Source organism: Oncorhynchus masou, chromosome 15 (genome assembly GCF_036934945.1).
Source record: "Oncorhynchus masou masou isolate Uvic2021 chromosome 15, UVic_Omas_1.1, whole genome shotgun sequence".
NCBI classification, from domain to species: Eukaryota; Metazoa; Chordata; class Actinopteri; order Salmoniformes; family Salmonidae; genus Oncorhynchus; species Oncorhynchus masou.
The window spans coordinates 56,734,217-56,795,164 of NC_088226.1; the positions used below are offsets into that span (position 1 = coordinate 56,734,217).

Genomic DNA, 60,948 nt, shown 5'->3' on the forward strand with positions numbered 1-60,948 from the left:
CGACAGATTTGTACCTTGTCAGCTTGGGGATTTGAACTTGCAACCTTTCGATTACTAGTCCAACGCTCTAACCACTAGGCTACCCTGCCACCCTAAGCATGCCCCTCTCAAAAAATGTAGAACTAGAAATAGATATAGTCCTTGGTTCACGCCAGACCTGTCTGCCCTTGACCAGCACAAAAACATCTTGTGGCGTTCTGCATTAGCATCGAATAGCCCCTGTAATATGGAAGTTAGGAACAAATATACACAGGCAGTTAGAAAAGCTAAGGCAAGCTTTTTCAAACAGAAATTTGCATCCTGTAGTACTAACTCAAAAAAATTCTGGGACACTGTAAAGTCCATGGAGAATAAGAGCACCTCCTCCCAGCTGCAAACTGCTCTGAGGCTAGGAAACATTGTCACCACCGATGAATCCACTATAATTGAGAATTTCAAAAACCATTTCTCTACGGCTGGCCATGCTTTCCACATGGTTACCCCTACCTCGGTCAACTGCCCGGCACCCTCCACAGCAACCCGCCAAAGCCCCCACCATTTCTCCTTTACCCAAATCCAGATAGCCGATGTTCTGAAAGAGCTGCAAAATCTGGACCCCTACAAATCAGCCTGGCGAGACAATCTGGACTCTCTCTTTCTAAAATTATCTGCCGAAATTGTTGCATCCCCTTTTACTAGCCTGTTCAACCTCTCTTTCGTATCGTCTGATATTCCAAAAGATTGGAATGCTGCCGCGGTCATCCCCCTCTTCAAAGGGGGTGTCACTCTAGACCCAAACTGCTACAGACCTATATCTATCCTACCCTGTCTTTCTAAGGCCTTCAAAAGCCAAGTTAACAAACAGATTACTGACCATTTCGAATCCCACCGTACCTTCTCCGCTATGCAATCGGGTTTCAGAGCTGGTCATAGGTGCACCTCAGCCACGCTCAAGGTTCTAAACGACATCATAACCGCCATCGATAAGAGACATTACTGTGCAGCCGTATTCATCGACATGGCCAAGGCTTTCGACTCTGTCAATCACAAAATTCTTATTGGCAGACTCGACAGCCTTGGTTTCTCAAATGATTGCCTCGCCTGGTTTACCAACTACTTCTCTGATAGAGTTCAGTGTGTCAAATCGGAGGGCCTGTTGTCTGGACCTCTGACAGTCTCTATGGGTTTGCCACAGGGTTAAATTCTCGGGCCGACTCTCTTCTCTGTATACATCAATGATGTCGCTCTTGCTGCTGGTGATGCTCTGATTCACCTCTACGCAGACGACACCATTCTGTATACTTCTGGCCCCTCCTTGGACACTGTGTTAACTAACCTCCAGACGAGCTTCAATGCCATACAACTCTCATTCCGTGGCCTCCAACTGCTCTTAAACGCAAGTAAAACTAAATGCATGCTTTTCAATCGATCGCTGCCCGCACCTGCTCGCCCGTGTCGCATCACTACTCTGGACGGCTCTGACTTAGAGTACGTGGACAACTACAAATACCTGGGTGTCTTGTTAGACTGTAAACACTCCTTCCAGACTCACATGAAGCATCTCCATTTCAAAATGTAATCTAGAATCGGCTTCCTATATTGCAACAAAGCATTCCTCATGCTGCCTAACATACCCTCGTAAAACTGACCATCCTACCGATCCTCGACTTCGGTGATGTCATCTATAAAATAGCCTCCAACACTACTCAACAAACTGGATGCAGTCTATCACAGTGCCATCCGTTTTGTCACCAAAGCCCCATACACTACCCACCTTTGCGACCTGTACGCTCTCATTGGTTGGCCCTCGCTTCATACTCATCGCCAAACCCACTGGCTATAGGTTATCTACAAGTCTCTGCTAGGTAAAGCCCCTCCTTATCTCAGCTCACTGGTCACCATAGCAGCACCCACTCGTAGCACACGCTCCAGCAGGTATATCTCACTGGTCACCCCCAAAGCCAATTCCTCCTTTGGTCGTCTTTCCTTCCAGTTCTCTGCTGCCCATGACTGGAACGAATTGCAAAAATCTCTGAAGCTGGAGACTCACATCTCCCTCACTAGCTTTAAGCACAAGCTGTCAGAGCAGTTTACAGATCACTGCACCTGTACTTAGCCTATCTGTAAACAGCCCATCTATCTACCTACCTCATCCCTATACTGGTATTTATTTTGCTCCTTTGCACCCCAGTATCTCTACCTGCACATTCATCTTCTGCCGATCTACCATTCCAGTGTTTAATTGCTATATTGAAATTACTTCGCCACCATGGCCTATTTATTTCCTTAACTTACCACATTTGCACTCACTGTATATAGACTTTTTGTTTTCTTTTGTTCTACTGTATTATTGACTGTATGTTTTGTTTATTCCATGTGTAACTCTGTGTTGTTGTATGTGTCGAATTGCTACGCTTTATCTTGGCCAGGTCGCAGTTGCAAATGAGAACTTGTTCTCAACTAGCCTTCCCTGGTTAAATAAAGGTGAAATAAGTTGTTTTTTTTAAGTCGGAAGTTTACAATGCACCTTAGCCAAATACATTTAAACTCAGTTTTTCACAATCCCTGACATTTAATCGTAGTACAAATTCCCTGTCTTAGGTCAGTTACGATCACCACTTTATTTTAAGAATGTGACATGTCAGATTAATTTGATTTATTTCATTACATTCCCAGTGGGTCAGAAGTTGACATACACTCAATTGGTATTTGGTAGCATTGCCTTTAAATTGTTTAACTTGAGTCAAACATTTCGGGTAGCCTTCCATGAGCTTCCCACAATAAGTTGGGTTGATTTTGGCCCATTCCTCCTGACAGAGCTGGTGTAACTGAATCAGGTGTGTAGGCCTCCTTGCTCACACACTTTTTTTCTGCCCACAAATGTTCTATAGGATTGAGGTCAAGGCTTTGTGATGGCCACTCCAATACCTTGACTTTGTTGTCCTTAAGCCGTTTTGTAACAACTTTGGAAGTATCTTTGTGGTCATTGTCCATTTGGAAGACCCATTTGCGACCAAGCTTTAACTTCCTGACTGATGTCTTGAGATGTTGCTTCAATATATCCACAATATTTATTTCTCATGATGGCATCTATTTTGTGAAGTGCACCAGTTCCTCCTGCAGCAAAGCACCCCCACAACATGATGCTGCCACCCCCGTGCTTCACGGTTGGGATGGTGTTCTTCGGCTTGCAAGCCTCCCCCTTTTTCCTCCAAACATAACGATGGTCATTATGGCCAAACAGTTCTATTTTTACTTCATCAGACCAGAGGATATTTCTCCAAAAAGTACGATCTTTGTCCCCATGTGCAGTTGCATACCGCAGTCTGGCTTTTTTATGGCGGTTTTGGCGCAGTGGCTTCTTTCTTGCTGAGCGGCCTTTCAGGTTATGTCGATATAGGACTCTTTTTACTGTGGATCTAGAACATTTTGTACCGGTTTCCTCCAGCATCTTCACAAGGTTCTTTGCTGTTGTTCTGGAATTGATTTGCACTTTTCGCACCAAACTCCGTTCATCTCTTGGAGACAGAACACTTCTCCTTCCTTAGCATTATGACAGCTGCGTGGTCCCATGGTGTTTATACTTGCGTACTATTGTTCGGACAGATGAACTTGGTACCTTCAGGTGTTTGGAAATTGCTCCCAAGGATGAACCAAACTTGTGGAGGTCTTGGCTGATTTCTTTTGATTTTCCCATGATGTCAAGCAAAGAGGCACAGAGTTTGAGATGACTAATGTAATGTCCCCACTATAACAACAAAAATGCTTAAATACATGTATTTTAGTCCTTGAAACATCTACTTGAAATACTGCAGAATTCCATTCATTCCTATGGAGGACTATTCCAATTGGGGAGTTCCAATATGGCATACTGGCTGCTTCAAAACACTCTCAAGGGCCAATACATATCTTTTTGCAATCCAGGGTGTGTATACATTATTGGTTTGAACAGTCAGGTCATTTGTTTGACTGTCATTGGGATCTACCAATCGTGTGATTGATTAAATATTATAAGCCAATAGAAATACAGGAAAGATGTCAGGCTCAAGGTGAACAGGAAGAGCCTGCTGAATTTACTGAAGGATCAAGCGAAGCTATCATCACAAACTCTTCTTCAATCAAGCGTTCAGTCTATTTACCAAGCGTATAATATTTCAAGGTAACGTGTAATTTAATTGATTCCTTGTTGTCATTTTGTTCTTCATGTTCATTTGAACGAAGCTACAGTTAAGTCAATTTGTATAAGATAACGAAACTGGCTAGCTAAATGCTGTAGCTAAAGTAGTCTCTCAACAAGAAACTTCTCAAGGTTCTCGAAACATCCACTGAAATCCTGTACATTCTTATCACCAAAATTATTTAAAAAATGTGAACAGTTAGCTAAGTAATATGGCTAGCAAGCGGTAGTAGTTACCAATAGCTAATGCACAGTTCTAGTTAGCTACATTGCTTGCTAGCTAACGTACTAATTACCTAGCTCGATATCTCTGTTTTCTGACGTTTCTCTAAATCAAATCATGCTTTATTTATACATCGCATTTCAGACATGGATTGCAACGCATTGTGCTTTACAGGAAAACGATTATTTAAAAAAAACAATTAAAAAGCACCCTTATGAAAAGCAAAGCTAAAAATATGTTTTAAGATCACTTAAATATGTCCACAGTTTTGGCCCCCTCATGTTCTATGGCAGGCTATTCCAGAGGCTGAGGGCTTGGTAACTAAAGGCAGCCTCTCCATGCCTCTTGGTCCTAGGATTTGTGATAATTAGAGGGCCAGTGCCAGAGGACCTGAGGGACCTACTGGGTACATAATTTAAAATCATGTCTAACTTGTATTTGGGTGCACAGTTGTGGATTGATTTAAAACCAATAGAATAATCTTTAAAGTATTTCTAAAGCTCACAGGCAGCCAGTGCAGAGACCTTAAAACTGGTGTAATGTGTGCTCTCCATCTGGTCTTGGTCAGTTCCCAAGTTGCAGCATTCTGTATGTTTTGCAGTTGACCAATGGCTTTCTTGGGCAGACCAGAAGAGAACATTACAGTAGTCAAGCCTGCTTGTAATAAAAGCATGGATGAGTCTCTCTGTAACACCCTAAAAGAGAAACTGCTGCATCTTGGCAATGTACCTCATGTAGTAAAAAGCTATTTTGTTCACATTCCTAACCTGTGATTCAAAATTTAGTTCAGGATCTAAAATAACACCAAGGTATTTTTTACCTGGTGTTTAATCTTTATTGCCCATGAATTAAAATGTGTGGCTAGATTCTCTCTCTCTGCTTTGGCTCCAACAATAAGTGCCTCGGGTTTGTCTTGATTTAGCTGGAGGAAGTGAGCCAGCCAATTATTTAAATCACAAATAATTTATCCGTTGAGCTAAAATCCTCTGGTGACGCAGAAATAAAAAAAACGCTGTTTGGCGTCTATGTTGGCTCTAAGATCATTTGCCACTTTAACCAAGGGTGTCTCTGTGCTTTGGTTGGGCACAAAAAACAGATTTGAATTTTTCAAAAATACAGTTGGCAGTTAATTCGTTTAGCTGTTTAAACACCAATTTCTCCAGACTTTTGCTTAAGAATAGAAGGTTGGCGATTGGCTGAAGAATCTAGATTACTTTTCTTCAACAGGCGTTTTGCCATAGCAGTTTTTAGTGCAGTGGGAGTGAACGTCAATACGCCATGTGTCTTCACTGTCGTGGTATCTAGCTAACGTTACCAGACCCAGAATCATGGCTGAATCTGGCCAAACCACAGCAACCCATTCTTTCCAAACAAGCTGTAAGGTATGATGCCAGAGTGTGTATAGCCAATAACACCCCTTAATTAGCAGCACAATTTATGCTACTCACCAAATTACCCCTGTTTATTCTCATCTGTATTTCTAAATCGCATTGAAGGCATTTCAACAGATGACTGACAACGAGGAGGTGAAGGGTGCAGGGGATAACCCGGAGATGGTTCTCTCAGGGAAGAAGTCAGGGAAAGCCTCGCTGCTGGACAGTGGGGAAGACTTTGAGATGCTGGATGATGACATTGATGACAACCCTCCTCCTTTGGAAGATGCTGGGGGTGGGACTAAAACAGAGGAGCCTGCAGAGGATCAAAACACTGGCACTTCAGCTCCACTAGATGAATGGATGGATATGCTAGGTAACAAAATGACCTTTTCTATTTTTAGGTCAAAGAGAAAGGAACATCACTGGGTGACCGTCATATTCTCACGTATCTATTTGCAGGTAATGGCCAGCTAAAGAAGAAAGTCCTACAGGCAGGGAATGGGCCAGACAGCAGGCCCACAAAAGGCCAGAATGTCATGATTCACCTGAAGACTTCACTGGCTGATGGGACTCTTATAGAAGAGCAACCTGAGCTCTCTTTCACTCTGGGAGATGGTGATGTCATCCAGGTACATTCAGTATTCACTTAAAATACTCAGTATTTTATGTGGAGGCAAATCCGATCTGATTGCATACAAGGTAGTGATGATGTTAGTCGATCTCAGAAGTGTAAATGGATGGAATGTGTATTTCAAGTTCAGTGTCACATTTATATTCACTAGCAATGCATCCAAACCAAGATGGTGAGAAGTGCTTTAAGTCTGTGCTCTTGCAGGCTCTGGATCTCACAGTGCAGCTCATGGAAATGAGGGAGAAGGCCCTTGTCCAAGCCAATGCTAAATATGCATATGGTGCCTTGGGGAGGTATGAAGGATTTCCTAATCTTGCTGGTTCTTTGTAGTTTCACTGGCATGTCTTGTTACACAAACAAGCCATCTATTCTGAGATTGTAATTTCCTATAAAGATAACTCTGAAATTCTCACTATGCTTCTTCATGAAGTCGTAGTAGATATCATGAACTTGTGCCTGACATGGTTCTTTGTAGCTGCACCTTTTAATGGGAGCAAAGCTAAACACCTCAGCCCTCTTCCATTCTCAGAAAGAGCAGTGAGTGAAATGGTGCATCCCACTGCTGGCTTGCTTCTGAAGCTCAGCGGGTTGGTCTTGGATGGGAGACCAGATGCTGCTGGAAGTGGTGTTGGAGGGCCAGTCTAAAAAATATCCCAATGCCCCAGGACAATGATTGGGGAAATTGCCCTGTGTAGGGTGCCGTCTTTCGGGTGGGATGTTAACCGGGTGTCCTGAATCTCTGTGGTCACTAAAGATCCCATGGCACTTATCGTAAGAATAGGGGTGTTAACCCTGGTGTCCTGGCTAAATTCCCAATCTGGTTCTCATACCATCACTGTTCCCATAATCATCCGCAGCTTCCAATTGGCTCATTCATCCCCCCCCTCCTCGCCCCTGTAAATATTCCCCAGGTCGTTGCTGTAAATGATAATGCGTTCTCAGTCAACTTACCTGGTAAAATAAATGTAAAAATATCTAGAGCTCAGTGCTTATAGTACACGTCCTGACTTTGCGCTCTTCTGTGCTCCGTGCCCTGGCCTTCACCGCTGGCAGTCTTGCCCCTGATGTGCCGCCCAATGCAGAATTGGCCCTGGAGGTCCAGCTGGTTGATGCCACTGAGGCCCCCGACCTTGAGCTCCTGTCCCCCCAAGAGAGGATCGCCCTGGCTGGGCAGAAGAGGGAGAGGGGAAATGTCTACTACCAGAGAGCGGACTATGCCTTCGCTGTTAACTCTTATGGCATCGCCCTGCAGGTCACGGAGTCCAGCTCTAAAGGTGACAGCGATATGTGTTTTTTGCAAAATAACTGTTTTTGGATGGGGCTGGGCTCCCTGTAGCTTACTGTTGCTGTGTGTGTCTGTTTCAGTGGACATTAGCCCGGAGGAAGAGGAGGAGCTGATGGACGTGAAGGTGAAGTGTCTAAACAACATGGCAGCTGCCCAGCTCAAGTTGGATCACTATGAAGCAGCACTACGGTCCTGCGTTTCAGTACTGGCCCACCAGCCAGACAACATAAAAGCCCTATTCCGCAAAGGCAAGGTAGGTCTCCCACACCTGACCAGTTGTGTAATTGTGAATATGACTGTCCGTCTCTGAAAGTATCACCATGGACTAAATCTGTGTCTCTAGGTATTGGCCTTGCAAGGGGAATATGCTGAAGCTATAAAGATTTTGAAGAAGGCCCTGAAGTTGGAACCAAGTAACAAGGTATTGCACTCCACCTTCACAAAAACATTATTTAGAAAGATGGATAACGTAAACAAATTCTCAGGACCACAATTTGTTGCAGTTTTCACTTACATCCACCAGGTGGTACCACATTCTCTAATATTGATGACAAGGGAAACCAGGTGGACTGCATACTCATTTTGGTGGATCTGAGTTTGTTGTTGTCTCTGTAAATAGGTTGGTTCCTCTGTTCCCAGGTGATATCTAAGGCATTGCTTAGACATGAGGCTCAGTGAACGGGGCAATCTGACAGGGCGCACTACAGAGCGTGGTCTTCTTGGACCAGCTGCATGTTAATACTTACCACTCATGTCCAACCCTCCCCACTCCTGCCGACTGTCATTTTCTTTTCAGTCCTGCACACCAACCTGTGAAATCGTGTTTTCGCTGTATGTCTTTTATAAATGTCCCATAGTGTGTTTTTGTTTCTCGGGCTCTAATGTAGTGCACAAGTGTGTTTTGTGGGTGGTTAAGGATTTTCAGTGGTTCATGGGGCTCCCGAGTGGCACAGTGGTCTAAAGCACTGCATCTCAGCGCTTGAGGCATCACTACAGACACCCTGGTTCAAATCCAGGCTGTATCACAACCAGCTGTGATTGGGAGTGCCATAGGGCGGCGCTCAATTGGCCCAGTGTTGTTCGGGTTTGGCTGACGTAGGCCATCATTGTAAATAAGAATTTGTTCTTAACTGGCTTGCCTAGTTAAACACTTATTATTATTTTTAAATCTTCCATTTGCACTAGGCATGCTCTTGCCATCTGAACTGGGATGCAGAGTGCACCACTGACGAGTTGGTTGTATACTCTCTAACGTGTAGCTACCCGGGCATGTTGTGCTGATGTTTTCACTGAAGTGTTTTAAAATTAGGAGCAATAAACCATTACAGATATAATTTCAAGGGTCTAGATTAAAAGCTTGCAGATTTAGATAAAAAAAAATGTTGGTCCACTCCCTACTTATTTTTTTATGGATGTTATTGTTTTCTTGTCCAAATACATACATTAAAGTAAACGCAATTAGCTTTTATCTTCTCAAATACCTTTTTTTGTGAAATGGGGAAAGATGACAAGAACGGCAGCAGTTATGTCATTTCTGTCTTCAAACATTACTGGTGTGTACAGTCGTGGCCAAATTTGAGAATGACACAAATCTACATTTTCACCAAAGTCTGACTCAGTTTGTATGATGGCAATTTGCGTATACTCCAGAATTTTATGAAGAGTGATCAGATGAATTGCAATTAATTGCAAAGTCCCTCTTTGCCTTGCAAATTAACTGAATCCCAAAAAATATTTCCACTGCATTTCAGCCCTGCCTCAAAAAGACCAGCTGACATCATGTCAGTAACTCTAACACAGGTGTGAGTGTTGATGAGGACAAGGCTGGAGATCACTGTCATGCTGTTTGAGTTCAAATAACAGACTGGAAGCTTCAAAAGGAGGGTGGTGCTTGGAATCATTGTTCTTCCTCTGTCAACGACGGTTTCATGCAAGGAAACGTGCCGTCATCATTGCTTTGCATAAAAAGGGCTTCACATGCAAGGATATTGCTGCCAGTAAGGTTGTACCTAAATCAACCATTTATTGGATCATCAAGAACTTCAAGGAGAGCGGTTCAATTGTTGTGAAGAAGGCTTCAGGGTGCCCAAGAAAGTCCAGCAAACGCCAGGACCATCTCCTAAAGTTGATTCAGCTGCAGGATCGGGGCACCACCAGTATAGAGCTTGCTCAGGAATGGCAGCAGGCAGGTGTGAGTGCATCTGCATGCACAGTGAGGTGAAGACTTTTGGAGAATGGCCTGGTGTCAAGAAGAGCAGCAAAAAAGCCACTTCTCTCCAGGAAAAACATCAGGGACAGACTGATATTCTGCAAAAGGTACGGGGATTGGACTGCTGAGGATAAAGGTAAAGTCATTTTCTCTGAATCCCCTTTCTGATTGTTTGGGGCATCTGGATAAAAGCTTGTCTGGAGAAGACAAGGTGAGCTCTACCATCAGTCATGTGTCATGCCAACAGAAAAGCATCCTGAGACCATTCATGTGTGGGGTTGCTTCTCAGCCAAGGGAGTGGGCTCACTCACAATTTTGCCTTTGAACACAGCCATGAATAAAGAATGGTACCAACACATCCTCCGTGAGCAACTTCTCCCAACCATCCAGGAACAGTTTGGTGACGAACAATGCCTTTTCCAGCATGATGGAGCACCTTGCCATAAATTTGTCAGGATTGGCTCGGGGAACAAAACATCAATATTTTGGATCCATGGCCAGGAAACTCCCCAGACCTTAATCCCATTGATAACTTGTGGTCAATCCTCAAGAGGTGGGTGGACACACACAAAAAACATTCTGACAAAATCCAAGCATTGATTATGCAAGAATGGGCTGCCATCAGTCAGGAATGTGGCCCGGAAGTTAATTGACAGCATGCCAGGGTGGATTCCAGAGGTCTTGAAAAAGAAGGGTCAACACTGCAAATATTGACTCTTTGCATCAACTTCATGTAATTGTCAATAAGAGTCTTTGACACTTGTGAAATGCTTGTATTTATACTTCAGTATTCTATAGTAATATCTGACAAATATCTAAAGGCCCTGAGGCAGCAGACTTTGTGAAAATTAATATTTGTGTCATTCTCAAAACATTTGGCTACAACTGTACATGATCAGAAGTATTGCAACATGGAGAAGCCAATGGTGTCCTGTAGAAATGCAATACTGTCAAGCACCCATTTAGTCTTAGCAGCAGTGGGAGAGGAGACTAAGAGCAGCCACTTACCCAAAGTCTCTACCGTCCTCTGTCCACAACAGTGCCAGTAAGTGGCTCCTCAGAGGCTGTATAAGACATTTTGACCAATGCTGTGAAAATGTCCTAAATTGCCAATTTACCAACCCTTCAGAGGAATGAGTCAGAGACTTGATATAAAGTCATGTTTTTTTTTTTATTAGCAAGCAAATTAAATTCACAGTAGCATCAAGAGCCAATAATCAAGCCATCTGCAGTTACCAGAACACCTGACGATTATGGTGCACAAGCCATTGGGGAAGTGTTATGAGTGAATGTGTATGATATACACGTGGGGAGTGGTACGCCTGCAGATTATTCTCACACTTTCTGTCTCCTGGGGTAGACCATCCATGCAGAACTCTCCAAGCTGGTGAAGAAGCACTCGGAGCAAAAAGGCGCAGAGCAGGCCATGTACAAGAAGATGCTAGGCAACCCAGCCAGCGGCAGCAGCGGCATGCAGAAACACCAGGCCAGGTCGTCATGGGTGAGACCATCCTCTCAAGATGCTTCACCTGCTCATGTCGACAAACTGATGCTGGCATTAACACTATTTGATGTAAAATCAGCTGGGGATCTGAAATTGATTTATTCCAGGTGTCAACAAAAAGCCTTACATTTATTGTATATTGTCCACAGGTTGTCAGCTGGAAATGGCTCTTCGGTGCCACTGCAGTAGCCATTGGAGGTGTCGCCTTGTCAGTTGTCATAGCTGCCAGAAATTAGATGAGAGAAATACTTTTCTGGTGATTGCCTGCTCCATGCAAAGTGGGACCCACATAAAGCAACTGGATATCTGGCAGTGCCTTTTGGAACTAAACAAAAAAAGGGGATAAATGGGTCGTATGTCACCTCTTTAGTGTGGCTGTCCATAGGTTTGTCACACTATTCTGTTACTCCTTGGGAGAAGGATAATTGTGACAAATACCATACAATCAATATTTGTATATGAAATGTTCTAAATAATCTTCAAATGTATGTCCATTTGACAGACACTAATTGTTAATTGCTGCCAATGTCTTGAGCTCCTCTGGTAGTGATTCTAAATATTAATTGATTGAGCACTCAAATTATAATTTTAGGAATGATCTGTCAATTATCTAAAATTAGCTGATGTGGTCATGTGTGTTTTTAATTTATTTTTTTAAGTGTACAATTCTGTAAAAAAAAAAAATTGTTAAAGGTATTCTGCTCTTGTTTGTTTATTGGGATGGTGCCAATGTTGGGGGGGGGGGGGGTGTATTATCTGGCCCTGTGATCCACACTCAGACAGTCTTGGTCAATGAAAACTGTCACATTCCTTTAAAACCCATGCTTTAATATATAATTAGTTATTTATAAAGTAAATGGAGTGTACCTCACTTTTGATGATTCTGAGACCAAACTTTGAAGGGTGTACATTCTAATACCAATTTTAGGTTTGGTCACTTTGCTTGTTTTGTAGTTTGACAACTTAGAGGTGTTTGAGGTGTATTTTTTTCTATCATTTTGTTGTCACATGAGAATTTGTTTTTCTACAATAAACCGTATGTAAAAAGACAGTTAAATGTTGCAGGTATTTGTTGCTTTTGAGTTTCTCACATTCTCGCACTTGTTGCTTTTGTATGTATTTCAATAAAAGTTAGTAAAAGAGTTGACAATGAGCCAAATAACCTTTAGAATTGCAGCAACCCTAGGTTTATAAGCATGGATATCGATGCTGTTTCATTACAGTATTATCAACCTTCTGGAATCTAATCTTGAAGTTGTCTTGTCATCCATACATCTGTCAAGCTATCTTTGACAGGGTGGGAGTACTTCTTCACCTCTGTTATTACAGTGCATAGACTCCATGCCTACACAATTGGGTCAATTTGAAAGCTCGCCACTGTTACTCTCCTAGTAAATGGATTGACAGCACTATAGAATGTAGAGACCACTACTGTGATGTTTTTTTTTGTGTCCTTGATTTTGTTTATTGTTTGACACTCCTCTCCTTTCAACTAACTGTATCTGTCTGAAGACCGATAGTCATTTACTTCGTGTTTCCTCATGTTCCATTTCTTTGGTACCAATGTGTTAGACTGGACATTCCCAACTCATGGATTCAGTGAGACGTTGACGTAGTCCAGTGACCTAATGTTTCCTCCTTCCTACGCACATCTCTGATATGCTTTCCATTGGTAACCAGTGGTCAGACATGTCTCATGTTTTAATGATTAATATTTTCTCCTCAGTGGTTCATTATATTGAAGTAAAGAAACAGTTTATGATAAATCCTCCCGATAAAATTAAACTTATTTGTCGCGCATAAATGTTATGTTTATATATATTATGTAGCATGTTTCAACGTATTATTAACTTATGACTTCATCACGCCGTGTACGTAACATGTATATTCATTAGAAAGCTGTGGGAGTTTTTCTGCGTTTACGACAGAGTGCTGCTCGTGCGCGAGCGTGGAGGCAATGGTAGCAAGATGGCGGCGTTGAAGGAGGAGCAGTGCTACGGACTGTCCTGTGGACGAGTGAGCAATGGCAGTAATGTCTCCGTCTTTCACGTAAAACTCACTGACAGCGCCTTGAGGGCATTTGAAGGTTACCAGAGTAGCAAGGTAATTGAACAACTCAAGTAAATGTAACTACATATTAGGTATATTTTGCTCGTTGGCTGATATAGCTAGCTGGTTAGCAACTGGCTACTTCGCTGCCATGCCAGCAAGCTTCATTAGCTCGATAGCCATCGTTACTTATTTATTTAGCTAGCTACACGAGTTAGATGCATGTTTATTACTACACATAAACGAGTCATTTTAGGATTACCGTTCAGCTACCTTTTTAAATGAACCCAGTGTTAAACGAGGCTGGTAGTTTCCAGTGTGTGTGTTTTAAATATAAAACTCAAGCCAATCAGCCTTTAAAGATTTGCTAGCTAACGTAACAAGTGCGCTAGCTATGTTGGCAGGCAAAGTAAGAATTCCGCAAGGATTCAGGTTGTTAGCTAGTTCTGTGTCTAGTTTTTCCATTACCACCATTAATTGGAACGATCAAAACGGTCAACTTGATTCGCCAACTAGCAAACATTTACATAACGTTGCAAACTAAGGTACTGTAACTAACGTTCGCTTACCAGCCAATTAGTTCAGTTCGCTCTCTTTGATGTTAAACCTTTGATTTCGGGTCAGTAATGAAGCTAGGGGCGTATCACAACCAACTAGCTAAAACACATAATTAGCCATGTAGTGATGTTGAACAGCGATCGATGACATTCGGCAAAGTTTAGTAGCAAACGTGACGCTAGGTAAGTTTGCTGAGCTGACGCTAAACTCAGGCGAGCAATGTCGTTTGTTCAACGTTATCTAGCCATGTATGAATTGCAGTCAACAAGTGAAGTGCAATAAAACCCTTGCGTTACGTTGCTTTGCTTATATTACTTCTGGCAGTCGTGAAAAGTGAGACATCTTGGAGGCTAGCCACCAGTAGCCCAAATTACCATTTCGAGCTTGCTGTATTTTTTGTCAGTTTAACCTCCCACGTACAGCATTTCCCTGACTGATTTATTTATTTTGCCAGCTGGTAAATAATGTTCTTGTGATGATGTTATTCAGTCATGGACTTTGAGTTGTTTTGAATTGCTAGCGAGATATATATGGTTCAAACCGGTGGCTACATTGATCCTGGCCATCTATATTTTATTCTATATATATATATTTATTTATTTATTTTATTTCACCAATATTTAACCAGGTAGGCTAGTTGAGAACAAATTCTCATTTGCAACTGCGACCTGGCCAAGATGAAGCTTAGCAATTCGACACATACAACAACAGAGAGTTACACATGGAAGAAACTAAACATACATACATTTGCCTGAGAAAGCCTGGCAGGCCAGGAAACCAACTACAAGGTTTGTGTTCATGCACATCTAGCTACAGTCTAACACCCAGTAGTATGGCAAGTAGTTTTATGATTCTTGTCTCTAAATTGATTAAGTTGGGGAAGAGGAAGTGACCAACTTAGCCAGTGTGCTTTGAAACCGTTTGGAAAGAAAACAAAACATTATGTACCTAGCTTGATAGCAATGCTGCGTCCTTGATGTAGCTAATAAGAGCATAGATGGTATCCTGCTGTGCTTTTCTTTGAAAAATATGGCCTATTAGTATTAAAATATTTTATTTGTAACATGTGCTAATCTTGCTCCAATTATGTGGTAATCATGCTGTTCATGCCCATTTTTGCCCGCTAAAGAAACATTGATTTAAAGACTACATTGTTAGTTACAGTTGATGTTGGATACACAAATATTGTACATTCAAGGGTTTGAAATTACAGGAATCTGTGTATGGGATTTGTGCTTGAGAAATGTATTTTGTGATGCCTAGTCATTGGAGAACTGGCCAATTCTGTTGAATGAAAGCTGCAGTCGTTCAGCTGGAGGGATAGTACCGTAGCTTTTCTCTTTTATTTCCCTACCCCAGCTTGGCTCTGATTTCAGAGGATGCAGACATTACGCAGCTTTGTAGTTGATGAATAGAGGCACTTTTTTATGCCTTTCATCCCCAGGCTCCATTGTCCACTGTACTGTTGTCTAGTTGCCAATTTGTGGGAATCTGGCTTTTTTTTTGTGTCTGTGCTTACTGCACTTGAGTTAAAGATGCAGCCTCTTATTATTTTTTAACTCTGCATGGTTGGGAAGGTGTCGTAAGCAAGCATTTCACGGTAAAGCCTACACCAGTTGTGTTCAACACATGTAACAAACATTTGATACTTAGTACTAGGGCTGGGAATTGCCAGGGACCTCACAATAGGATATTAATACTACACTTAGGTGCCCATAAGTATTGTGGTTCTCACAATTTTGCATGTATTGTGATTGACATCAGTAACAACCCCCTCCCCCAATCACTACTTAGTATGATATTTTCATATTGGAGTATCTGCTGATTGAGGTGTTGAAATGTATCCCACTTTAAGCCTTTTTACAGTTGATATGCAAGTCCTCCTGTACAGACATGCCTGAGTAAGTACTTAAGCTGTGTCATTGTATACCTCGTCCTATATTCATTGGTGTTTAAGAATAAACCCTTAGTCACAGTTTGGCCTTGCTAGACATCTTCTTTTCCTGTTAGAGGGAGCCATTGATTCCCTTTTGACCTCCCCCCCCTCTTATGGAACACTGTGGTTTGGAAGCTGAAGCTGGGAGGGGTGAGAGGTCATTCTTGCATCATTTAGGGGGTGTTGTCCCTCAGCCGCAGCCCTGTCGTCGACTGGCCACTGAGACAAAAACACAATAAGAGCCATCTTGAAAAAGCCCATAAACCGCAAAGAAGGGAGGGAAGTTAAGATGACAAGCAATGCCTTGTGCTCCAGTTTTGATATCTGTGCCCAGGATAAACAGCTGTGAAGTGATTTCCCAAGGTCTGACTGGTCCCCTTTTCTCTGTCTGGGGAGTTCTATGTCTACTTAAATATTTTGTGGTTTTGTAGATTAAATAGTTAAGTAATGCCTCTGGCCCTATATTGACCAGGAGGAAGTCGTTAACACATTTAGGTTGTTCACCCATAAAATTATTAATTCAAGGTTTATAACAAATGCAGAATTGCTTCAGAAAAATAATCCAAACTCCATGTCTTTGCCATATATGGTTCAAAAGTTACAGATTTACTCTGAGAATCTAGCATGTTTAGAGTGAATGGAATGTCATCATGGGCATGATCAAAAAGTGTTCACTGCTCAATAGAACTCTGTGGCATTGTTTCGCGGCAGAACGGCAATAGCTTTGGTTGTCAGCAGACATTCAAACTAGTGGCTAAAGGTTCGTGAGTGAAAACATGGGCTTTATCTAAATGAAATCTGCTGAATATGAAACTAAATGGGGACTTAATGTATATTTAACAGACTGAATTTCAATATCTGACCTTGGACATTGTGTATTTCTGAGTCTTGCCCTTTAAATCGCCATAGAAACGGCCTCTCAATGTAGATTGATCGCCAATATAGCCAATTAAAGACAAGGATCTGGAAATGAAAACGTATTAAGTTCATTTTGATTGGTCCAACCCACAGAAGCACCTACAAATGGTACCACCTGCCAACGCCAAATATGGAGGAGATGCAACCAAGAGCAGCATGGTCAAAACAAGCAACTGTCACCAGAAAATTAACGCTCTTATTTAATCAACACTGTAAAGTACATTAAGGTTACAATATTGTAGAGAACAATCTAATTAATTCTGGCAAAGAACTACGTTTTGACATTTCTTAGCACCCTCTTGAATTGCGCTGTTTTTCTTTACATTCTAGAGCAGTGAGTGAACCCCCTAACATATGGCATATAAAAAGTTTTGTTTTAACACCATGTCCTTTTTCACCATCCAGTGATTCATTCATTCTTTGTCTAGGTCAAGTCCTACTCGGAGAATGGTATTATAATATACAGCCTTTAGAGCATTGTGCTTTGTAAGTGCATTGTGCAATATTCCTCAGGTAGCATGGCAGACAGACTGTTATCCATGTCTGACGTGAGCAGTGCCAATGTCAACCCGTTGCTCTGTTTGCACATCTGATCAGAAGGACAGAGTGAACTGGAGCTCCATCCTGGGGATTCTCAGCCTGAAGACTGACACACATGAGGAAATAATGTGTCTTAAGTTGAAAATTACTATATATATATATATATTTATATATTTTTTTATATATAAATCCTTGGGCTGGTCCCTTGGCAACCTGAAAAAGGAAGTGAGAAAAAAAAAGTCCAGAAATTATTATAAATACAATTGGAAATTACATTTTTGTGATGTAAAAATGCTTTGTGCAAACTTAAACCTCTTAACTAGAAAGTATGTGTAAATGACAATGGACCTATAATATCTTTGAGAACTAAAAATTACTAAAGTAAAAGCTAAACAGGGAGAATTGAAAATTCCAAAAACACTGACTTAAACAGTATTCATTTGATTGTTTGAGCAAAAGCACAAGTTGATGTGTCAACATTTAAGACCATGGTCAACATTGGCTGACAAAACCAAAGTCTTTCAACACACACATAACACAAACATAATAAGGGAGATTAAAAGATAATGCCCACATGTTGTATCATTAGCTATGGCAAAATTCATAGGATGTCAGGAAACTAGCTTTAAAACTATACAATTTCATCTCAGCTCCTTTGCAGAGTATGTAGAATCTTAGAAAATTGTCTTTAAAAATGAACAAAATTCTTTACACAGCCATAAATGGGTCCTGTAAAATGTAGATGTGCTGATCGCGCCCCCTGCCAGGCCCACCACCTAAACCCCTTTTTGATCCAGAAAAAAAATGTTGTGCAAAGTGTTGTAACACGACCATTTTCTTATGAGGAATCAGTCATTCTCTGGCCTAGATTTCCTCTATTGTCAGGCTAGCCTCTTGTAAAGAATTGAATACCGGTCCAAGACCTTTTGAGAACATCCTATTACTGTACAATCTTCTGTTGATAGGCAGTGTTTATTTAACTGGCTGCCTGTTTCTGTTTAAGTATATTTTGCTGCCAGATGCCTCAAGTTACTTCAGCAGTTACCTTTTTATAGAAAAGCAGTCATTGTATCCAATCATGCCAGAACCTTTAAGATGGCACCTAAAATTGGCAGCTAAAATGGCTCCTAAAATGTGCTATTTCAGCTAAATGGATTTAAAGAGTTGAACTTGGTGTCCCTCTGTGGTATGATTGACACTAATGTTTTGGCCCAATGCCTTTTGGTGTCAGTGGGTTAGGTAATGGCCAGGTTATTCTTGGATTCTGTGCAGGCGGTGAATTTCTACATTACATTCCTTACACAGTACATCAACCCTCAGACCCCTGGTATGTGTAGAGCATTTAGCTCAATGTATAATACAAGGGTGAACAGAAGTGTTTCTAATTTCAAATTGGTTTTTCATTAAAGCTTAGCCAAAACTTTTACACATTAAGTTACTCAGAATACAACATGAACATTTAGTGTTTCTCACAAGTGATCCAGTCTTGCTAGTAGGCTTCCAGAGATATTTGATATAAATTCCTTCACAAACTAGCCTCGTCTTTGTGGAGCATTTCCGTCTAGGCTAAAGCCTTTTAGTTTGCTGACGGGCACAAGGAGTGACATTAGTGCTCTGGGCCGAATTTTTTTTTTTTTCACCTTGACACCAGAGACAAGGAACTGTTTGAGCTTAAATGACAGCTGTCCTCTATCCCACTTAGTATGAGCTTTTGTTACCTCTCCTTCAGGCCTTCAATTCTGTCACTGGCCATGTGTCTTTATAAGAATGGAATACACAATTTCCACCCAATTGCTCAATCATCCAATGAAGTAAGACTAAATGGAATGTATATTTTTTACATCTTGCTGCTGTTTTTACAACAGAAATTCCCCCGCTTTGGATGAAACCAAATTTGTAACTGTATCCCATATTTTGTGTTATCTGAAACTCAAATGTAATTTGCTTAATTGACAAAGAACGCACATTGGAAGTTTTTGTTTCATGTGCTCTGTGATGCTTCAAGGTAGGTTTAAGTAACAGCAACTGGTGCAGGTCTCCAGTGCATACGTACAAAACATGTGCGCCAATTTTCACGCAAAATTTGATGTGAGAATGTGCTTCGCATTAACTTTAGACCATGTGTATGCACCGTTTCTATTGGTTGAAGTATTGCATTGCAAGTTGCTTAGTATTTTGAGAAAATGGGGATATGACCACACGCTTATTCATAACAAAAAAACGGGGAAATATAATAAGATGCAAACATTTGCTGTTAGTGAGAAGCGCTAAGAATTTGGGGCATTTTTGCATTCTAAAATAGTTAGAAATGGGCATCTATTTAATTTCCATGTTCATTTCAGAATAAATTCCTCATCTTTTCTGACTGATGGTTTCATACTCTTGAAGTAACATATAGGCCTACAAAGTGCCATCTGTCTCTTAATTGGGTACATTTTACACTAAATATAAACAATTATAAGTATTTTGATCTATCTGATCTTGAGCACAGTTAAATGGTAGAACAGACTATATACCTTTTCCATTTGTGTTTTAGGCTACTGTATATGTCTCTGAATAGCCTACTGTCATTTCTAATATCGCAAGTAAACAATGTTTTATGAATAAAAACAATACATATTTTCATAACATTACACTAATTCCTCACTGCTTTTTCTTGTCATAATGGGTTCATATTCCTGATGACCATTTAACTTGCAAGAAATTACCATACTCATCTCTCATTTAATTGGGTCTGTTGTATGCTATTACACTGAACAAAAATGTAAATTCTACAATTTCAAGAGTTTACTGAGTTGCAGTTTTATATAAGGATATCAGTCAATTTAAATACATTAATTGGGCCCTAATCTATGGGTTTCACATGAATGGGAGGACGGATACTTAAAAAAATTAAGGTTTGTTCGTGGATCAGAAAACCAGTCTGTCTGGTGTGACCACCATTTGCCTCATGCAGCGCATCACCTTTGCATGGAGTTGATCAGGCTGTTGATTGTGGCCTGTGGAATGTTGTCTTGCTCATCTTCAATGCTGTGAGAAGTTGCTGGATACAGGCGGGAACTGGAATATGCTGTCATGCATGTCGATCCAGAGCATCCCAAACATGTTCAATGGCTGACATGTCTGGTGAGTATGCAGGCCATGGAAGAACTGGGACATTTTCAGGTTTCAGGAATTGTGTACAGATCCTTGCGACATGGGGCCGTGCATTATCATGCTGAAACATGAGGTGATGGCGCCAGATGAATGGCATGACAATGGTCCTTAGGATCTCATCACAGTATTTCTGTACATTCAAATTGCTGTTGATAAAATGCAATTGTGTTCGTTGTCTGAAGCTTTTGCCTGCCCATACCATAACCCCACTGCCACTATGGGGCACTCTGTTCACAACGTTGACATCAGCAAACTGCTCGCCTGCACGATGTCATACACGCTGTCTGCCATCTGCCCAGTACAGTTGAAACCAGGATTCATCTGTGAAGAGCACACTTCTCCAGCGTACCAGTGGCCATAGAAGGTGAATATTTTCGAACCACAGTCAGGTCCCGGTGAGGACAATGGGCATGCAGATTATCTTCCCTGAGATGGTTTCTGACAGTTTGGTCAGAAATTCTTGGGTTGTGCAAACCCACAGTTTCACCAGCTGTCCAGGTGGCTGGTCTCAGATGATCCCGTAAGCGAAGAAGCCGGATATGGAGGTCCTGGGCTGGCGTGGTTACACGTGGTCTGCGGTTGTGAGGCCGGTTGGCTGTATTGCCACATTCTTTAAAACGATGTTGGAGACTGCTTATGGTAGAGAAATTAACATTCGCTTCTCTGGCAACAGCTATGGTGGACATTCCTACAGTCAGCATGCCAAATGCACACTCCCTCAACTTGAGGCACCTGTGGCATTGTTGCGACAACTGCACATTTTAGTGGCCTTTTATTGTCCCCAGCACAACGTGCACCTGTATAATGAACATGCTGTTTAATCAGCTTCTTGATATTCCACACCTGTCAGGTGGATGTATTATCTTGGCAAAGGAGAAATGCTCACTAACATTGATGTAAACAAATTTGTGCACAAAATTTCAGAGAAATAAGCTTTTTGTGTGTTGAACAAGTATTTTGCGCTATGCATCCAAAAGGGAGCATGGTTTATACTATACAGTAGAATTTAACCGATGAACAGACAGTTGATAGTTTTGCTTTGAAGTGTGTAGACTACCACTAAGTGGGCCTACTGTAATTTCACTTTTTTTTTGAGTAGACATGTTAGACAATGTGGGCAGTGCAGCATATTTAGAAAAAGTAAATGTAAAACATTAGTGAATTGAAATGATCACAATTTGCAATAGATTGTTCTTTCAAACAGTCAAATACAGCAAATGTCACTGTATAAGTTTAAAACATTCTCTCAACACCTCCAGAGATATTTAATCAAGATATTCCTTGGTATTTCCTTAAAAAATATCCTTTGCCTAATTCCAATTCTTCCAATTCTTCCAGCATATAAGGGCATTTTTCAGGCTGAGTTTTTAATGCTCGTTCACGCACACAATTTCAGGATGGGTCTGATTTATAATGGGAAATATGTGTATATATGGCGTGCAGCAAGTTTATATATCTATTTTTGTACGTACGCAGTCTTTTCTAAAATTGCTCAAATATTTAGTGTAAAATGTACGCAGAGGTTATATTTGAGGCCCCTGGTGCCATGGATATTTATGTAATGCTGACTCCCCAGTTTGAACAGAACGAATGGGGCACTAGCTAGCGAGATCATAACCACAGCCAAATATGACTCCAAAATGTCATGGATGGTGTGGCCCTCAGTCCCGTGGGCTAGTCACACTGGATGGTCTGGTATCACTGTGTACAGAGCTGACCTGCATTCTTGCTAGGTCTCATGTGTCTAGTCATTGCGCTGTGAATTTCCCAGTAGTCAGGCTTTGGGAGCTGCCCCAGATGATGTCCTGTCCTGCTGAGTGCTGATTCGGTGCCATCACTGTGTGTGGAAATGAGCGGTTGGTGGATCTTAGCACCATGTCCCAGGCCCTGGGCCAACGTGGGGAGCTGCTCCGTTCCACTGGCCCCCTCATAGATGAGTCCTGGAAAGTTCAGGGTTATCCTCATAACAGCGTCTGTTCTTACACTTGTGTCACAGGTTTAGTTAATGTCACATATTTGTATGGTCATTTGATTTGACATGCGCTGATATTTCAAGTTGGAGTTGGCTGGTGCTTTGTCACATGCTGAATAGTTTTCCCTCGCTCCTACCTACAACTGGAACTCCCAACTGTTGATTTTTGGTCTCATTGGGTGATTTCTCAAAGTTATTTAACCTCTTGATGCTATGGGGGTGCTATTTCATTTTTGGATAAAAAGACGTGCCCGTTTTAAGCGCAATATTTTGTCACAAAAAGATGCTCGACTATGCATATAATTGGTACCTTTGGAAAGAAAACACTCTGACGTTTCCAGAACTGCAAAGATATTCTCTGTGCGTGCCCTAGAACGTGAGCTACAGGCAAAGCCAAGATGAAACGGCATCCAGGAAATCAGCAGGATTTTTGAGGCTCCGTTTTCCATTGTCTCCTTATATGGCTGTGAATGCGAGAGGAATGAGCCTGCCCTTTCTGTCGTTTCCCCAAGGTGTCTGCAGCATTGTGACGTATTTGTAGGCATATCATTGGAAGATTGACCATAAGAGACCACATTTACCAGGTGTCCGCCCGGTGTCCTGCGCCGAAATTGGTGCGCAAACCTCAGCTGCAAGTATTTTTCCATGGAATTCAGAGAAGAAAGCAGGCTTCCACGAACGATATATCAATGAAGAGATATGTGAAAAAACACCTTGAGGATTGATTCCAAACAACGTTTGCCATGTTTCGGTCGATATTATGGAGTTAATTCGGAAAAAGTTTGATGTTGTTGGTGACTGAATTTTCGGTTCGTTTCGGTAGCCGAATGTGATGTACAAAACGGAGCGATTTCTCCTACACAAAGATTCTTTCAGGAAAAACTGAACATTTGCTATGTAACTGAGAGTCTCCTCATTGAAAACATCCGAAGCTCTTCAAAGGTAAATGATTTTATTTATTTGGTTATCTGGTTTGTGTGAAAATGTTGCGTGCTAAATGCTACTCAAAATGCTAAGCTAGCTTTGCATTCTCTTACACAAATTAGTGAATTGCTATGGTTCAAAAGCATATTTTGAAAATCTGAGATGACAGTGTTAAGAAAAGGCTAAGCTTGAGAGCAGGCGCATTATTTTCATTTTATTTGCGATTTTCAGAAATCGTTAACGTTGCGTTATGCTAATGAGCCTGAGGCTTTATTCATGATCCCGGATCCGGGATGGGGAGTATCAAGAGGTTTAAAGAATATGTAGATTACATCAAGTTCCAATTTAAGATGATTGTAGAAGCTTTATAGAAATTCTCACCTTCACGTTGCAACTTTTTATTTATGGATTTTTTGATCAATTCCTCTGCAGACAGCTGTTGTAAACTACCTGAGTGTGTTGATTTAGTGTTACACAGATCTTCCCAATTATTGTAACTTTGGTGCTACGCCACTGTGATATTTCTAAAACACATTTCCATGTGGAGACAGCCTCTCTTATGCAGTCAATCATAATTTTAGCTGTTTTAATGTTGTTTTAATACAATTAGCAGTTATATAACTTGATTTCTGTTTAAAAACAATACATTTTTATTTCAAATATCTGTGCCAATATGGGGAGACTCCTTTGACTTGATTTCAAGCCAACACAATGATTGATTTTTGAGCATTGATGTTACATTCAATTTAAAACTTGAACCAGAGAGGTGAGGGAAGTCTCATCACTGCACTGTTGAGATTATCTACAGGCATGTTGATTTGGTACAAAATGCACAGTGAAAATTTGCCACCTGCAGTGTTTTAGGACTAGGTCTCTTAATGACCCTGTGACATTTTAGTCCTTGGATAGTCTGGTTACCGGCAGGTCCTGTGGATGGGGATTAGAACTCACTATTCTATTGCAGGACTGTAATCCAACTAGAGGCCTAATTTTAAAAGGGGAAAGCACTGGTGAAAACATTGTGCTGTGCCTTTTACTTTGGCACGGTCTGTGCATGTAATCTGCCTTATCTCTCTGCATGCAGATCAGCTGACACTTTGCCAACTAATCTGCACGTCAAGAACTTCCCAGTGTCCAAATCACCCATTAAATTGCCAACAACAGTTGAATGTTGAAGGATCACCATCCCCCAATTTTAGGGCTGGGTGATTATAGCCTAAAAATCATATGTACCTTTTTTTTCTTTAAATTAATGGATTTATGATATCTGTATTCTCTGTGCTTTGTTGTACAATCAAAGGTAAAAATGCACTGCTTTTCAGGAATAATCTTAATTCAGGTCCTGTGAAATTATACCTAGGCTAAATATACAGTACAATGCTTTCAGAAAATATTCACACCCCTTAACGTTTTCCACATGTTATGTTACAGCCTCAATTTAAAATGGATTGAATTGAGATGTTGTCAATGGCCTCCACACAATAACCCATAATGTCACCGTGCAATTATGTTTTTCTTTTTTTACAAATGAATAAAAAATGAAAAGCTGTCTAGAGTCTAAGTATTAAACCCCTTTATGCAAGCCTAAATAAGTTCAGAAGTAAAAATTTGTTCGTCACAGGTTGTGCAACAAGTGTTTTAACATTTTATTTTTGAATAGCTACCGCATCCCTGTTCCCCACATATACAATTACCCGTAAGGTCCATAATTCGAGCAGTGAATTGCAAACAAATTCCAGGGAGGTTTTTCAATGCCACGCAAAGAAGGGCACCTATTGGTAGGTGGGTAAAATTGAGATTTGTATATCCCTTGCAGCATGGTGATATTTTTTGCACTTTGGATGGTGTATCAATACACCCAAAGACACAGGCATCCTTCCTAACTCAGTTGCTGGAGAGGAAGAAAAACACTTAGGGTTTTCACCGTGAGGCCAATGGTGACTTTAAAACAGTTAGTTTAATGGCTGTAATAGGAGAACTGAGGATGGCGCAACATTGTAGTTACTCTAATACTATCCTAATTGACATAGTGAGAAGGAAGCATGTACAGAATACAAATATTCTAAAACATGCATTCTGTTTGCAATAATGCACTAAAGTAAAACTGCAACAAATGTGGCAAAGAAATTAACTTATTTTCCTGAGTACAACGTTTCATGTTTAGGGCATATTCAACAAGCATGGTGGTGGCTGCATCATGTTATGAGTTTGCTTGTCATCTGCAAGGACTATAGAGTTCTTTAGGATAAAATGAAATTGAATAGTGCTTAGTACAGGCAGAATTCTGTGGGAAAACCTGGTGGTCTGCTTTCCAACAGACACTGGGAGACAAATTCACCTTTCAACAGGATAATAGCCTTAAACACAAGGCCAAATATACACTGGAGTTGTTTAGCAAGACAACATTGAATGTTCCTGAGTGGTCTAGTTACAGTTTTGACTTAAATCGGCATGAACATTTATGGCAAGACTTGAAAATGGCTGTCTAGCATTGATCAACAATCAACTTGAAGAATTTAAAATAATCATGTGCAAATATTGTACAATCCAGGTGTGCAAAGTTCATAGAGATTTACCCAGAAAGACTCACAGCTGTAATCACTGCCAAAGAGTCAGATGTGAATACTTCAGTAAATAAGATTTGTGTATTTCATTTTCAATAAATTTTATAATATTTCTCAGAACATATTTTCACTTTGTAATTCTGGTGATTTGCTTGTAGATGGGTGAGGAAAAACATAAATTTAATCAATTTTGAATTCAGGATGTAACACAACAAAATATGGAATTAGGAAAGGGGTATGAATACTTTCTGAAGGGCCTGTAAGTCTTCCACAACCACAAGACCCACTAACAATTTATTATTTTATCATAATAGTTCAACCTTTTTAATAGTAATCACTGATCTGGGTTTCAAACTCTGTCTATTAATATGCATTTTTTTTTAAATGACCAGAACCATGCATAATGCACATTCACTAATAATTACTAACTTCTTGTAGCAGGCATTATAAAAAATGTACACATCTCATAAACAATCTCTCAAGCACAGGCCCACATGCTAGTAAGTAGCCAGCTAATATATATATATATATAATGTTTAGCCAATTTGGATCTATTTGCTAGCTAACAAGGCAGAAGGTTAATTATTATGTACACACCCTTCTGTCCTTCTCCAACTTTTTTTGAACAGCATGCTAGCCTGTCCACTTTGTTCAGATGTTGAACTGAAGTGGCCTACCTTATTTCTCAGAATGGGAACGAGTTGCCAATTCCTTTTATATAATTGTGTTTTAAGCTTATTGCACATTTATAAAACAGACTTGACAGTAAAACAGTTCAAATGCTGCTTGCGGGATGTGGCTGTGCGAAAAACTGAGCATTCATTTTCCAGAATTAAATGTTAATAGATAATCCTGTTTTGGTATTGTCTGCATGCAACTTGAGCAGTTGAGACATAGAGTATTGTTAGCCTTTCTATGCTCTATTACAGTAAAATAAAGTGTGTTTCTGTGTCCATACGACCAATTCTGTTGGACCAAACCTCCAACGGAAATAGCGTCTTGAAACCACTTGTCAGAGAGGAAGAAGTGATCTCTCATCTTTGTTTTTAAATGATGGGGACGGGCTTGGTGGGTGTGTGTGTGTCTCGCCAAACTGTGTCCAAAATAAGCCCAATGCGTTTCTATGGGCTTATTTTAGATATAAGCTTGCTGCCTGCCTTCCCGCCTTTGGGAAAACAACTCTCATTGTTAGGGTGGAGACATTATATACAGATCACTGGGGAAAATGGAAAGGTGCACAGAGGGAGCGAAGGAGACAAGACCAAAAAGACATGAGAACATGTCATAAACACTCCGCTTGTGTGTGTGTGTATATGTATATATATATATAACTTGATTCTTGCGATACAGGCATTTGGAATCACGCAGAAGCATACATTTGAATGAGTCTAAATAATTATTTATCGCCCAGCCCTACCCCAACTCTCTGTTCTAGCTTAATCTTCGTCATGGGGCGGCAGTGTAGCCTAGTGGTTAGAGCATTGGACTAGTAACCGAAAGGTTGCAAGTTCAAATCCCCGAGCTGACAAGGTACAAATCTGTCGTTCTGCCCCTGAACAGGCAGTTAACCCACTGTTCCTAGGCCATCATTGAAAATAAGAATTTGTTGTTAACTGACTTGCCTAGTAAAATAAAGGTAAAAAAAAATAAAAATGCCAAGGTACGCCCCGTAATCATCTTGGGCTTAGACTCGTTGAGGTTTCTCTTATTTGCGTGACACCAGCTGGTAGCGGTTCTCCAGTTTTGTGAACATCCATGGCCCGTTCAGGAGCCACACTCTGTCCTACGGTTAGCTCTGTGGAACATTCTTGGCTCCAGTCCCAGAGAATAGTGACATATCAGCAGCCCATTCAAATGAACAGGCTGAGTGTTGCACTATGTCAGTGGGGGGAGGGGGAGCTAAATTTGGTACTCTGTTTTACGTTGCACTGGTGGTATTGACGGAACGTGCAGGCTCCATTGAATGGCTGGCTGGTTCAGATTGAGCACAGGTCTGGGTAAAACTAGATCTCAGGAAATGGTCTCTCTACAGACTGGTTGCCTCCCGCAATCGACCAATATTCCAGCTTACACTTCTGTAGAAGTTCCGGTGTCAGTTGGAAATGATAGGCGTGTCACCCGTGACTTTATTGCTGTATTCGCTTGTTACCCTAGCTAAACATGAGCACAGTTCCCGCCTTTATTTTAAGCCCTGCATACCTGAACTCATGGTTTGTTGGTAGAGTTGTCTGTGAAGACCCTCCATGGATAAAAATTGTTCCCCTTTCCAAATGTCCTAGAGAATCTGACATCCTCCCCAGACCTAGTGCTCAGGTTCCTAGGTCTGGGTTTTAGACGAGGCAGTAAAGGCCAGGGTTTTACTGGGAAAAGATCTCTATTCTGTTGGCCTGAAATTTGACATGCATGTTTCAATGACTATGGGATTTACATTTACATTTACATTTAAGTCATTTAGCAGACGCTCTTATCCAGAGCGTCGATTTGAAATTACTTGTGAAATTCTCATGTTGCATCACGTCTTCCACTCCAAATCGTCCAGTCACAATTGGTTTTGATACATTGTGCATTGTGTTCTTTATGCCCAATTGCATTCATCATAAAAAGTGAGCAAGTACCTTACTTACATAGGGCCCGTTTCAGACTTAGGAAATGTATTCCTTTTTTTTTACACGTTTTGATTTGCGCACAACCACACAAACTTGAGAGGAAAGAAAGTTAAACTAACATTGTAATGGAATAATGCAAAATGTAAGGAAACTACCACTAAAGTGACAGTTAATAATGTATGTTGGTATAACTGATGGTCGACCTTATTCATTGTGCGTAAAGGTGGTGGAATTATGAGGGGAATTAAGTCAAGGTCAGAATACGTTGCATCTGTAGACTCCTCCGCCATACCTTAAATACTTTGATCTCCACCCAAAACAAATAGCCAGTGAAAAGCATGTGTAACTCATGCTTAAATTTAAGGTCAGAATACACGTGTAGAAAAAGGTGCATAAAGGGAATTGCCTTCGATTATGTGAACTTAACTCTGGTCGGAATCTGCCCTATAATACGGATGTGGTTGAACACACAAATGACCTTTGTGTGTCAAAATGTCATCCATGATTAGAATACACTTTCAGACCGCAAATAAATTTATAGAACTTCAACCTGTATTTTACATTGGGTAATGAAAAATTCCACAGACCAGGGGGCTACCCTGTTCACAACGTGCCATGTTCACATCTGCCAGTGTGAGTGGGCTCGGTGTCAGCCGTTGGATGTTCTGCAGTGCCACCATCTGCTCAATAGCAGCGTCACCCTACTCTTTCCAAAGGCTCCTCTGTGCTCCGGGCAGGCTAGCCTCTCTTCCTGGTTCACATGTGGTCTCCAGAAGTGTCAATGAGGAAGGAAACCAGAGGGACTTCCTCTATTGCTTGTCAGATTTGTCAGGCATATTCCTCCTTGAAGCTTGGCTATGATTAGTGGAAAACATGTTGTGCTTGGTCTCCTAGACTAGCCAGCAATTGCTTGGCATCCTGTAAGGCGCTACAGAGGGTAGTGCGTACAGCCCAGGCCAAGCTTCCTGCCAGCCAGGACCTATATACTAGGTGGTGCCAGAGGAATGCCCAAAAAATTGTCCCAAGACACCTGTCTCTCAAGTCATAGACTGTTCTTTCTGCTACCACACTGCAAGCGGTACTGGAGCACCAAGTCAAGGACCAAAAGGTTCCTTAACAGCTTCTACCCCCAAGCCATAAGACTGCTGAACAATTAATCAAATGGCTACCCAGACTTTTTGCTTTGCCCCCCCCCCTAAACTGCTGCTACACCACTGTTTATTATCTATGCATAGTCAATTTTCCCCTACCTACATGTAGAAATTACCTCAACTAACCTGTACTCCTGCACATTGATTTGGTACCCTCTGTGAATAGCCTCATTGTTTTGTGTGCCTTTCTATTTTATTTTCAACTTTAGTTTATTTAACTGCATTGTTGGTTAAGGGCTTCTAATTAAGCATTTCAAGGTAAGGACTACACCTGTTTTATTCGGCGCATGTGACAAGTAACTTTTGATTTGTTCAGGTAAATCATGTTCTGCTCCTGTATAGTCTCCTATCATGCAATCAATGGTTTGTTCAGTAGTGGTGTGTTTCTTGCTTTGTCTGCTTTACTTGATAGAGTAAGCTCTACGCTGATGTGCCCAGTGGTCTGCTGTACTGCAGATCATGGCTTCTTTAGCAGTGTAACCCATTGTGCAATATGTTTAAAGGTTTACCTTCGGTGAAAGGGGTAACTTGTTTTGAGTTCAGCGCCTGTTCTTAAACCATCTTATTTTTCTTCCACACATTCGGACACGGTAAGGCCTGTAGATGACTACGCTGATGGCTGTCCAGAACCGCAGTGCTATGGATAAAAGTTTATGTACAAGTTGTTACTTACCTAAGTTACTTTACTGAGAACAAATATTTGGTCACAACTTTTTTTTGTGTTAGGCTTTTTGTGCGGTAATTCACATGGCTAAACACAAGTCAGTTGTGTGAATAGACTGCCTGTGTCATTATGAAATGAATATGATTGGCTGTGCTCTTGAGTACATTGATCAGGCAAGTTTTATGCTCATTTGCTCATCTGATTTTATGCAAGTGCTTTGCAAACATCTATGGAGTTTTGATTTATTTAATGTTTTGTCCCCCATAACTTCACCATATTTATCTGAGCCTCATCTGGTGGCTGCTAACAGTGGAAAATATCAACAACAAAATTGTCAGCACCAGGAACACCATTCTGATTGGCTGGCAGTGTACCAACTGCTTACTGGTGCACTGAATAGTCTGAGTGATGAAAAACAAATGAGGACACCACACATTTATTTTACTGCAGCACAACTGGCATGCTTCTTTTTGTGTACAGATTGTTTTGCAGGAAATGCCTGTGTATGTGAGTTTTTTTGTCTGCCTATGTAGGTGAAATCTGAAAACAGGGAAGGGAGCGCAGCTGACTGACATGGATCGCCTGCTGCTTGCTTTGCATTTCTATCCTGTCATCCTCTAAAGACTGTTTTAATATGTTGAGTGATGGCAAGGCCTTGACATTTTAGGGAGGCTAGTTGGAGCTAGTTGGAAAAACCTCTGTAAACTGAGTGCTTGATATGAAATACAGAAGGCTTTTACCTCATCCAAACAGGACAATTTTTTTTAAAGTTCCATGCAAGCAGCGGTCCACTGTGTAGTATGCATATGGGAGAACAACTACTTCCTCACCTGTTACTGCTGTATGAAAGGTGACGCTGCTTGACAGATTAGTCCCATCATAAAGGACAGCTAGATTATCCAGATTACTTATCTGGTTTCTGTACGTTTAGACTAGTTAAATATTCATCATAGTAATCCGGTGGTCATTTGGATGTGGTTAGATTTCAATTGTAATGCACAGTGTTTATATTGTTTAATGTGCCTGTCTCCCGAATGGGCTTTACTGAACGGTCCTCTTTTTTGCCCACCAAGCAGGATCTATGAAGTTGGACCCATTAAATCCACTTGTTCAGTAGGATCAGTTTTCAATGTGACGGTGTTTATTTGTCCTCTATCTCTCTCAGGACCTGTCTTCACAACCGCTGATCCGATTTACTGGAAACCAAGGGGTAAGTGCATTTCAGTTATAAATAACAACTCTTTATATTTTGCAGTAAAATTATGTGATCACTCTCTGCAAATGAGTTTGCACCACAGACTACATTTTTCTATCGGTAAAGCATTAACTCAGGGACTGTGTTCTTTGTGTGTATAACCAAGTACTGACTCGACGGCCTCTGTAGCTGCAGTGAGCTGTGTTGTCTGCGAGCGACTGGCAGAATTAGATTTCCTGTCATATTTTGGCAGCGACGTGCGTGGCTACAATTACATCTGCACTGAGCTGGACGAGAGCGGCTGTACTAGCAGGCCTAGATATTCCCCTCACATGGTGGACAGATGGACAGAACGTCTGTCTGAGAGACAAGGAACTTGCCTGGACACTACCCAGACAAGTCCCATCACATGCTCTTCTACTATGGACAGCATCAGCCTGTACAAATTAGCCTGTAGAAAAAAAAATATTTTCTTCAAGGCGAGCATTGTCATTCTCAGTATGAGCAGCACTGTATACATTCCAGACATTTAACGCTGCTGGTCCAACATCTCTCCATCAAACAAGCCCTCACTAATGTGAGTCAGTTTGTTAGTGACATTTACACTGAAGTGTTGACGGTGTAGATTAGATTTGTTTTCATTTCAGACATCAGAACATAAACTGGAGTGGTGCCACAGATGTTGCTAATGTGTCAAATTTACATTGTTTGGATAATTAGTACTGTTTAGGCCTAGATAAGCTAAACCTAAGCAAGTTGTCTGAACAGTACCGTGTACAGAAGGTAGGTGGGTCACATGCAATCCAGTGTCTAACGTGGTTACAAAGTGAGAGGATTCAGTGCCATTGGATTGTGCTTTAAAAGTATTGAACAGTCTTTTCTCTCATTTGAAGCAATGCACGACCATGTTTTTGTTTTTAATTAACCATTTGTAAATATGGTATTGGAACTGACCCTATAAATGGCTTACTCCCTGTTTTCTTATTTTTGTGTTTTTGTTCTACCTTATGTTATTTTTAGTACTACATTAATATTGATTTCTGCATTGTTGGGTTTAGCGCTTGCAATAAAGGCATTTCACTGTACTTGTACACATGACATTAAAACTTGAAACCCTCAGTCTAATATTTGATAAAGCTGGAGAGTGTTTAAAGTGTCTGCGTTTTTCATATGGTAGTTAAATCTTCATCAGATGCCTGTCCCCCCCCCCCCCCCCCCCATTCATGCTTCTAGTGGGAGCGGGAGGTATCATTAATTGCTCCCATCAACTTAAGAGATCAGATGGTTAGTAAATATGGTGTTTTTACTGGGTGTTTGACGTGCTGAATTATGCATGTGTTTAATGGCTGAATCATGGCTGGGCCGGATAGGAACCTGTTCTATTAATTCACCGGAATGCTAATGAGAGCGGGGGAGTGAGGGGGTTTGCTGCTAAATGATGTGTTGGCTGCTCAGTGTGACCATAGCATTTACATGCATTCATATTGGCAGAGCTTTCATTCAGTCACTTCCAGGGTCAAGGTGGAATAATAGAACCAGCTCATAGAATAGTCAGGAAAGGTAAACAGGCCAAGGATGGTAAACATCCTGTGTGGGTGGACGACAGTGTGTGTGTCAGTGTTCCTCAGGCTGTATGTCTGGCTGTATTTGGCGAGGAGGACAGGCTTGTGTCAGCGATGAATGCCCCCTGCTTTGCACGGCCTCTCCCTCAGCTGTTTCATTAATTACAGCGCTAAGGAGGAGCTGCTGTGAAGGGCCAGTCCTCTCCAGTGCCCCTGGCCTGAAAAGAGGCTTTGTTTGCAGGACTGTGCAAAAGATGAGGGGAGCTGGAGGCAGAGAGAAAAGGGGGTTGGAAATAGCTGTTAAAATCCATTTGCTTTTCAGATGGAAGAGGGGGTAGGGTGGGTGACCGTGTCTGTGTTGGAGAGGGTGCGCTGGAGTGTGTTGTTCATTCAGCTTTTTGTTGAGGATGGACTACCCCTCTTTCCATGCTCCCTGTTTCTCATTTGAGTGCATGTTTTGGTAATAAAATGCATCCTTTTGGCTTGGCATATCCTTTGAGAGATGGCAGCTTCTGACCTGTCTGGTTGGTTATGACTAGATGTAGTGTGGGTTTGAGCCTCACTGGTTTTCATGTTGATAAAGTATTTTTGAGAGGGTAGTAATTCACCACCTGACTAACGTCTGTGTGAAGTTCCAGTGTCCATTGCTGCAGCATTACTGTTGGTTGGCCCCGGCCTGCCTGCAGTGGGTTCAGGGCATCTGTTGCGTGGAGCCTCAATCAGCCCACATACACAGCTGGGGCCCGACTCTGTAATCCTGTACTGTGTCAGACTGACTCACCCCTCCTTTGCCTTCCAGTGAGTTCCACTGCCTCTTAATCATCGCAGGTTATACATATACACTCACTACCCTTGAAAATTGTGTGTGTGTGTGTGTGTGTGATTGACAGTCTTACTGATGAGAGGGGTGTCTGGTGTGCACATCTGCAGTCACCTCAGTTATCAGGAAGTGGTGAATTGATGATATTCAGCAGAACGTTTGAATGAGGAAGCATGATCAGGAAGTGGTGAATCGATCATATTCATTGGAACGTTTGAATGAGGAAGCATGATCAGGAAATGGTGAATCAATCATATTCAGCTGAACGTTTGAATTAGGAAGCATGATCATTGTCCTGTTTGTTTTCTTCTTGCGAAGTAAGATTATTGCAATATCCAGTCGACCTCAATTGGACATTACAATAATGGGTTTAATCCCTTTCAGAGTTTCTTATAAACACACAAGGCAATGGGTTGATAACTCCACACTGTGAAAGGCTAGATCTCTTCATGTGGAGCATAAAAGGCAGGTTTGTACTGGAGCTGAGGCTGAGCGTCTCACATAACCGAGAGCCCAGTGTTTATTTATAGTTGGCCACCTGCAGGCTCCACACGTGTTAGGACCTTGGGTAAACCGAGTTGGGCTGCTAGCGAGAGAGACCGAGATAGCGGTCTTTGAGTATATCAGCCCCAGTGTGTTAGAGGAGCAGTGGGTCACAGCTCTCCAACACTGCAGGGAGCCAACAGACCAAGCCAGGGGTCATCCTGCTCAGCAAGCCTGCCAGAACTCCCAACAACACCACCCTCTCCCCTGCCATGCCTCACTCTACCCCAGCCAACACTCTGTTCTTCTTTCAAGCCTGGAGCTCCACTCCTGTTAGACAATGCAGACTTGCTCACATACCCAACTACCCTCTACCCCAGCAGGCGTAGGTTAAAAAACTAAAATCCTCATGTGAGTCCAGGCCCAAATTCTAGAAATTGTTTTCCATTGTAGGAGAGCGAGGCATATGGCTTTAAAATCGGTCTTCATTTCTCCAAACTCTCACTACCAGTTTAACCTACTCACTGTTGTTTGAAGAAGATTACAGGGTGTTTCACTAAAAACGGAACTGACAGCTCAACCATCACCTGTCTATAGTGATACTGGAATCGGGATCCGTTTTACAAGAAAACCCAATATCTGCATCACATGGGTCTCTTAAAAGCAGCCCAGTGTTTGGCTAATTATTTTCCCTCGTGTGTGGGCCAGCTACGAACCCTGTAATTAAGAGGCCTCCGTGCTGGGCAGTAGTCTAGGTGGTAATTTCACTCATTCTCAAGTTTGCCTAGAAGCTACACCTGTAACGTTGGAGCAGTAGAGCAATTATGGCTAAGCAGGCTTGACTACTTCAGAAATACCTATGTGTAACGATTTACTGCTTGTTACATTTACTTACATTACCAGTTAAACAAGCAGAATGTCACAGATCAGTGGGGACTTGTTGACTAGCCTAGCTCAGCTATGCATTCCCATCTTTTAGCCTCAAGCCTCACCCTGTTACTCATCATCCTCCCACATCGCCACCATGCAAGCATGATAGACACCTACCTATGCTGTACATTTGTTTTTACAGTACACATACAGGTAACTGCCAAAATAAAGGAAACACTTGAGTAATTGAGGGATACTTAGTATATTGAAAGCAGGCGCTTCCACACAGATGTGGTTCCTGAGTTAATTAACATCCCATCATGCTTCATGTATAAAAAATTCTCAGTTGCCCATTATTTGGGCTACCATGGCTAGAAGAAGAGATGTCTGTGACTTTGAAAGAGGGCTCTCAAAGGGTGTGTGTGTCGGCCATCAGATCTCAACCCAATTGAACAATTCTGGAGCGGTGCCTGAAACAGCGTTTTCCACCATAAACAAAACACCAAATGATGGAATTTCTTGTGGCAGAATGGTGTTGCATCCTTCCAAAATAGTTCCAAACACTTGTAGAATCTATCCCAAGGCGCATTTAAGCATTTCGGGGGCCCAAACGCCCTACTGACACAGTTGGGTTGAGTGAGACGTTCAGCAAACAAGACTGTTAGATTTGTTCTCTAAATCTGTGACATCAGCTGCTGGATGTATTGGATGGAACAGATTATGGATGACCTTTCCTATATTGATCATTTAAATGCACTCTCGTGAAGAATGTCGGCCATTGATTTATAATTTTCTCCTCCGTCCACAGAAAATATCAATACCACGGTCGGAAAATCCAAATGAGCTGCGGACGTTTACTTTCTACTTGTCCAATGTTGGTAGAGACAACCCACAGGGAAGTTTCGACTGCATTCAGCAGTACATCACCAGGTGAGTGAGCACAGAGGCACTGGCCTCATCCTCTTCGACATATGATACATTCATCACTCATATACATGCATAATAAGCATTGATGCATGCAAACACAGTTGACACTGTTTATTTCAAATTAATTCTGTTTTGGAATGAAGCTACAATGACTCCACTCTGTCAGTAGGTTTGAAAAAGTCTATTTGGACAGGCTAAATTGAGTGACATACGGAGGAGTTGCATACGGAGGAGTTTCTTAACATGGTTAAGAGATGAACTGGATTAGGAGAGTTCTGATAAATGTTTGGAGGAGAACTTCCTGATCACAGGCTTTGGTGCAGAGTGAGTGCCATCTGCTCTCGTGTGCTTTCTGTCCTATTTGCCTCCCAGTCTGATCAAAGACAAATGTTGAGCAAATTAATTGAATTGGGCCAGATGTCTGCGTATTGAGGTGGAAGGAGAGGAACTGAGTCCTGGCTCTGACTGTCTAGTTTTTTAACACCTGTCCTCAACTATTTCTAATGAGAGACTGGGTCGGCTGGAGTTCACCCATCGACCTGGATCCTCATGAGCCTCTAATTCCGCTATAAACCCGGGGCAGAGCCACTGAGGGCTGCCAATTCCGTTATATCCCCTGCCAAACCGTCACCAACGTGAGGAGGAATGAAAGGCAGGGAAAACAAGGAAAGAATAGGATTTGATGCAACATTGGTTTGATAATGTGGGAATCCACAGTTGAATAGACAATCAAACGATGGTGTACTCAAGGCAGTGGTATGTCATGAATATTAGCACAGCAAGGTGCGTTGGGCAGCATAAAGAAAGGCTAAATTGTTACATTAAAAAAAGTGTTCATTTTTTTTTTGCAATAAAAGCACTGATTTAGTTTCTGTTTTCGTTACATGTTCCTCAAACTGTAAGCTAATGCCATTTCGATGTCTACTCAAAGTTTTTGTAGGGAAGCTAAGAGAATCTCCCCAAGTGTGGGAGTGAGTTGACCTGTTGGTCTTTGTTTCTGTGTAACCCTCTCCTCCGTTGTCCCAGTGAAGGGAGCATTCAGCTGGACTGCCTGGGTGGCATCCAGGACAAGATCACTGTGTGTGCCACAGACGACTCCTATCAGAAGGCCAGGCAAAGCATGGCTCAGGCAGAGGAGGAGACCCGCAGCAGGGGTGCGATCGTCATCAAGCCTGGGGGGAGATACGTGGGTAAGGCCCTTGGACAATACGCTTTACACTCAGCTGTGGTAAGGCCCTCAGTCAAACAGAACACAGGCTAGTAATTTAAAAGGCCTGTAGCCCTGTCTAGGATATATGTATACTGTATGCATGCTGTATTAGAGGTTTTGCATTCCTGTTTTTGTTTTGTGACACTTCCCCTCATGTCGGTTCAAATCCAGGGTGAATGCTGATGGTGAGCCGTCTCATATTAGGGCGTGTTTGGGTCCCGCGACAGTGAGCCAGAGCAGTGGCAGGCTCATCAGCTAGGCTATAATTCAATATGGTGTTATTTCCGCATCAGTCAAGCAGCTCTTCGTCCTCTTGGTGATGCCCTGTCCAGTGGAAGTTTTAGCCTCCTATCCTAGCTGCCTCCACTCTAGAGATTGTATTTCCACACTGAAAACACATGCGCACACACAGACATGCATGGCTGCTTCAAGTGAACATCAGACTGTGGGCTTTTTACTAGTCTCAGGAGAGCTGCATACTGTAACGGTTTCTGCTACACTTCAGTAAAGACCATAGTAGCCCTGAACAGAAACGAAGTAGAAGTGTACCTAGAACCGAAACACCATAATCTGTTATGCATTTTTTTTTAAGCTTCTAGGATATGCTGTAATTGACTTGTTGGAGAGGAAGTCAGAAACAGTGTGGTTTAATTTATTTTGAGTCCCAAGCTGTGCCTTAGTCACACTCTATCTCCGTATGACCTTAATTCTGGTGAAAATGGCTGAGCTCACAGCGTAGGGATAATTGCATGCTCATGGATCCCTGTGTGGGGCCCAATGGGCTGGCCGGATGGTTAGGTGCTCAGAGCTTCACACAGTTACGTCTCTGACTCCAACGAACCAACTAACTGCCCAGTCACCACAAACACCATCACAGGTTCACAGATGTCTGATTAATGTGGCTGTTTTGCCAGGAAGCAGCTTGTTCAACTAATTGTACTGTAGTAACTTTCTAGACGACGTAGGTTCTCTCATAAAGTTCCTCCGATAGGAGTGTTTTTTTCAATTCTCTGTTGAAAATAACTTCAGATAACCCTAGAACTTCTCATAACAAACCCAACCTCTCATGGTTAGATATCACAAAGGCTCAACCTTTCTTACACACAACAATGTTGCTTTTCTTTTCTCAGGTAAGAAGGTGCAGATCCGGAAACCAGCGCCTGGCCTGTCTGACATCGCTCCGTCGCGGCGGACGTCGCGGCCTGTCATAATCTCCAGCAGCACGGGGAAGAAGAGCACGGCGCAGCAGAGGCCCCTGAGGGAGCGCCTCATCCACCTGCTGGCCCTCAAGCCCTATAGGAAGCCGGAGCTCATCCTGCGCCTGCAGAAGGATGGCCTCTTGCCCTTTGACAAAGACTCTCTTGACAGCCTCCTGCAACAGGTTAGTCAAGTCAGTCACACTCATAGGCAGGGGTTTTCTAGACATTTGTTTAATGGGGGGGACCAAAAACCAGTCATGGGTTCTTGGGGTATCACAAATAGCTTTGAAAATTGATGCATTGTGTTAATTTGTATCTGCCCTAATTTATTAAAATAAATTCATTTGAAAGTTAACATAGGGAAAATATTCAAGTTAGTTCAGTGGTTTCTTCCCCCCTCCAAGAAATGTTGTGAAAGCTGCATTTCTATACAGTTTTAAAGCTAGTCACCGCAATTGAAACAATAAAAAAATGGGCTTAGGTTTGCTAAAAATCTGATTGATGGGCCTGAGGACATGTAACCACTCAAATTCGTAGATAGCGCTATGGATGCAAGAAATGGTGAATTCACCAATTTGTAAGTCGCTCTGGATAAGAGCGTCTGCTAAATGACTTGAATGTAAATGTAAATCAAAATGATAGTTTTAACCATGTTTTGAGGCTATACAGTGTTTGTTTACATTTACATTGTTTATAAACATTGCCGTAAAATCTTTTATTTTGGGTTCTGATGGGATACGACAGTTGAACTAAGCTCCTATTCATCAAGAATCAAGGGGTGTATCTGTAACTTATTTATACTTTAAAAACAAAATTTGATGTCGCAACTAAGGATTTCAGTTCTAAAATGTGATTTAGAGAACAGCAAAAATTATTCCAGACATTATCAACTTGGCTGCTGTAGCTTCATTCAACTCAGTCGATAAGGGATGCTTAACATTTTAGGACAAACGCATGCCACACAGCAATTAGCTGCTTCACACTAGCTAAGCGCTGGGATTTAAAACAATAGTTTAGTTTCCTGTCAAGTCAAACAGCAGTTAGCTATCCATCTTCAACCTCGCACTATTCAGGTTTCAGTCAATGCAGCTGCACTCTCCATGGTCCTAAAGCCAGCCAGACAATCCAACAGCCTTGGCACCTGCTCCAAGGCATCCGCATGTTCCTAAACAATGTTCCTGCGTGCAGAGCCCTCGATTCTGCCGCACAGAAGAAATTCCAGCCCGAGCAGAGAAGCATGAGATTGAACTTCAAACACTTGTCCCTGTTAACGTAGTAAAACTATGATATTGCGATCTCTGGAATAACATATCGTAGTGTTCTACCCAAATATCACCCAACCTTAATGCAAAACTAACAATGCAGGAGATTTTGCAGAGCGTGTCGGAGTTGGATTCTATTGCATTGACAGGCACAAGCGGTCAGGAATAGATGCACTTGTTTTGAGATTAAAACTAAGGCTCCATGTAGCCATATGTTCGTATTATTTGTTAGTTGAGGAGTTATTATTCCAGTTATAACTCATTTCTGGTCACAATGGGGGAGTGGTTGCTTCCTACAAGAGCACAAAACGTGTATATTCCTAAACTTCTTTGAAAAGCGAGTCAAGCTTTTTTATGTCTTATTAAAAGGGTATTGTATTTCTAGACAGGCTTGAATAAACTAAGTAGCCAATACGCAGAGTAGCGTACATTTGTCATATACTCTATAGTGATGATGGTATGTGATTAATGCATTTTATTTGATTCTGGTTCCTTGCATCAAACACACTACAACATTTTCAGTCACCACCTTGTCTGAAGGACAAGTGGATAGACAGGTTCATGTCAAACCCTGCATATTTTTTCAAAAGTCTCATTGAATGTAGGCCTTAATTGAACACTACACATTGGCTGAAAATGTAGGCTGAAGGATAGAACAGCAACTTCCATGTTAAAATGTTGTGGGATGGATTTTCTGCATTGTTTTTTATGGTAGGCCACTCTGGTAGGCTTACATTATCAAAGACAGTCGTCTACTTGGCCACTGTTAAAATTAGGGCTGACCCGGTTTGGTCGATAGGCTGTTGGTCGACCGAGATTTCTTTAGTCGAGCAAGTTGCAAAAAAAATTGTGATCATTGTGTATAAGAGACCTGTCTGATTGGCACCTGTCTGAGTGGATTGATCCATTGTGGAGGCTGTGGGGCTGGCACAGTCCATCCCTCTAAGACATGTGCTACTGAAATAGTAAACTCAGCCAAAAAGAAACGTCCTCTCACTGTCACCTGCTATTTGTATGAACATAACAAGATTCAACAACTGAGACATAAACTGACAAAGTCCACAGACGTGACTACCAAATGGAATAATGTGTCCGTGAACAGGGGGGTCAAAATTAAAAGTATCTGGTGTGGCCACCAGTTGCATTAAGTACTGCAGTGCATCTCCTCCTCATGGACTGCACCATTTTTGCCAGTTCTTGCTATGAGATGTTACCCCACTCTTCCACCAAGGCACCTGCAAGTTCCTGGACATTTGTGGGGGGAATGGCCCTCGACCTCACCCTCTGATCCAACAGGTCCCAGACGTGCTCAGGTCCCAGACGTGGGATTGAGATCTGGGCTCTTCTCTGGCCATGGCAGAACACTGACATTCCTGTCTTGTAGGAAATCACGCACAGAACGAGCAGTATGGCTGGTGGCATTGTCATGCTGGAGGGTCATGTCAGGATGAGCCTGCAGGAGGGTACGACATGAGGGAGGAGGATGTCTTAAACGGCAATCCGACCATCACCCCTGGTGAGACAAAACCGTGACTCATCAGTGAAGAGCACTTTATGCCAGTCCTGTCTGGTCCAGCGACGGTGGGTTAGGCAAAGTTGTTGCCGATGATGTCTGGTGAGGACCGGCCTTTACAACAGGCCTACAAGCCCTCAGTCTAGCCTCTCTCAGCCTATTGCGGACAGTCGGAGCACTGATGGAGGGATTGTGCGTTCCTGGTGTAACTCGGGCAGTTGTTGCCATCCTGTACCTGTCCCACAGGTTTGATGTTCAGATGTACCGATCCTGTGCAGGTGTTGTTACACGTAGTCTGCCACTGTGAGGACGATCAGCTGTCTGTCCTGTCTCCCTGTAGCGCTGTCTTAGGCGTCTCGCGGTACGGACATTGCAATTTATTGCTCTGGCCACATCTGCAGTCCTCATGCCTCCTTGCAGCATGCCTAAGGCACGTTCACACAGATGAGCAGGGACTCTGGGCATCTTTTGTTTGGTTTTCTTCAGGGTCATTAGAAAGGCCTCTTAAGTGTCCTAAGTTTTCATAACTGTGACCTTAATTGCCTACTGTCTGTCTGTAAGCTGTTAGTGTCTTAACGACTGTTCCATAGGTGCATGTTAATTCATTGTTTATGGGTCATTGAACAAGAATGGGAAACTGTGTTTAAACCCTTTACAATGAAGAGCTGTGAAGTTATTTGGATTTTTACGAATTCTTTGATAGACAGGGTCCTGAAAAAGGGACGTTTCTGTTTTACTGAGTTTTATATGGTTATATATAAGAACAATGGCGGAACAAATAACATGTTTTCTCCCGCGTTGGATAGCGATTCTGAAACACGTCGGTGCGCTGTTGAATTGGCGCCTTTTCCTAGACCATGTTGCTATGTGCATAATAGCAAAGGTATCCAGCATATTGGTATTGAGAACAATGCACCGGAGGCGGCAGCGGAGTTATAGAGATGAGACAACAGCCCTTGCCTTAATTGTCTAAGAAAAGTGAGGAGAGAGGAAACTCCAACTTAATTAGGTCTTTAATCAATAGCCTAACTGTTAAATGTGCCTGGCTTTATAAATCATCCTTATCTACTAAAATAAGACAGATCCTGCTTGTTTGTGTGTTTAATAGCCTACTGGCTCTGTGAGCACCAAGCCTCAGGCAACCACAAATGAGTCTGTGTTTAATCTTTGCTATGCTGTAATAAAGGCTTCACGCTTTTTTCCGTTAGATAATATTTATAATTAAATTTGTGTTTATACTGTTCGTAATAATTATAACCTTGCTCTCCTTATTGTCATTGCTAATGATAATTAATTTCATTATCATTTAATAGGCTTAGTATAGCAGCCTTAAATATATATGTATTTTTAAACTAGGCAAGTCGGTTTAGAACAAATTCTTATTTACAAGGACTGCCTACCTCGGCCAAACCCGGACGGCACTTGGCCAATTGTGCGCCTCCCTATGGGACTCCCAATCACGTCCGGCTGTGATGCAGCCTGGATTCGAACCAGGCTGATAATGCAGTGCCTTAGACGACTGCGCCGCTTGGGAGCCCCCAGCCTTGTATAACCACCACCAAGCTGTAGGCCTAAGAGCGCATCCTGTTAATTCTTAATACCGTAACTTACTTAGGTCTATATTTCAATACTTTTATAGGCTACTGTATCAATCATTCATTTTTAGTTAGTCATAACTCCGCATACAGTCATTCATGATTTGAAATGCAATCAAAGCATTTGTTTTTTTAAATAAAAAAAGCAAAGTGACCATTGAATATTAAATAGGCCTAAACTGTTCCATTTCAGAAATTACATTCACAAATGAATGACTGTTTTTAGTACTTGCTGTAATAAACAGCCTCTCTGGTACGCTTCATTTATATTAATTATTTTACATTGTTCCAATTGCTCAGAAATGTTGTATTGTAATCTAACAGCACCTGTTTGACACACCTAATAGGGATGCAGCACTTGCTCCTTTTTCTTGATCAGTATTTTCCACAAGTAAATTGTTTTCCACACATCTGACTTCCCCTTTACCTCCTGAGCAACCAGTAAACATTCCCCCGTTTCAGGTTTATTTGTCAAGTCCTATGCATTAATTTTGCTGTTATGTGTTCAGAGTTTATTATAATCGATTTATTTATGTGATTATGATATGCTATAGGTCAGGCCCTATTGGTCATCTGCATACATCACGTAAAGAGAGCAAGGGTTGAGGGATTGTTTTTCCTAAACAAATTAGGGATTTCTGTAACAACTTCTCAGTCAGAAATGGCTTTAATTATGATGCAGCTTCAGCAGCACGATACACACTGTTGATGTTCTGTGGTGGTCGCAAGCAGCAGGGAAGAGAGACAACGGTTGCTTGTCAGTGCGGTCAGACTAAATCTAGTCATTTTTGTGTCTTAATTATTTAATTAAACAGTTCGCTTAAAACATCATACAAGCTCAGTGCATATAGTTAATTTGATTAAAAAAATAGGACGTTTGAAAGAACAGACGACTCTTGGTTGACCAAGATTATTTTTAGTCTGGACAACCCTAGTTAGTTTTAATTTAAAGCAGGTACAGCCTCTGTGCTCACAACGAACCCACGCTGGAAGTTGCACTGACTTTTCAAGACATCCAAGTTTGTGCTCAGCAGACCTGAAATTTGCTTGGTGCTGGAAATAGAGGGAACATTAGTCCCAAAGCCAGCCCACTAAACTGCCAGAACAAACACACTGTATTTTCTCTCTAATCTGAGCCAGATTGACAGCGCTCTGGCCACCCTTAGTGCCCCCTCCCCCCAATTCACATGGGGTCAATCATATTTCAGGCCGGTGCCACCCATCTTATAACACCCATGCTCATAAGGTAGAGTGCCTTTCACAACAGGTTGGGTATGCTGGACCATTGGCAAACCGAGGGCCCTTCTGAGCTCTGTCCCACAACTGATAAATTAGTCACAGGACCCAAGCCTTCAAGACACTTAGAGCCAGGGCTTAGCCTGTAGTTACAGGTAAGTCCTAGCTGGCCCTGAAGCCCACTGCAAACAAGTCAGTCACTGCCAGTGGTGCAGGGTATTTATTAATGGTGCATTTCTTGAGAACAGACTTAGGAAATGCATTCTTCCAGAATACTGCATCATGGCATTATTGTAATACACTGATTACTGTCGCTTGTCTCTAGGTGGCTAACCTAAATGGGAGAGACAACACCTTCACATTGAAGGACTCTTTGTTTAAGGACATTCAGAAGGACTGGCCAGGCTACACTGAGGGAGACCAGCAACTTCTGAAGCGGATCCTTGTTCGGTATGTGCTAGTTGGTGCTATATTACTATACCGCATGCCATATTAAACCAATGCTTTTGTGTGTAGCTCCACATGTCAATAACTGCCTGCAGCATAAACCAGCAATAATGGGATCATCCCCACATTGGTTTCTGGGGTTTATCACCTCTGCTTTGTGTGTTGGTTTAAACAAACTTCCATAGAATCCCAGGAGCTCCAGGTATGCTCAGGGAATAGTAGATTCTAGTCTGAAACCAGGCACTGCTCTCTCTGTGTGGATCCCTGCTCTGAGTATTCCCTCTGTTTTGTTGACAGAACTAGCTGGCTTTTTTTCATGGTTGGACCCAGTGGAAAACGCTGTTTTTTTAAAGATCTGGGGCAGTAAGGAAATGCACATCCCAGCTAAATTTAGAGCAGGCATTGCAGAGGTCTTAGCTGGGTTTACGGAGTTGACCCAAAGTTTGTTGGACTCAATATAGCAGGGAATATTTCACACACTCAATTATTAAATGTTTCTGTGGAAGTCATCCCAAAGCAATATATTTCAACCATATGTCTTTTTGGACTGGACTTTAAGCTTGGCTAGCTTATGAGCTGACCACCCTCCCTCCCCTAAAGTTTGAACACCAGCTGAAGTCACGCAAGGGTAGTGAGCAAAATGATCGGAAGGCCTGTGATGCAACACTGTTCCAGCACATGCTGATCCATGTGTGAGGTGGCACTGGTCCAAGGTCCAGGCCTGGGCTTGCTCGTCTTCAGTTGGGACTTGACCAGAGCACAGCAGCTAGCCTTTCCCCTAGTCTGCTCTCCCCACCCCTCTAGCGCACTCTCGCTTTTTCTCTCCCTCTTTCTCCTCCCTACCACTCTCTCTCTCTGTCGGGGTGGGGTTTGGAGATTTCCCCAGTGTATCCCACTGCCCCCTACTGTCCACACTACCAACATACACAAATAACCTTCTGTTTATGTGTTTATGTACACATTACACACCCTTTCTATTTTTTTATGCAACTGTAACTTAGCATCTCACCCACGGCTGTGTCAATGATCTGTTTACGATGTCTGACTTGTGTTTAACCAGGTCAGTTTTATTTGTATCTGTCTGAGACGGAATGGCATTGAGTTGAGGAAAATAACAATGTAGAGCAAGGCCACCATAATGCTGTCATGTGCCAATATGTCACAGGTCCATTGGAACAGGGAATAGAGTTAACCTTGGAGTTGGTGCTATGAATTAACACAACCACCTAGTACTAGTTTCATTGCAGACTTGCCAACTCAATGGGGCTCTACTTGTGAATAAGTTAGAGGAATTAAATTCCTATATGTTTAATACCCAATTAAATTAATACACTCCGCCCATTTCTAAGGATTTGTAAGAAACTTATTTGCATAAAATGGGGGGAGACCAGTCTCAAAATCAAGCACTTGCGTTTATTCTCGAAAGTACTGAACATGATACAATTTACAGCAGGTTATAAACTGAAAATCACTTCATTAGGTTTCGAACTGTCCCGTCTCTCCTCCTCCGGTACAATGGCAGTTTAGTTCTCAAGTCTTCCTACATCATTCCCACCAATTTAGATCATTTATGACCGAGCCAAGGTCTTCCTGTGTAGATAAGCATTCTAGCCAGTCTGACGATAAGTTCATTCGTTTCTACCAAGGAACAGACAGTCATTGTTCTACTTCTTGATTATAATTACACACATTATATTCAGTACTAGAATTAAAAGAATATTAATACATCTATACAGTAACATAATAGTATTCTGATTAGTCAGTCCTGATTGAAATGTATACATAATTAGTCATTATTGATTAAAAAAAATCCCTTAACAGAACATTAGAAAAGGCTTGTTTAAACTTTTTCTCCATCTCAATGCGCATTAGTAATTTAAAACCGTCAAAGTAGTTGCTCGTGAGCACACACTATGTTATCTGTTCCCCCCCCCCCCCCCCGATAACCTGGCTGATTTAGCTCTGTGTTAACCTGCATAGCTGGTGGTGATTTTATATATGATTCAAATTCCATATCATCCAATTAAACTCGTTGATGTAGTTGGACATAATCCAACACTTGTTCCTGAAAGCGAACGGCATGTTCTGATAAAAAAAAAAAAACTAGATCTCATGCTTGACTGGCTGGTCAAATAGCTCTATGTAGTGCCTAGCTCTGCGTAATTGTCACAGATTATGGAAAGGGTTTGAATCTTCTTTTTTTTTTTCTTTTGAAATGTGGAATTACATTTATTGTGTTGCTGTGTTGAGAAGTGGAGCCAAAATCTTGTAAATAACTGTTACAAATACATATACATTTAAATATAATCTTGTTGACACACAGGCTACTGGCACTGCTACCTAAATAATAATCACTGCTATATTACATAGACATGTAGGCTACACTTTACATGTACAATATTTTAAATGCCTAATTATAATCACATGAGCTATTTTGAATCGAGGACAGCAGTGAACAGTGTTTTCCTTAACAAAAATGTTTGTTGAATGGTATGTTGTTTTTGTGCATCTCTGATCTGTTGATTACCTGGGTCATTTAATGTTTTCATGTGTATCTGTGAGTTATTGGCATTCAAGCAGGCAGAAATCCGTCCTGCATGATGTAGCACTGTGATGAAGTCTCTTTCGCTACATTGGAAGTTAATAAGAATACGACTTTAAGATGGCAAAAACGTCTATCATACATGTCAGATTTCAATACTATCTGATGTCACAACTCTTGAATGAGCCATTGATCATATTTTTTTATAGATATTCTTACCTCAAGAAATGTGTAATTTAACAGAGGGTCTTGCAAATGTTTCCTATTTGTCTGCCCCTTTAGTCCAGGGGGGTGCATCGCATGGTGCCAAATCCTAGAGATATTATAGAATTATTTTTATTTTTTTAATTTTACCTTTATTTTACTAGGCAAGTCAGTAAAGAACAAATTCTTATTTTCAATGACGGCCTAGGAACAGTGGGTTAACTGCCTGTTCAGGGGCAGAACGACAGATTTGTACCTTGTCAGCTCGGGGATTTGAACTTGCAACCTTCCGGTTACTAGTCAAACGCTCTAACCATTAGGCTACCCTGCCGCCCCAAAAAGGAGATAAGGATCCAATGAATGAAGGAACGTATAACGCCCCACCAAGCAGATTGTCGACCAATCGCGTTCACCTTGTCATTATGGAGACACCTATTTCCAACCTTTCTTCCATAAAACATTAACGCGCTAGAACTGATGCACATCAAGAAATCAGGCAACAAAGCACAGGAAAAACGACTATCGGCGCTCTAGAGCGCATTGGATATATTTGCAAAATTCTGTTCATTCCAATCTCAACTTTTCTCATGGAAAACCATATAAAGCGAAGGGTTTTACACATGCTCAATTATTGTGTCTTGGGGGTTGGCCAAGAGAGAATTTGAAGTGGAAGTTATGGAACTCCCTCGCGTGGTTCTTTTCATGGACAAAAGTCCTCAATGAAACTGACATTAAATGTGGAGACTGATACATTTTCATCTGGCCATCAAGTAGCCTATTAATTTATATGCCATTGTGAGTAACCATTTGATACAACACATATGTTGAAATGACGATAACACTGAAGTCATTGCAAATCAATTTGTGCCACTTGTGTAGCCTACCTGTAGCTGGCAAACCAATTTAATAAATAGCCTAACTTCATTGTTATTATGCCATTATTAAGGGACATGTTTAGTTAATTAAATTGAAAGCTATCAAAGCTCTCGCAATTGCCGATCAGTTGTTAGACTGACTGTAACAGAGGTCAGATTAGGCTACAAGTTAAAAAACAAAAAAAAATACTTTTGTTGACAAGCATATTCACTTCACATACATTCATATTTAATTCAGTGATTTTAAAGTTATGACCCCATCCTCAGTAGCCTATTCCAGCATGGTTTGGGAAACACAAGCACTTCTTACCTCAAAATCGCCTCGCTATTCATGTTGAATAAATCTTAATTTGAACTAAGCAAGCTGCTAAATCATTGAGTTTACATCTTGACTACATATAGTCTACAGTTGCTTAGACAATCTGAAAGGCCTATAGGCTACCTGCATTTGTCTAAGCAAACAATGGCAAAGTTGAATTGCAATCAGTCTGGAGCCTATGCCTATTGAAATGACAAGTCAATCTCACAAATGGGCTATTTTATAATGGTTTGTTGTCTTAACATCTGGCAAATAAAAGCACATTTGTCAGAAAATAGCCTAGCATTAATTTATTATGTTCGTCCAAGTATTTATTGCTCAGAGATTAAGATCCTCTGTCCAACTTTCCTCACTCAAACTCTCCTGTCGGATTTATCCATGGTTATGCATATCCGCAAAGGGGATTTATTTACAGTTATAAATCTGGTTTGAGCCCTGAATGCATGCATTGTCTCTTTAACTATACATTCATGAACATACTACCTCAATTGAACCAACCAACCAGTGCTCCCGCACATTGGCTATCTCCATTGTGTCCCACCACCTGCCAACCCCTCTTTTTACGCTACTGCTACTCTCTGTTCATCATATATGTATAATCACATTAACCATACCTTCATGTACATACTACCTCAATCAGCCTGACTAACCGGTGTCTGTATGTAGCCTCGCTACTGTATGTAGCCTCGCTACTGTATGTAGCCTCGCTACTGTATGTAGCCTCGCTACTGTATAGAGTCTGTATTTTTACTGTTCTATTTCTTTACCTACTTATTGTTCACTTAATACATTTTTTGCACTGTTGGTTAAAGCCTTTAAGTAAGCATTTCACTGTAAGGTCTATACCTGTTTTATTCGGCGTACGTGACAAACTTTGATTTGATATCAGACCATATACCACGGGTATGACAAATATACTTTTTACTGTTCCAATTAAATTGGCAACCAGTTTATAATAGCAATTTGTGGTAGATGGCCAATATACCACGGATAACAACTGTATCCATGCACTCCGTGATGCGTCATGCTTAACAGCCCATAGCCGTGGTATATTGGCCATATTTTTATTTAACTTTTTATTTAACTAGGCAAGTCAGTTAAGAACAAATTCTTATTTACAATGACGGCCTACCGGGCAACAGTGGGTTACCTGCCTTGTTCGGGGGCAGAACGACAAATTTTTACTTCGTCAGCTCGGGGATTCGATCCAGCAACCTTTTGGTTACTGGCCCAACACTAACCACTTGGCTCCCATACCCACTTGTATCTTACTGCTTAATCATAGCATTCAATCGAGTTAAATCGACATCCATTGATGGGAAATGATCTGGCGAGTTAAATAAGGGCACATTATTCTCCTGCAACATATTCAAATTACTTCATGTCATAGCTCACAATGTGTTTTTTTCACAATATAATAATTACTGCATTTCTAACGCCGTTACAAGTTTCTACGATATTCTTAATTGGCTTGATAATGAAAAAGGGCTTATTGTATTAATATGGCAACTCTTGCTGTGGAAAAAAATGGGCTAGACTTCTAAATTGATAGTGCAGTTTGTTTAGGTGATTTTATAGTGAACTAGCTACTTTGCATGCTGATATTGTCTTTGGGATTATTGTGTGTAGCTACATTTGCTGGCTGGTTACCTAGCTAGCCAGTCAGCACAGATAATTGCATTGTGGATATTTTTTTGTCGGCTTGAGCTGCAACAGGTTTCCACAAAGATTTTCCATGTTGCTACCAACCTTATTATAATGCCAAAATTAAACATTTGTTCACCAAAAATATTGTTTTTTTTAACCACTTTTTATTTTTCAGTGTTGTTGGATTTTTCCTTTTAATGTACACTGTCATTTTAGAGTCAAACTCTTTTGCAGTGTGTACCACCAGGATGCGATGATGGTACATGACAGCCAATTGAAAAGGCCATGGCTCTTTGACTTTTTTTTCTCTTTCATGTGCATTAAATGTTGTATAGACCTTGATCTTTTTTTTCATTCTTTTTTTTTTTGTCATAGGCCTATATGCGAAGACTTGCCTTTTGCATTTTGTCTAACGTTTGTAGCCTAGTCAAGAATGCATCATGCTATGTTGGCATTCAACACTTCAATCTGGAGGTTTAAAATATCCTGCTGGTGGCCAATTTGACCTATTTTAAGAAATGCAATTGGTTGGTGGATATACAGTATGTAGTATTTCATCAAGTGCAACTACGCTGATTGATTTTAGTTGTCTGATGCGCATTTTGAGACCTGAGAAAGTTTACACTTCTCTAATATTTGCAGGTATGGCCCCAATGTTCCTCGACCTACTTCAGCAATAGATTTAACCCAAACTCAAAGTTTTTCGACCCAAATAATGAAAGTCAAAATTTTGTCCTCTCTGCAATGTATTATTTATGTCTCACTGTGTGGTGACTCAGTTTGTGACTTGCTTTATTTTAGGAAAATGAGTCAGGCCCAGAACACGACCACCACCACAGTGGCTCCGCCACCTCCAGTTGAGGTCCCACTCCCAGTGAGCCCTCCCAAAGAGCTGTCCAGCAGCTCCCCGTTGCAGGTAAGCCTACTCTTCTTCCTCCATTTCCTTCTCTTACATTTTAGTCATTTAGCAGACGCTCTTACCCAGAGCGACTTACAGTAGTGAGGGGCGTACATTTGCATACTTTTTCCCCCATACTGGTCCCCCGTGGAAATGAACCCACAACCCTGGTGTTGCACTCTACCAACTGAGCTACACGCGCCATGCTCCTCCACCCCTTTATTCTTTTCCACCGTCCTCACAGAACGTCCTCTAAGGAGGAGTTACCAAAGATTTTTATAACTAAACCAAGAGAGACCACGGCTTGTCGTTTCCAATGGGAGCAAATTAGTCATAGTGGGCAGAACAAGCAAGGAGCATTTATACATCCAGGGAAATATCTTTCTCATTGTTCTCTGTGGAGTTACTATAGATTTTATTATTAGCTCCTTCCCCTCTGGGTTTTCACCTCAGACACCTCATGTCCTTTCCCTTCCGTTCCCTCCCTCACACATTAGCAAATACACACTCCAGTCTCCCCCTCCTTCGTACACACAAACGTGCAATGGTGTTGAAAAGAGGGAGTTTTGGAACACTAGCTGTAAACAGAAACCCACAGCGGAGCAGTTGTCTATGTGGCCAGTCTGGTTTGGTGAGAGACGTTCGAGGAGTTCTGCCAAACTAAACAGGTTAAGGAGCTGTGCTGACCCACAGGGCTTTAAACTGGGCCTAGTATTATTTCAGAACCAAGGACTTCCTGCTCCACTGTGATTAGGTCAGCCACTTCTAAAGTTGTTAGTGTAGGCCGGTTCAAATGAAGTCTGTTAGTAATACAATACCATGCATTGTGTGGAAAGGGCACGGTTATCATACACTCAGTGTAGCTGAGTTCCCTTTCACTCTGACTACTCTGACCTTCTCCTCTGCTTCTCACCAGCACAGCACATTAACTTAATTTTTGTATATATTCTTTATCTTGATGTGTCATCAATAGAAACTATAGCTCATAGTTTTTCTCAGAAACCACATTCCCAGTTTCATTTTGTGCCTCAAACTCTGTTTCTGCCAGAAACGGCCGGCTGCGGATTTCATCGATCCACTGGCCAACAAAAAGCCCAGGATATCACACCTCGCCAACAAGGCAGCGGGACCAGTAAATGGCAAGCTGAGTTCCTCTAATGGGAAGGAGGTGAGCGGGGCCGTGGTCGCGGCAGTAGGAGACAGTGTGACATCCAGCTCCCAGCTCCCCCTGCTGGACATCCCCCGGCCCTTCGACCCACTCTCTGACGTCAGCAACGACTCCAGCCACAATGGCCGGGACTGTGAGAGCCAGGAGGCAGCCATGGCCGAAAGACTGAGCCAGCCACCCGTCTTCTCTGGGCCTGCAGCCCTGTCCGTACCAAGCCTGGGCCACTCGTCCCCCAGACACATGGGCCTCGACAGGCCCCGAGGCAAGAGCTCCTCGCCTTCCCTGCACGGCAAGTCCAAGAAGAAGTCCAAAAAACACAAAGACAAGGAAAAGTCCAAGGAGAGAGAGAAAGAGAGGGATAGGAAGGGAGTGGAGGAGCGTATTCCTGAACCAAGAAAGGCCTGTGACATCACCTCCAGCCCTGACAACCTGAAGAGCAGCAGTATTCCACACAGGAGCACAGGTGAGTTGTCATAGTATAGAGATCTATAGTCATTGTTTGTAGTAATCACATTGGTACTCAGTTAAATCAGATTGGGGAGCTCTACTGCTAAGCATGATTCCAGCTCATGAGTTTTAAATTGGGTAATTCATCAGACATTTTGCACAATGGAAAGACAACACATGCTCATCCTTACAGTTCAAATATCTGCTTTTGTCCCAATTGACATGAATTGATCAAATGTATATATGAACACTATATCTAGATTACTGCAGTCTGCGTTCTTGTGAATGGAAGCCCTGACTGATGTAAGTGATAATAAATAGTGAGTCTTCATGTATCGGCTTCAATGGAGAAGGGTTATCTTACAAAGTCACCTTGTGCTTCCTTTCAGATCTCAATGGAATGTGCAACAATACCAGTGTTCCTTCGTCATCGACTGAGATGGCAGACTATTTATCGTAAGCACTTCCTTCTTCTTACAAAACCACAATACATGTATAATGAAATGACTGTTTCTAGCAACAGATCTTGACGACATGGAAAGTGCGCAATTGAAAGGTATTTCATTGAATCACTCCTCTTTCTTAGTTCTGCATTTCCCCCCCTCTCTGAACAGGAAGTATACCGTGATTGGCTCTTCCGAGCAGCGTCAGACCTACAAGAATGACTTTAATACTGAGTACAGTGAGTACCGTGGCCTCCACTCTCGGATAGAGGGCATCACTCGGCAGTTCACTGTGCTCGACACTGAGCTCAAGCAGCTCCAACAAGGCACAGACCAGTACAAGGTACACCCCCTGGAGCATTGTGACTACTATTCTGCCTAAGCACTTCAGCTGCACTATGGCGCCGTCCGGAGTTTTTGTTTTCATGTTCGACTTCAGGATTAAAATTTGAATGAAATCACTGATTGATCCATTTTATAAATCGTTTTGTATTTTCTTTTACAGACAATCCACAATCAGATACTCCAAGAGTATCGTAAAATAAAAAAGGTAAGCTTGGCATCTGTGATTTATTTTTTATTTTTTCGTAAAGCTGCTCAAGGAATTTCTGCGCAAATACTGATTGTTTTTCTATCCCTCACAGACGAATCGAAACTATAGCCAAGAGAAGAATCGCTGTGAATATCTACACAACAAACTGGCACATATAAAGAAACTTATAGCAGAATATGATCATCAGCAACTTCATAACTGGCACTAGTTTGACATTTACTCTTTTCTCTCTGGAAACCAGACAGAGAAAGAAACTGGATTCTGCTTGCTCTAAAAGTACTTATTAAAGATGCCATGAAGGGAGTATTCCCCTCATTGGGGCCAAAAGCACTAGTGAGGACAAAGCAGACCACATTATATTTTCTTTTTTTAAGACTGTGGCATGTTTGGCCAGATCGTTGTGTAGCTACATTGCATCCGGAAAAGCTTTGTGGTGGTGTTTCTCATACTCTCAACCCACCTTAGTGCACACAGATTTCTCAAAGAGTAGAAATGGAAAATCCTCATTCTTTGGACATCTCCAAACAGCCTTTCCTGGTTTGTAGACTGGGGGGTGATAGTGACACTGAAAGGGAGTCAGCAGATCTTAAGCCAAATGCAAATAGTTTCAGAGAGAAAAAATATGGATTGTGATATCATGTTTTCTGATCAACTATTTTACTATGTTTTCTTTTTTAATTTATTTTTTTCTTTTTGGACTTACATAGGGGTAACAAGATCTGTTATAATTTTACACTCCTTAATCAGTACTACAAGGCAGTGTCTTGTTTTTTTCTTCATCTTGAATGTCAGCCAGTATTTTATGCAAAAGCTGCCATCAAATTATCCATCTGTTGCTGATCATAATTTGTTTCCTTTTAAAGAGATACAACTACCCATCAATTAATAAAGACAATGCTATAAAAACTCCAGTCAGGCCTGCACAGGAGCCTCTGTTTGGCTTTTCTTACTTCTTGTTCATATGTCTTAACCAGAAGGACATCATGGAAGAGCAGCTGCATCCTCGGGTGATAGGAGCTTAATGAATATAAAGGTTAACACAGGCTGGTCAAGTATTTTGCATAATTGGTCATGGTAAACTGCAATTATAGTTAGTGATGGTACTTGGCTATGCCGATCTGCTGTGGGGCAAGGTTTTCAGCTTGCCTACGCAATTGTAAAGCCAGTTCACTGTCAGAAATGTGCAAAACCCACTCTCCTCAGGCAAAATTGTATCACCTAATGCAAACAGGGAAGATGGAATAATCAGCTTCAGCATAATGTCGTCTGTTTTAATCATAAATTGGAAGATATTAGTATGCCCCATGCAGCAGCATTTACTATTGTAACTTTTCTCTGTTCAATGTAGTGGAATAGGTTATAATTTCCCTTTAGTCAATACAAACAATTTGCTCTTAAACAAGTTTTTTTTTTTTTCAACCCCGTGTTTGTTCATCAATATGATTGTCAAGGTGACTTAACCCAGGACCAGCCTCACATCTTCCAAGTGGAGTGGATGACTCAATTATCCTTCTTGTGTATCTGCCAGGCTACAGTATTACAGCTCTTCAACGTGTCCCGAAAGCCCATGAAATGATCAGAAAAGCTGTAATGTTTTGGAAACTGTTCTTCACTAAGCTCTCAATCCCTTCAGTCAAGTTTGGTCTAGTCAACTAATGCATTTCTGATATTGACCATTTTATGTGAATCTGAAAAGTCCACTTTTTTTGTTGCAAATATTAGTTACTCTTACCTGGGTTTTGTCCAAATGTATATTTTCACTTTGTCCATCAGTGCATGCGTTCCGAATGTCTTAAAATGACCCATATTAGTATCTTTACTTGAAACAGCTTCCCAACGACATGCAAAGCCCTGATTTTTAAACCTCAATATGGAAACTATTTGACAATGTTCTGACCAGCATTAATACCAAAACAAGATGCTCTCCCAGGAATTGACCAAATGGCATAATCCATTTCAGAGTAAATGTTGGTTTATTTTGAACATCCCATTTTAAACCAGTATTGCCCTATAACATGTCATCAAGCCTTTGGTTAAGATGTGAGTGGGGCTCTTATTCACTTCAAATGGATCTACATGCTTCTGCTTAGATGTTTCCATGTAAGTTTACTGTTTCATCACACATGAAATCCAAACACTACGCAACATGGCTGATGCTGAAAGATTCATTCGTCACAATGCTGATTACTGGGGCTGACAGATTGCCTCTGGAAAGAGAACATTGGGGTCTGGTGAATGTTTTGAGACCAGAATCCATTCTTGTCATCACCCAGTAATGATGAGGTCTTTTAAATAAGAAGCAACTTTTTGCTGGTCTCATACTCTCATTGAGTTGTTTTATTGAGACATTCTGATATGATTACTGTATACATTTCACTTGCGGTCAATCCATTCTTTTCATCAATAAAGATGGTAAATGCATTTGCTTGGATATGGAACTAGTTGTGTTTAAGTATTAACTGCCAGAACAGTACACCATGGTATGAATTGGATGTGCCAAGTGACCTGTTGTATAAGTTTTCATATGATTACAAATGCTGCTGTTTTGGCAAAGAGATGGCTTTGGAAAAGAGTCTGGGATGATGTCGCTTAAACCCAAAGCCTGCTTTTTGAAACCATAAGGGTCTGGGACTGAAATTGATCTTTCAATAAAATTATTTAAAATCTTTATTTTGGATCATTCTGAGCCAGTTGTTGCATGTTATTGTATGGAATTTTAAACACACAAACCACTATGCGTAATTGTGATTTGGGGACAATTTGTAAAGAATTATAAATGTACAGAGGCCAAACAACATGATTTCACCCCCTTATCAGTCCTGGCCTGATATTTTGCTGAATACACAAAACATCACTTTCTATTGCTGTTCCCATATAGCTCTAAATTACACCTAATTTCTGGTACTTGAATTGCCCAGTTTCATAATTTGTTTTACTGTGGAATGTACTGCGTTTCCTGCCCCATTTCTAAATATGATTTCCTCATGATAATTGGGCAGGAAATCTATATTTAGCTCTGTGGACATGAATCATTGAAACATGTTTTCTTGATAAACTCCTATGTTCTCTCTTCATTGTATATTATCACACCTGTCCTTGATCAATGTGTTTACTTAGCATTGTCATGGCATGTAGAGATGACAGCAGTACAGTAGTTAACAGTGAAACAGGAGCTGTGTTCGAATACTCTCACTTACCGTATTAGTTATGAAGTGAATCTAGTAGTATGTTTATTGGTCATAGTATGGCTATAGTTAGTATGGCAAAAGTTCCCGGATGTCGTACTAAATTTGCCAAAATACGGAGTATACATGCATATATATATTAGCCACAATATACAGTGGGGGGAACAAGTTTTTGATAACCTGTAAAAATCGGCAGTGTTTCCTACTTACAAAGCATGTAGAGGTCTGTGCTTTTTATCATAGGTACACTTCAACTGTGAGAGACGGAATCTAAAACAAAAATCCAGAAAATCACATTGTATGATTTAAGTCATTAATTTGCATTTTATTGCATGACATAAGTATTTGATACATCAGAAAAGCAGAACTTAATATTTGGTACAGAAACCTTTGTTTGCAATTACAGAGATACGTTTCCTGTAGTTCTTGACCAGGTTTGCACACACTGCAGCAGGGATTTTGGCCCACTCCTCCATACAGACCTTCTCCAGATCCTTCAGGTTTCGGGGCTGTCGCTGGGCAATACGGACTTTCAGCTCCCTCCAAAGATTTTCTATTGGGTTCAGGGCTGGAGACAGGCTAGGCCACTCCAGGACCTTGAGATGCTTCTTAAGGAGCCACTCCTTAGTTGCCCTGACTGTGTGTTTCGGGTCATTGTCATGCTGGAAGGCCTAGCCACGACCCATCTTCAATGCTCTTACTGAGGGAAGGAGGTTGTTGGCCAAGATCTCACGATACATGGCCCCATCCATCCTCCCCTCAATACGGTGCAGTCGTCCTGTCCCCTTTGCAGAAAAGCATCCCCAAAGAATGACGTTTCCACCTCCATGCTTCACGGTTGGGATGGTGTTCTTGGGGTTGTACTCATCCTTCTTCCTCCAAACACGGCGAGTGGAGTTTAAACCAAAAAGCTATTTTTGTCTCATCAGACCACATGACCTCCCATTCCTCCTCTGGATCATCTTGTGGTCATTGGCAAACTTCAGACGGGCCTGGACATGCACTGGCTTGAGCAGGGGGACCTTGTGTGCGCTGCAGGATTTTAATCCATGACGGCGTAGTGTGTTACTAATGGTTATCTTTGAGACTGTGGTCCCAGCTCTCTTCAGGTCATTGACCAGGTCCTGCCATGTAGTTCTGGGCTGATCCCTCACCTTCTTCATGATTATTGATGCCCCACGAGGTGAGATCTTGCATGGAGCCCCAGACCGAGGGTGATTGACCATCATCTTGAACTTCTTCCATTTTCTAATAGTTGTTGCCTCCTTACCAAGCTGCTTGCCTATTGTCCTGTAGCCCATCCCAGCCTTGTGCAGGTCTACAATTGTATCCCTGATGTCCTTACACAGCTCTCTGGTCTTGGTCATTGTGGAGAGGTTGGAGTCTGTTTGATTGAGTGTGTGGACAGGTGTCTTTTATACATGTAACAAGTTCAAACAGGTGCAGTTAATACAGGTAATGAGTGGAGAACAGGAGGGCTTCTTAAAGAAAAACTAACAGGTCTGTGAGAGCTGGAATTCTTACTGGTTGGTAGGTGATAATACTTATGTCATGCAATAAAATGTTAATTAATTAATTTAAAATCATACAATGTGATTTTCTGGATTTTTGTTTTAGATTCCGTCTCTCACAGTTGAAGTGTACCTATGATAAAAAATTACAGACCTCTACATGCTTTGTAAGTAGGAAACACTGCCGATTTTGCAGGTTATCAAATACTTGTTCTCTCCACTGTGTGTGTATGTATGTATGTATGTATGTATGTATGTATGTATGTATGTATGTATGTATGTATGTATGTATGTATGTATGTATGTATGTATGTATGTATATATATATATATATATATATATATATATATATATATATATCCTCACACACACACACACACACGATTTCCATGCTTTTAGGTATGGAACGCCGTTTGGCTCTTTGCTTGTCAAAAAAGTTATGTCAAATAACACTATTTGAAGTGTCAAATAAGCTTATTGACCAATCAGGACCTGGATATGACTGCACGTCACAATAATTGAACACGTTCATAATTGTTTTTACGTAGTGTAATCAATGCGTAATATCTATCACTCCTTTTTCTTATGTCACAACGATTCACCTGATACTTATGCTATGATGCTGGTAAAGTTGTCTCGCGCACCTGCCGCTGCCGCACGAACTCAGACACACTTCCCCCAAGGTATGGACAGTGCTGGTTTAAAAAAAAATCTAGCTATCTGATGGATGCAAACAATGTTCTTCCCCCAAAACATAGCATAACGACTATCCGTTTCAGTAGCTATAGTTAGCTAGCTAAACTTCTATCGAGGTGTCGTCATTTAAAATGCCACACATTTTTAAGACCGTTCCTATTTGATTAAATGGTGATCTGACCCACCTATGTGAAAGCGAGCCAAAATAGTGGAATTTGCGATTCGCCTTCAAAATAAAAGTATTGCAATGAAAATAATGCAAATTTATACAAATAGTGGTATCATGCCATAATGGAATAGATCATGCTTAACGAGGTAAATTCAACAAAAGACAATTGATTAATTTGACAAAAAATCTGTTGAAATCAAACTGTGAATGTGTTACGACTATAGAATTGCATTTGGGGAATACCTATTTCACTGTACAGCCTTACCTATGGATTTTGGATCAATGACATGGGGTATCAGTCTACTCAATGACATCTTGTGAACATTAGCGTCGTAGCTCTTATTGCGGGACTCTTAAATGTGAATTGAGCCACATATTACCAGTGAACCTACTATGTGTATTCCAGAGGAGAAACTATGCAATGTGGATGTTTTGGAGCCTGATCACTTTGGGGAAAAAAGTACTTGTGTACTGAGGAGACTGATACCCCATTTCATTGATCCCCAATCCTTAGGTAAGGCTGTACAGTGCAATTTGAATGTCAATATGTACAATAGGCTGACTGGGGAGGTGATTTCCCATAGTCAAAGTCCCGCAATAAGAGCTAATATTTGCATAAACTCCTCACAGTTGTGTTCTGTAGGTGTCACCGAGTACTTATACACCATTTCATTGCTCCACATTCCAACACTCCAACCTTGTTTAACATGATATAGTCTAAATATGGCATGATTCCACCAATTGTAACCTTCTCCACCACTTTCTAATATTGACTTTTATCTTCAAGGCGAAACGCAAATTCCATTATTGTGGTTAGCTTTACAACACATAACCCTGTCCGGTCAAGCAATACTAGCCAGATGAAGCCAACTGGCTGCTTATAACGTTATAACGTGAGCAATAGGGTTAAGTAGCTGGCTCGCTAGTTATTTCAATAGGAGAACAAAAAGTGGCTACCTAGTGTTAAGGGTTGCGTCAATCGAATCTGTTATCAGGATAAGTATGACACTGAGTCACCGAATTGTATACTATGTACTTTTTATTAGCTAAGCAATAAGTGGTAAATGCAATTTTCGTATATACGGGCTCTCTGTCACACCTCGCAGGGCAAACCGAGAACTGACTTGTTCCTGACAAAGTTATTATAATATACTCTGACAGAAGTAGTTCCTGTCAAAGTAGAGACTGTGCGTGGTTTAAACTTACTCAGCCTATCGTTGATTGTTGGCACACGAGCTGGTCCCAGCCCCCTAGGCGCTTCAGCGGTCAGTCGTTGTAGTTGTGTAGAATATCTATGCGCCCATGCACTCAATACAGTTATCACACACCTGGCTCCTGTTATCTAACAAAACACAGTTTGTTCCTGTTTTTATGTTATTCTGTATTTTTCCATCCCGAGAAAGGCCCATGGCCCTGAAACTATTGACAATGTCTCAAGTCAGCTATGTTGCATAACACATACATCCACACAAGCCAACAGCAGATAATATTCAATCACATATATGGTAACGGCCTATAGTGCATAACACAGAATCCTCACACTAGCTAAT

At 41.4% G+C, this 60,948-nt stretch overlaps 2 protein-coding genes and 1 long non-coding RNA gene across 4 annotated transcripts; 2 read left to right on the forward strand and 1 right to left on the reverse strand.

Annotated features, from left to right (window-relative positions):
• The first annotated feature begins 4,022 nt into the window (after positions 1-4,022).
• LOC135556516 (peptidyl-prolyl cis-trans isomerase FKBP8-like) lies at positions 4,023-12,435 on the forward strand. Its single transcript, XM_064989790.1, has 9 exons — positions 4,023-4,138; positions 5,876-6,128; positions 6,215-6,384; positions 6,591-6,679; positions 7,440-7,660; positions 7,752-7,924; positions 8,015-8,092; positions 11,241-11,381; positions 11,534-12,435. The coding sequence occupies exons 2-9, from the start codon at positions 5,888-5,890 to the stop codon at positions 11,618-11,620; spliced, it is 1,200 nt and encodes a 399-aa protein (XP_064845862.1). The 5' UTR covers positions 4,023-4,138; positions 5,876-5,887; the 3' UTR covers positions 11,621-12,435.
• LOC135556517 (uncharacterized) lies at positions 11,340-14,164 on the reverse strand. Its single transcript, XR_010457999.1, has 3 exons — positions 14,003-14,164; positions 11,512-11,606; positions 11,340-11,426 (listed from the first exon to the last, which is right to left on the reverse strand). It is a non-coding gene; the product is annotated as an uncharacterized LOC135556517 (long non-coding RNA).
• On the forward strand, positions 13,318-56,505 carry LOC135556515 (RNA polymerase II elongation factor ELL-like). 2 transcript variants are annotated; one of them, XM_064989788.1, is made up of 12 exons: positions 13,320-13,487; positions 31,588-31,632; positions 36,161-36,282; positions 37,306-37,469; positions 38,620-38,870; positions 44,620-44,744; positions 51,130-51,244; positions 52,275-52,857; positions 53,231-53,297; positions 53,456-53,627; positions 53,790-53,834; positions 53,929-56,505. In XM_064989788.1, exons 1-12 carry the CDS (start codon positions 13,353-13,355, stop codon positions 54,043-54,045), a joined length of 1,941 nt encoding a protein of 646 aa, XP_064845860.1. In that variant the 5' UTR covers positions 13,320-13,352; the 3' UTR covers positions 54,046-56,505. The 2 variants fall into 2 exon arrangements, with proteins under 2 accessions (XP_064845861.1, XP_064845860.1); XM_064989789.1 differs by lacking the exons at positions 53,456-53,627; positions 53,790-53,834; positions 53,929-56,505 and adding an exon at positions 53,102-53,144 and having other exon boundaries at positions 13,318-13,487.
• Positions 56,506-60,948: the final 4,443 nt, after the last annotated feature.

Bases quoted from the DNA above. Each gene is read 5' to 3' on its own strand.
- LOC135556516 (XM_064989790.1), top strand. From the start codon at position 5,888: ATGACTGACAACGAGGAGGTGAAGGGTGCAGGGGATAACCCGGAGATG. The intron at 6,680-7,439 runs GTATGAAGGATT...CACCGCTGGCAG, and splicing joins GCATATGGTGCCTTGGGGAG to TCTTGCCCCTGATGTGCCGC. The intron at 7,661-7,751 runs GTGACAGCGATA...TGTCTGTTTCAG, and splicing joins CACGGAGTCCAGCTCTAAAG to TGGACATTAGCCCGGAGGAA.
- LOC135556515 (XM_064989788.1), top strand. From the start codon at position 13,353: ATGGCGGCGTTGAAGGAGGAGCAGTGCTACGGACTGTCCTGTGGACGA. The intron at 31,633-36,160 runs GTAAGTGCATTT...CTCCGTCCACAG, and splicing joins GATTTACTGGAAACCAAGGG to AAAATATCAATACCACGGTC. The intron at 37,470-38,619 runs GTAAGGCCCTTG...TTCTTTTCTCAG, and splicing joins GCCTGGGGGGAGATACGTGG to GTAAGAAGGTGCAGATCCGG.